Below are 68,739 nucleotides of genomic sequence, written 5' to 3'. Positions count from 1 at the left end.
GATGTCTAATTAAAGTGAAAGCACTGTTATGGCACCATCCCCTTTATACTTCTAGTCATAGCTGTAGTCTAATTGTTAATGCGTGCACTGTTTTACTTTTGTTTCTTTTCATTAACTTACTGCATTCACAAAAGCAGTTGCACCATGCTTTACTATCAATTAACCTCTTTATAGCTTTTGACATTTATTTAACAAGTCCTACAGCACCAAAGTTTGATCTCATTCTTCCACAGAACAGTTAGTACAATATTCAGTGGTTACATTCCATAACCCCCTGTTTCTCCCTGATAAATAAAAAAAGTTCACTCATTCATTCATTCAAGCTTGCAGTGAATTCTCTACACAACAGCTATTCAATATTCGATTAAAAAACGTTCATCCAAAATCAATATTTGCTTTGAGCTCAAAATCTACTATTCGCACATGCCAAAAAAAATGACTGTGTGCAAACAGCTTGTGCATATTGTGGCCTCTACAGCACCTAAAATACACCTTTAGGTGCATCTTTTGGGTGCTTAATATAGCCTTTTTTTAATGGCTAATATCCAATCTCTATCTATAGCTTGTAGACTTCTAGAAAATTTACTCTGTTAAGATGTCCACAAACTAGAACATGACTTGAACAACTTATCAAAGGAGTGTATTTTTGATGGCTTCATCAGTCTGCGTCCCTGTTCTCTTCTTTGGCTTTTTCTTTTAACACATATGTAAGTGCGTTGGCTTTAAGAAACATCACTTCAAAGCAAAAAACATTTGTTGCCGCAAAGGACTTTCAAGATTTAAACATGTTCATTTACGTGACTTTTTGCAGGACCACAAAAAAGAGTGTGCTGCATTCAATGAAGCATACCAGCGCGCCCATGGACTTGGTGAATGCATTCCTCAATATGCTGCTGTTATCAAGTCCATAACAGAAGACCTGTTAAAGTTGAACACCAGCAGCGCTGTATTTGCATACATGTTGAGGCAAAAGGCCATGGGAAGGGCTATCAGGCACGGTAACAAAATTAAGGTGCAACCAACAAGCTTGGCAAGGCGCCGACCTGGCCTACCCAGAGGTTCGGGACGCATTCCTGCCGGCCGACCAAGAATAGCTGAAAAAATCAGGAAAACTAAACGTGGGCATGTGCTCAGCCAAAGTGTGCGGGATGATGTACCTGGGGCCAAATGCCATTAAGAACTTTAACTCTATGGAGGAGTCACAGTTGACCCACTAAATATGTCTCAGCATGCTTAAGGACAGTGAATACGTTGAACACACGTCATCTGTCATCGAAAATGCCCATTTTCGGCCTGCACTAGGACGATTTTCAAGCAGTAATTGTAGCTCACAAAGTCTGATTGCAGTGGTTACTAATGCTAACATGCCCCTTTCCTTTTGCAGTTTGTTATTTTTATGAAATTGCATAGCCAGCTGCTCCTGAACCCTATATCAATTGTCTGTCCTTTCTTGAGGTGGTTTAAATACTTCATGCAGCATCCGCACATTACCAAGAGTCCACCTCTAGTTCTGTTGCCTTCATCGTGCCATTCCTTCAAGCGACTTTTCAAGGATGATATTGCTATTTGTATTGAAATCTAGCACTAATATTATAAGACTGAGACCAACCAAGCTGTCAAGCGCTTTTTATTCCAAAAAGGAAACGCCCCAGTTCATGCGTGAAGAAGTAGAACAGGGAAGATGGTGATGGCTATGTACAAATTAAAACGACGAAGTATGTTAATAGTGCTTACAATATCTAGGTTTGCAAGTAAAAAGATGTTTACTGAACATGGGCCATGAATGCAGAAAGGTCCGCAGCGATGAGCACTGGTTCAGGTCGAGCACTGTCTCGTGCTCTGCATTGGCGATCCTGCTTGCACTTCGGCTGTCCTCCACTCCTTCATTATGTGTGTAACAACCACCAGTCAGCTGCTATAGTCAGCTGTAGGGCTAGCTTTTGTTCATCAGGCAGGGCTTCTTGATTGGTAGCAGTAAGGTACAGCCCAAAGCATTGTATGAATAGCATCCGTTCAGCCTGCAAGTTGCCAGCCTTGCGCATAAGTTGTGCTTCAAACATTGATGCCACATGGTGGCCCTCGATTGCTCACACCTCAGTAAATTGTGATTGGCAGTGTTACACTGGCGCTCTTCGTAAATTTTGTTACTTTGGTCACAGGAACATTTCTAGCTCTGTTTGTGTCGTTCTCAACCTAGGGTGAATAGAGTGTGAATTTTTTTATATTGAATTCTGGGTTTTACATGCCAAAACCATGATTTGATCATGAAGCACGCCATTTTAATTTTTTTGTAGCGTTAGTCCTGTGTTGATTAGATAAGCGACCAGCACCAATACATGCCATGATGCAACATCAAGACATGCCTTGATGCAACAGAAATGCATAATAGAGGTAGACGGTGCACTGTATGAAAAAGGTAACCATGGAAAAGATGTAAGATGAGCTGAACAAAAATGCTATCTTTGTTTTGTACCATATCCTTTTGGCATTGTACAGCTCTTTATTTTCTCTGCCGTCTCTCCTCTGTGACTTCACTTTTCACCTTTTGTTCTTTGTTGTACTGTCTGTTACGTTTTTGCAGCGCAAATGTGCCAAGTTGTTTTGCAACTGCTGTTGACACATTTAAAGAATAAATTGTTTTCATTGGCAGCCTACTATTCTTTCTTGTTTCTCTTTCACAACAATCTGCGTCCTTCGATATTGACACGCAACATTTGCTCTAATCATTTAGTGAAGTTCTTATAACTGAGTACTGACAACGGACGTCACATTCCAGCTTGAACAAGCAAATGAGACTAATGATCATGAACCACCTCTTAGTTAACATACCATGAATTATACTCAAAAGATTTCACATGAAATATGTAAGCCAACTACGCGACCATCCATCATACTTCTATTTTTGCCAAACATACCAATCACCATCTCAAAGAGCTGTTGCCCTTCCTAAAACACGAATCTGCGCAGTTTTTTCCATGTCAGTGTGAATTCATCTAGAGTTACTGATGCGCTTGGCTGAAGTTACAGTGCCTGCTTATGATCCTCACTACTTTTATCGTTAATATTTTAACTTGAAAACATAAAATAAGAGGTGACAATGAATACACATGGCTAAAAGGTGTGAATATTAATGTTCTTAGATCTGGCAATTGTTCCTTCTGCAAACTGTATGTATGGAGCTAAACTGGAGCAATATTACCATTTAGGTAAGACATTCAGTAGGATAGTCAATGTAAGGTGGGGTTAGTTTTCTTTATTTAGATTTGTAAGGAAGTGAGCATCGGCATATGTGCACGTCTTAGTTCTGTGTACATGCAGTCCAGCTAATATTATTGCATTAATGTTTACAGCTTACAAACATCCACAGATTAGACAAGTGGGCGCCAGGCCAGCAAGTTAGTTTTTTGATAGCTACATGAAATAAGTGCAGGACATATGCAAGTTATCTATTTTTTGCACTTTGATGTGTTTACACCAAGACAAGTCAATAGCGTGCAGGAGACCAACATATTCAGGCATGCTTTGTAGCAAGGAATTTTTTAAGGTACTGTCACACACTGGCTGGAGCGCTCCAGATGGCAGAAAAAAAAGCAACAAATGAAAATAAAGCTTTATTTTGGCAAGCTTGTGCCCAACAGGAAAGCCAAGAATAATTCATTAGCAGTGATGACAGAAAATGTATCCTGTAATCATAATATGAAATCCCACAGGCTCCAGCTGTTATTTATCTCAATATCATCACACTTTCATAAGTAATGGCAGCGATGGGGTAAACTGCAGAACAAACACAATCACCTTCAAACTTGCATATAAGATGATATGACGAACCCACTTTCCTTGAAATAACGGGAGTACTCAAGACACGTGCACAATACAACTTCACTAGTGCATCATCATGCGACAGTACAACAGATGCTAGAGCTCATTTGCCCAGTGTCAGATACATGGAGAGTATGTGAACTCATGTTAAAAGTAATCTGGCCAATGGAGCCTCATGGTACGGCATGCAGCCAACTATGTTAGGACATACTTTGATAGCAATATGATGTGGCAATTCATTATTAAGGAGTTGAAGAGCAAGGCTGAGGGCAGTGCCCTGCAGCACATGGGATGAGACACATGCAAAAGGCGAGTTATTTCAGTTACAGGACTTGTTAAAGGGACACTAAAGCAAATATTAAGTCAAGCAAAAGTGATAGATCAGTGCTTGAGAATCTCTAAGGCGTCAAAAACTGCACCTAGAGTCAACCAGGTATTAATTATATGAAAGAGTTAAATTCAAGGTAAATAAAAATATGTTTACACATTATATTTTTTAGCAGTTGAAGAGAGTAAACCCATACTTCAACTAAATTGCTTGTGATTTTTTCAAAAGACCCAAACCGTGACCACAGTGGTTGAATGTAGTACTTCAAAAAGGAAAATAGAAGCCAAGTAAATCATCAATTTTGGCACAGCATGGTACAAAATGATCACAAAAAGTAATAGAGCCATTAATCACATGAGTGAAATAGTGAAATCTAGCGTAGAAAACGTTTCTACATGAAACAGGAAGGGTACATAAAACTAAGACCATTTTATGATAAATATTGAAATTCGTTGAACGCGGTGCGTATACCACGCTACGTGGGTTATACCGGTGTCACACGTGCACTTATGATCGCGATCGGGACCGATCTGGATGGAAATTCTCGACTTAGATTGGCTCTCTCGCGCATTTTGTGCAAAGGAGCCAATCCCCACCGAGAAATTCGATCCGGATCGGGCTTGATCGCGATCAAAAGTGCGCCGTGTGACACCCGTGTTACAAAAACGGCTAAGTTCTGACTTGGTGTTGCAGAGCTTGGCGGCTGGACATAATCATATTTCGCGACGAAAAACGTGGCTCGCGACTTACAACACCAGTCAGAAGCGCGTTAGCAATTAAAAAGCATGTTTCGTGGGCTGATCGGTTTCAAATGCCACAATTTTCACAGTGTATTTGAGACTTCTTCAGTGAAGCTGACACACCAGCATCAAAGGACGGAAGCGTACGCTTCATCTCCTGTGAGAAACGCGGATTACTGCACCAGTATAGCGTTCAGTATATAACGTTTGCCTTCTCCCAGCCCAGACAGCAATCATATTTCGCGACGAAAAACGTGGCTCGCGACTTACAACACCAGTCAGAAGCGCGTTAGCAATTAAAAAGCATGTTTCGTGGGCTCATCTGTTTCAAATGCCACAATTTTCACAGTGTATTTGCGACTTCTTCAGTGAAGCTGAGACACCAGCATCAAAAGACGGAAGCGTACGCTTCATCTCCTGTGAGAAACGCGGATTACTGCACCAGTATAGCGTTCAGTATATAACGTTTGCCTTCTCCCAGCCCAGACAGCAGCAAGACGCAGCCGCCACACAGCGATGCCAAACTATCACACCAAGTTCAGAAACAAAAACAAGGAAATGCTTACCTCTACACTCTGCGAAGACCCGCAGTGTATGCGCACAAAAACCAACGGAGTTCTTGCCGAAGACCCAAACGCGTAGAACGGCGGGGCGTTGCCGATGAAGGCGGGCGTCGCCGAAGGCCGTTGGCGAGCTGGCGAAGCAGACTGCGCGCCCAGGTGAAGAACATCTCCCTAGTCCCCCAAGTGCCTAGAAGAATCTAGGGGATTTAGGGCGCTTGTTGTGGCGCTTCAGCGAAAAAGTACCCAAGAAGCGTGGTACGCGCGAGTGGCGCATGGCGGCGCAGCGGTCGAGCGCTGGGCTTGGGCGTAAATAGAAACACGCCGCCCGGGTCCAGGGGCTCATGGCTTCCTAAGCACAAGGTCACCGGTCAATACTTTGTTTTCCATTTAAAGTATTTACTCACTCACTCACTCTCTTTTTGTACTGTTACGTATAGATATAAATTCGCGCAGGTGTAATTTTTGTTTCTATGTTTTACGCGTACTACACCATGTTTATTGGTTGTTACTGCACTGCTAATTATTATGGCGATGTTTAACCTAAAATATATTTAACGAAACATAATATTCCCACTTCAGTGCTGTCTTCCACACATCATGGCAGATATTTTGAAATATAGATTTGCGTTAGATGTTTCTGCTTTCATAATTACAGTGCATATATGCGTATGTCTATTTCGTTCCACTAGCATCGGTTACATCACAATTGCTTATTTTGTATGATGCAATATGTGACAGGAGGTATACAGTATTTCTGCACTATCGTGCGCGCTGCTTAAATGAAACGTTTCGAGCGAGGCTTGTCAACTTGAATCTGAATATGAAAAGCCACTTTTTAGACAGACTAAGCAGTTGAGCCAAACATTTAGACCATCAATTTTTAATTCTGCATGTCTTTTCCGCGTAGCAACTTCTCCCATAAAGGTCGGTGAGAGAGAAAGATGGTGGAAAGAGAGCATGACTTTCCGCTGCCTGCGATATGCAACATGTCGCAACGTAAAAAGGCTCGTTTTTATTTTTCGACATTCTCCGGACTTCCATACACATCATCATCATCATCATCAGCCTGGTTACGCCCGCTACAGGGCAAAGGCCTCTCCCATACTTCTCCAACTACCCCGGTCATGTACTAATTGTGGCCATGTTGTCCCTGCAAACTTCTTAATCTCATCCGCCCACCTAACTTCCTGCCGCCCCGTGCTACGCTTCCCTTCCCTTGGAATCCAGTCCGTAACCCTTAATGACCATCGGTTATCTTCCCTCCTCATTACATGTCCTGTCCATGCCCATTTCTTTTTCTTGATGTCAACTAAGATGTCGTTAACTCGCGTTTGTTCCATCACCCAATCTGCTCTTTTCTTATTCCTTAACGTTACACCCATGATTCTTCTTTCCATAGCTCGTTGCTTCGTCCTCAATTTAAGTAGAATCCTTTTCGTAAGCCTCCAGGTTTCTGCCCCGTACGTGAGTACTGGTAAGACACAGCTGTTATACACTTTTCCCTTGAGGGATAATGGCAATCTGCTGTTCATGATCTGAGAATGCCTGCCAAACGCACCCCAGCCCATTCTTATTCTTCTGATTATTTCAGTCTCATGATCTGGATCCGTGGTCACTACCTGCCATAAGTAGATGTATTCCCTTACCACTTCCAGTGCCTCGCTACCTATCGTAAACTCCGAGACTGTTAAATGTTACTTTTGTTTTCTGCAGATTAATTTTTAGTCCCACCCTTCTGCTTTGCCTCTCCAGGTCAGTGAGCATGCATTGCAATAGGTCCCCTGAGTTAGTAAGCGAGGCAATATCATCAAGCAGCGAATCGCAAGTGACTAAGGTATTCTCCATGAACTCTTATCCCCAATTCTTCCCAATCCAGGTCTCTGCATACCTTCTGTAAAACACGCTGTTAATAGCATTGAAGAGATTGTATCTCCCTGCCTGACGCCTTTCTTTATTGGGATTTTGTTGCTTTCCTTATGGAGGACTACGGTGGCTGTGGAGCCGCTATAGATATCTTTCAGTATTTTTACATACAGCTCGTCTACACCCTGATTCCGTAATGCCTCCATGACTGCTGAGGTTTCGACTGAATCAAACGCTTTCTCGTAATTAATGAAAGCTATATATAGGGTTGGTTATATTCCGCGCATTTCTCTATCACTTGACTGATAGTGTAAATATTATCTATTGTTGAGTAGCCTTTACGGAATCCTGCCGGGTCCTTTAGTTGACAGAAGGCTAAGGTGTTCCGGATTCTATTTGCGATTACCTTAGTAAATACACAGGTTTATTTATATCTGAACTGTTAATATATGCAGTTTGCGATATTCATGGTCAATCTGCCAACCTGCATACACGATTCCAGCTGTGTCTTCTTTTCATCTACTATAACGGCGTGGTCGTTTAGTGCCCGTCGTGGTAGCCCAGTGGCTATGACGTTGTGCTGCTGAGCTCGAGGTCGCGGGTTCGATCCAAGCCGTGGCGGTTGCATTTCGATGGGGCCCGAATGCAAAAACGCCCGTGTACTTAGATCTAGGTGCACGTTAATGAACCCCCAAGTGGCGTCATGATCAGATCGTTGCTTTGGCACGCAAAAGCCCAGAATTTGAGTTTTTTAAAGTCGTTTAATGCAAGTCAACTGTAAAGAAATATCACCCGAGAAAGTTCCCGACCTTTAATTTCTGTTTTTAACGTGATCCCCAATAGTCTCAGCGCTTGAAGTCACTGAGACGGCACTTTTAAAGGAGCTGAGGTCTCCCGACTGTCAGCACAGGAGGCTGGCCGCGGCGTGGTACTTGTCCTCAAGTGCTGCCAGGATGTTCTCAGCGCACATTACCGCAGTCTTGACCTTGGCGTCCGTGCCATCCGAGGCCATGTTGGGCGTGATGACTGGGAAATTTAAGATGAGAATGAGTCACGCTTAAATACTCTGAAACATATAAGCATGGAAGAGAGAGAGAGAAGTGGGCGGAGGTGGCAGACCTATGGAAACGCCGGGTCAAGTACTGCGCTAGACAACTCACTTTTCGATGTCACACCTCAAGGACAGACGATCCCTGCACCACTTCCATATCTCCCTCACGTACCTCACCGGACACATTTTTTCGACCCCCTTTTAGAGCGAGATTTCTTTGAATAGCCGACAACGGTGTCGTGCCTGTTGGTCGGTATCTTGCGCGATAGGACACAGCAAATCGGCTTATATATACAGCAAGGAATTGACTTACGAAATCGTGTCAGTAAGCCCATCTGTGTTCGGCGTAGTAAAACATTAAATCGCTATACAAAACCTGTACACACAATCCCGGTTCATAGTAATCACTAAATCATAGGTCTGTTATTGGAAGAGTGCATGATATATTCGAGGCTTCTCTGATTTTCTCAAGTTTCTTATAATTGGCCTACAGAATTATCTGGCAAGTGTGCATGCGCCACCGGATGCTCCGACATATATAGCACGGAATTATGAATCACAAAGTAACGCCAGTGAGCGCACCTCTGTTATGCGTAATAAAAAAAAATCGGGGCATAAAAATTATACACGTGATGTCGGCTCATAGGTACCTCTAAACACGTAGACATCTTAGTAGCACAGATCATGATATTGAACGACTTCTTTGATTTTCTTTAACTTCTTATATTTGAGCTATACATTATTCTTAGGCCGCTGGGTATATGCCACTGGGTATATGCCCATTCTTTGCCAATCCTGGCAAAATGGATATGCGCTACTGTGACACAAGGGGTGTGTCATACTTTGTGCATACACCCGTCATTCTTCCCTCGACAAGCATCATACGTTGCCTTCGTCCTCGTGGCGTCCCGCGTCGACGCCTTCACGTATGCATCCGCCTGATTTGGTGCTTGCATTTCGCCACAGATTGTGAATGGTGCAGTGCATGAACATAACCATTGCATGAGGTTACGCGCTCCATAAAATGAAAATAAACGTAATTGTACGCATTGCATTTAGGTGCATAGGATTTACCACTTTCTTAAAGCTTATGCAAACATTTGCGTTGGATCTGCGTAATTATTGCACAACTTGTCCACATACACCATCGACCCCACAAGACGCTCGCTCGGTGCATCTTTCAGGCAAGCCGCGACGATGCGCAAGTTCTATGCGACGCTTTTGACACTCTCAGTAGCACGTCGCACCTCTTCTTGCCAGCATAGGCAAGCCAGTGCGAATCGCCCTCCTCGGATTCATCGGGCCCCGCAACTTCTCATGCAAAGGCCCCGCTGCTTTACTACTGCCGTTTACGGCCGCTTAGACAGGAGCGGGCGAATTGCACCGTCTGGACGCGGACACAAATTGGACGAAATTTGGATGACGTCCCGGTCGGCGTTGACCTCAGCGCCGCCGCGTATGAACACGGCTGCGCCTACCCTCAGTCAGACTCTATTAACCATAACTTCCTCGCTGCTGCATCGTACGTTAAATCATAGTCACCACATGCGGACACCTTGCGAGCGGAAATGGTGACCCGGTTTCCTGCCCCACGACTGTTTAGCGCAGTAAAAGAGCAGTTGGGTGCAGTTTTATATAATCTGCGCTGCGTTGAATACATCAGTTCATTAGCTACAATGGCTTTGTGAACAGGAGCTAGCGTAGAAGCGGGACGGTATAAAAGGCAAATAATTTAAATATTTAAGGTGAGTACAATATCAATTTATTCTCACGGTTAACTACAAAAGTTGCCTACTCTTTCTTTTATTTTCCCCTTAAATGGGTTCCGCAAAATCTTTTCGTCGTGAGGGAGAACACACTGGAGTGACTGCGATGCCTTTAAATGAATGTATTGCGGAATAAATTTTTGAAAACAACTTAATAATAACGGAAATACAACGAGCACATTGTTTGCTTTCCCCATTCCCTCTCACCTGGGGAAATGGGGGGAGGGCGGCGTCGAGAGCAATGTCCTGCCTATTGCTCCTTTCTTACTTTCCACGGTGCACTTTTGTAACCCTTCGAGGTTGTCGTCTGACAAAACTGCCCGTAGTGACAAAGGAGCGGTGACAGAACGGCGGGATGCGTTGACAACCGCCGCTTCCCAGTTGCTAGAAGATTGTAGAGGAGTGTGCAGCACGCGCGATGCTTTCGCTCGGGAGTAAACTCGTGGTCATAAACAATAGGCCAATGACTGGTGTTCATGGGCTTTCGTATGATCTGTGATGTCATCGACCGCGGCAAAATACAGGGAGCCTCGAAAGCCGTGATCTTTTGTGCGAGTTTGTGTGCTGCTGCGTGCATGCAGTGAAATAACATTTGGCTCTCACGTTCGTGGCAGCATTGTCTACAGATCGCAAACGTTTTGTTACTGCTTTCAAAAAATGTTGCAGTACCCATTTAAGCTGCAAGAGTGCGCTGCATGAGCTTTTCGTTTTCCTCTCTGTCGCTACTGCGACAGCAGCCTCGCAAGTTTCAGGTGGCAATCACGTGTTCGCATGCACGTATACGTGCCTCTACTCTCAACCACGCCACCCGCTACGATGGCTGCGTATACGGCGTCGTGCTATTGAGCACGAGGTCGTGTGTCACATGGCAAGTCGCTGCGGCCGCATTCCGACGGTCGCGCAAAGGAAAAAAAAAGCTTTATGTAACTGAAACGAGAGATGCCTTTCATTGCCTGCACGAATCTGTGGGGAGTAAAATCCTATCAATAATTTTTGTCAATAAGCACCGTGCCTGGTGAGCAGGTTTCGGTATTTGGATGTCGAACGCGGATGTGGCGGCCATAAACGACAGCCGATGAGGTATAACTGTATATGACGTATCAGTGGTGTCCTCTTCATTTTTCATTTAGTTACCGCAGGCTTTCCCTCTTCTCTGCGACGGACAGCGGCTAGTTTCGCCATGCAGAATGGGAAAATAACGAAACAAAACTGCCTTGCATCGGCAGCCGCGGAGCATGCAGCACTGTTGAAATTGTCATGTCTCGACCGTCCATCCTAGGTTTGCAGCTTTCCTCGATGTATATCGTTTTTAACACACAAAATAACGGCGAATACAATGCACTTGGAAACTCATGACGACAGTGCTGGGAAATAAATGACGACCGTGCGTCTTTCACAAATTACACTACGACGCTCGGGGATCGACGACTGGGCACATTTGCTTCGAGGAGCAGATTCAGAAATCTTTTTGTTTGTAAGTGACGTTTGCTACCGGCCGGCCTCCTTCGTTATTAGTATGTCCAGGGTCCTTCGTACGTCCAACATCCCGATGGGCTGGTATCTGCTCTTACAAACAGTTCTAGCGGGAGAACTGTGATCCCACCTTGTAAGGCTGACGTAATTTGGCAAGTGCAAAATGTAAGTAAATGATTGAAAAAATTAATTTATAGATCCTTACTAAATATGAGACGATATACACTGCGATTTCTCTTACAAGTATTAATCGCCCCTTTAAGCAGTGTTAGGATTGCGCAAGCTGCCGTATGACAAATATTTTTTTATAGAACCTGCAGTAATAAATAATTTGGTAGATGAAAGAGTCAACTCCATGAATCAATAGAACTTTTCTCTATCGAATATGGCGGACGCAAAGTGCTAGCCACTTCGCATGGTATCAGTGAAAATAAAATTCTGACAGCTCATTCGGACGTCTTGCGGAACTAACTAAGATGTTGCCAATCTTGCCAATCAAATGGTAAACAATCAACTGGGAACATTGTATGCAGAAATTTTCGTGAACTGCATATGGCAACAGGCAGATCAGGCGTTTTAAGACGGTGCGACGTGAACCAGTTGCTCTAAAATTAAGCTTTACGATCTAATGACCTGCGTTTTTGCTTACTCTTTTGAATTACAAGTTTTTGAGCACACCTCTGCTTTGTTCGTGCTCCAGTTTCGCAGTGAGATTGTATATTATGGCCCCCATCGTTCATTATAACACTCGGTACGGTTACTTGACCGATTTGGCAAGAAAGACTTTCGAAGTTGCCTTCATCTGCGCGCCTCGCGTTATGTGGAGTCGAAAACGTAGCGGCCATGACGCCACCCACCGGTCGCTTCCGACAGCTGCGGTGCGGCAAAGCATGGTCTTAGGCATAGGCGCCGACTACGGGGTCTCCGGTGCTCGAGCCCCCTCCGGAGTTTTCCGGGAGGCGGGGGCTGAGCCCCCCCCCCCTACCCGAGGGCGGTGCCGAAGCCCCTCCCCCCCCTCCCCCCCGGCAAACAGACCTAAAGTGCCATTACCGGGGCTTTGTCACCCACATCGTTTGATGTTTCTTTTGACTTTCCGCGACCCTTTCACTTGAAATTTTACTGGGGTTTGCTGCATCATTGTTGGCGCGGACATGCACGGCTTTTAATTCATACTTTCGCTTTATTTCTGCAACTCCTGACAATAGGAGGACACGCGCATTAGAAGCACTAGCGGCGGCTGCCTCACACGCATTTTCTCACTTCAAACTTGCTTTAAATTCCCACTGCACATACACAATATATTTAAATATACACACAGGACTAAGTTTATTATATTTTTGAAAGAAATAGAGGTAGCCAATTAAAAATTAGTTCGAGAAGTTCGGATAGCCTATGCCTATAGAATGAATATGTTGCGGTATGTTCACCACGCTTCAAGTTGCTTTGCGCACTTATTGACCATGAAAAAAAGAAACCTATAGACTTCAGTGACCCCTTCGGCAGAGTCTCATCAATGGCGTGTGAAATGCTCGTGAATGTTGTGTGTCTCACTTTCGCTTCTCTTTCCAGTAAGTAATATTAACGACTCAGGAAAAAAAAGCATTTCTAATAATTTACAACATTTATTAGGGATGGAAACATCGTCACTTACATGCAAAGGTCATAGATATATACAGGGTGTCCAAATTAACAATCATCCACCAAGATTTAAAAAAAAGAGCAATGCGTTACTCGAAGAAAACCTAATGCATAGTGTTTTCAGTACAGTTAAGTAGCTGCCAGAAATTTTTTCGTTACTGAGATTTAAGTAGGTAATTGTAATTAATTATCTAACTCGAGGCGTACTTTCCTGATTATCGAAGTGTCAATGAGGCATTTGATGGCACAGCCAAGGGACATCTAACTGCGGTATTTTCAGCGACGTACTAATTGCGTACTATTTTTTTTCCGACTTATAAATGAACCCCGCGAAATATGGAGAATACCACGTGACTGCGCTCACACCCGTATCATAATGCAGCGACCTTGAACAGGCTCCCTCTGAGTTATCCAGAACGAAATAAAGGAAACAAAGAAAGATATTGTGATCGAGCTAGTGTCTTATCTGGCGCGCCCCGGCCGAAGCAACCACAACAAAAGCGAATTGACAACGTCAGTACAAAGGTTTAAAGGTACGTTTTCTTTCGTCCCATTCGCCATGTCTTTCTCTAATGAGTAGAAGGTAAACATGATCCTTGCCTTGGGATCTGCAAATGGCAACAAGAGAAAGGCCACAAATATATATATATCAATTATGGAAGTGTGGCGGTAGACCAAACGTATCGACTATCATCAGAAATTATGAGAACCAGAGAAAAACAGGCAGCTTCAAGAAACAGCTGCGGAAGACTCCATCTTTGAGTCCTAGCCTGCGCACGGATGTTCTAGCATGTATGGCCTCAAACCCTCATGCTAACGTGCGGGACGCGGCCGCCCAGGCACCAATTTCCAAGTCATCAGTTTGGAGGATTCTAAACGATGGCCTTTCACCCGTACAACCTTAACCAGCACCAGTGCTTAGAAGATAGGGACCTGTAAAATCGTTTAGATTTCTCGAACTGGGTCCTCACAAAAGCCGATGAGTCACCGGACTTTTTGAGCAACATCATGTGCACAGATGAAGCCAATTTTTGCAGAAACGGCCAAGTAAATTAAACATAATGCACACTGTTGGAGTGACTCCAGTCCACGCTGGGTAAAGCGCACATGACACCAGTACCAGAGGTCGTCCAATATGTGGTGCGGAAGTTACGCCGGTGCTATAATCGGTCTCATCTTCGTCGATCACATATTAACTGGATAGGGTTACGTGGACGAAATACTTGAAGGGGTGGTGGATGAGTTTCTCAGCGAAGTACCGCTGTCACATCTTCCACTTATGTGGTATCAGCAGGATGGGGCGCCAGCACACAGCAGCAGCCGAGCACGAAACTGGCTGGATGCGACTTTTCATGCACAATAGATTGGAAGGCACGGGTCTGCAAATTGACCGGCTAGGTCACCTGACCTCTCTCCACTTCATTTCTTTCTTTGAGGTTATGTGAAAGATCGTGCGTACACGATAGAGACGGACGTCAGATTAGTTCAAGGCAAGGATAACGGATGTCAGCCGTAGTATTCCGGCGTCGGTCATCAAGAAAGCCACTGAAGATGTGATAAAGTGGACACAGTACTGCGTAGCTGCAAAAGGAGACTCATTGGAACACGTCCTCTAGGCGGCAGCTGGTGTTCAACGGAGCTTACGAATTCATAGATAATAAAGGCACACTAAAATATGATTGCGTTTTTTGTTCTTTTTTTGTGTGCAGATATCGTGATTGCCAATTCGGCTCATTTAGAAGTGGTATATTTACTTTCTTGAACGCACCGGTTTTGCCTTTTCCCTACACGTTGGTCGCTTCCCGGTCTGTTTATTTTGCTTTTATTTTTTGACACAAATCTGTTTTTACAGCACGTATACATCTTCATGAAAAATAAAACGGTCACTTTAATTTGGCTTTGGTGCGAAGCAAGTTTCTGGCGCAAAATATAGCTTCGCGCGCACTCTTTCGATGCGGTGCGAGCAAAACCGGGATTTTGAAACATTCTATGCCTATTACATTGCTTTTAGCATTTAGTGCGTGGTCAGAGCGGCGCTTCGGCCGCGTTATCAAGGGGCTTTTGTTATCAATGTGATCAGTCGGCCTTGAGAGACGGATAACAAGTGTGCCGTAGAAATGAGAGGAAGAAATAGCTGTGAAGCCGCGAAACCTGCTGTTGGTGCTCCTTCCGTGCCATTATCAAGGTGATGCGATGTCTCTTCAGGCTTGCGAGAGGCAATGCAGTTGCTTTCAATCAGCTTATTTGAAAGCGCTGCTTTATGATGCTGGTGGGAGCGCACTCACGTGGTATTTTTCATACTTTGTGAGGTTTCTTTGCCATTCGGAAAAAAATTGTACGCAATTAGTACACAGCTGAAAACACCGCAGTCAGATGTTATCTTGGTGCCTACAAATGCCTCATTGACACATTGAAAATTAGGACAGTACTTATCGAGTTAGATAATTAATTGCAATTACCTAATTAAATCTCACTAACGAAAGAATTACTGGCGGCTACTCCATTTTAATGGAAACAATAGGTTTCCTTCGAGTAACACAAGTGCTCTTTTTTAATGTCTTGGTGCATGATAGTTGGGGAACACTGTATAATTCACTCAGTAACTGAAATTATGCCAAGTTGGATTCACTCGAAATCACAATGAACAGGAGTCATGCGCAGCAGCTCTTATACTCGGAATCACAGAAAAATAAAAATAAATAAAAAAGAAAGAGAGGCTGCAGTTTCGCCGGACAGGCGAAGCAGTATTAGTGATAACCAAGTATGCGACGATTACGCGAAGGAAGGTTGCACCACCGACAGGACTCAGGCTGTGAGGTACAAGACGAAGGGTTTCGCGCCTGACCCGAAGGCACAACATCCGAGAAAAAAAAAAGAGGAACGTTAAGGCAAACGTTTTTACTGACGTTTCGGGAGTTATATATATATATATATATATATATATATATATATATATATATATATATATATATATATATATATATATATATATATATATATATATATATATACCTGAACAAAAATTTGAAGGTAAACACGCAAGTGATTGCATGTTGTACATAATTATATTCCCATTATGCGTGCTCAATTAATCTTTATACTTAGTTAATCGTTTCACGTGACTGATGACCAAGTTTCAATTGTCCCGAATTGGTGTGTTACGGTTAGCGCATTTCGCAAATTTTCCGTCTAACAGGAGTGGGCCAGAAACCGCAAAATATATGTGATAACGGCAGTTGCTGCCGGCAGGCACTTCGGCAGCTACCGCCATGCTTCGGGCTTTGTGTGTATATGCATTGAAAATTATTTTTGCAGTGGTTTCATGTTTCAGGAAATTATTCGGTATTTGAATTTTGTAAAAAATCTTTTGCTCGTGCTCTTCGGAGATTGCTCTATAACTCTGCGCCACCGACACCTCCTTGATAATAAAACGCCTGCGCGCTTGGAGATGTGACGTCACACGAGGAAGCAGAAGACGAATACATTACAATCTTAAGAGAAAAATAGCCTTACTTGTACTGCGCACCGCCCTTCATATACAGGGTGTCCTACGTAACTTGAGCCAAGCATTAAAAATATCCAGATGCCACTTAGCTGGGCAGAACCAAGATAATGTTGTTTGCCGTCGCTTGGAGATACTCAGCTTGTTTTTAAATTCTGCCTAATTAGATAATTAGTCTTAATTGATTATTCACCTTCTCAAATATAATAATTAAATGAAATGTGTCAATGACAAAATTTTAGAGCAACAAAATTTTTGTGCTGGAATAACAAAAGAGGTGGTGGTGTAGTGGTCCATGTGAAAAGTGATTGGCATTGTGAAAGAGTGTCCTTTGATTTTCAAGATGATGAAGTAGTTACTATACTAATGACTAAGGCAGATCTGGAATTTACAGTATGTGCTGTTTATAGGCCACCGAGCACTAACATAGAAATGTTTTTAGACGATTTGACAAGCTTCCTCCAAAAGTACGCAGACAGAAGTAGCATTATTTTGGCCGGTGATTTTAATACAGACATTTTTGCAACAAATAAGCCTGCAACGTCTGATTACTTAACACTTTTGGCAAGCTATGGACTCGAGAACAAAATTCAGAGTTATACGTACACGCGAGGAAATTATCGGTCATCGTTTAACAAGGTCGTGTATAGACCATATCAGCACAAAACTGTGCAAATATAATTCATTTGGCTGTGTTATTAAGGAAAAAGTATCGGACCACTACTTCATCGCTATAGCTGTTTCAGGAGATGATGCTGCTTTAACTGAAAGAAAGACTGAAGAGAAATATGTTTTGAATTCTAATGAAGTACATGAACGTGTGAGAACATTTAACTGGGATTCTCTAACACGGCACAGCCACCTAAAGGCTTACGAACTGTTTGTAAAGGACTTTAGAGAGATTTACCTTTGCCCCGAAAAGAAAATAAAGCTTAAAAGAAGTAATAGAAAGAGCCCGTGGATTGATAACGAAATAATGGAGCTTTGCTGTGTTAAAAGCAAACTTTTTAGAAAATGTCAAGCTAAACCCGAGGATGCTCATGCAAGAGAAGAATTAGGCAAATGAGAAACAAAGTAAACGCTAAAATAAGACTGGCTAGGAAGCGCTACCACACAGGCAAGTTTTCAGCTTGCAGTCGTAATACCGGTAAAACGTGGAACTTCGTTAACACTCTAATAGGGAGACCTGCAAAGAAGAGTATTGATTGAGCTCTTGCGGACGTCTTTCTCCAGTCACCTGCTGTCCAGATAGCGAATGATTTTAACAACCACTTTACCGATTCAGTAAACAACATCACAAATGTGTGCATACCAGCAAATCTCCGAAACAATGCTACGTTCTCCAACGTTCATTCTGCTTTTCTGCCTACTGTTTATGAAGCCGAATTGTGGCATATAATACGATCCATGAGCTTAACAAAATCTCCAGGTTTTGATAAAATTAGGATAAGAGATATAGCTGCGAATTTCGATGTGCTCAAATCAACACTGCTTTACATCTTAAATGAAACATTAAAAAGCGGTCGGATACATGAAAACATGAAAGTTAGTATTATGAGACCTCTTTATAAGAAAGGATCTAGACAACTTTACGAGAATTACCGATCAATTTCAATTCTTTCGTCGTTGGCAAGCATATTGAAAAAAATAGTGTATGTTAATATGGCCTCATTCTTTGAAAAGTTTAGCCTTATTAACCCAGCGCAGTTTGGCTTTCGCTCAGGACAGAGTACTGTGGACCTGTTAGAAGATTTTAATGACTATATCTGTAACGAAATCGATAAAAACAATGTAGTTTTGACTCTTTTCGTTGAGGTACAAAGAGCATTTGGCACATTAGATCATGAACGGTTAATATCAAAACTAAGCAGAAGTGGTTTCAGAGGCCCGTATTACTCATTTAAAAAAATATTTAACAGGCAGACAGCAATGTGTCCGTGTGGCGGAGTCCTATAGTTCTTTGTTGTGTATTCAATCAGGAGTACCGCAAGGGTCCGTGTTGGGACCGCTTTTGTTTAACATTTACATGAATGATCTTGCTTGCTTACCACTAAGATTAAAAAATTATTTATATGCTGATGACATGGGTTTGGTTGTAGCGAACAAATTTTCTAACGAAGCCGCTAGAGTACTACAGTATGATGTCTCTAAACTACTTGTTTGGTTCACTGACAACAAAATGCTTATTAATAAATCGAAGACTACCATGATATGTTTTCACAGCCCACATAAAGTTGTCACGGATATTTCCCCTGTTTATCTCCACACCAGGGACTGCCTCGCATGCTCATGTCCTCTGGTAACTCTGGTAAACAACACAAAATACCTGGGGCTACACTTCGACGACACGTTGTCACGGAATGTTCACATTGAAGAGCTCTCAAGGCGCTTACGTGCTATGTGCGCTCATTTGTACGCCCTAAAATCTTTCTGTAATGTAAATGTTCGTAAAATGGTTTACAAAGGATTTGGTGAATCGATCATAAGGTACGGAATAACAATGTATGCCTTTGCTTCTTCTAGTAGACTTAAGATAATTAACAGCATCCTAAGAAAATGGCCTATAGCCTCTCGTATGGCACACTTGGTCATGGCGAAGATGTCTTGCTGAGCATGTGCCAGTCAGACATGTTTGTCGAGCAACAAGTTTTGTTTGACGCCATGCGTAAGAGTTGTTTTTCTACTAATTTCAAAAATTTGAACGTGAAATCTCTGAGTTTACGTCAGATTAAAAAATATGTGGTACCTCGTGTATTAAGTCCTGTTTTGATCGTCATTCCCATCAAGTTAAATGCAAAAAGAAATTCGCGTCGCCTCAGAATCCATGGATAACAGATAAGCTCCTAGCTTTCATGCCCGAGAAGGATAATCTTTACAAGAAAACCAAGCGACAACCATTTAACAAGAATTTAGCCATTCGGCACAAGAATTTTTCTAACCAGCTTTCTGCCACATTGAAAAAAGCTAAAAAAAAACATGGTACGAAAGAAAAATTTTCGAATGCGGTAACAACTTAAAAAAGAAATGGAAAATTGTTAACTCCTTCTTAAACAGAGCAAGTAATCGCGAAACTATAACAGAAATTGCTTATCAGCGCAAGGTGTAGAAGACCGCCAAATAAATAGCTGATGCGTTTGCTGATTTCTTCTTTAGCAGTGAACCACAGAGACCTGCGCATGACAATCCCGTGCCCCAGCGCCTGCCATAGTTTTTATTTTTATTTCCAACTAAAACCCAGGAAGTTCTAAACATTATAAACAGGAAAATAACCGGCGCCGGCATCGATAAATTACACCCTTCCCATATAAAATTAATTGCACCCTTAATAACTGATGTCCTTGTAGACTTAATCAACATCATGTTTAAATCAGGCAGTTTCCCACAGGAACTAAAACACGGCAAGATCACCCCAATATTTAAGAAAGGTGACCGCTCTTTAATTTCCAATTATTGACCCATCTGTATACTACTTTAGCAAGGTAATTGAAAAGCTTATGGAAAAACGTTTAACTGATTACCTTACAAAATTTAACATTCTCTCACCATTTCAATACGGTTTTCGCTCGGGTTACTCGACGGAACTTGCTCTTGTTGCTCTAACCGATTAACTAAAACTCGCTATCGATGAAAGCAATTATGCATGCAGCTTCAGTATTTGTAGGTTTAAGCAAAGTGTGAGAAAATAAATCATCACATCGTATTTCGTAAGCTTGAATCATTAGGAATTACCGGCCCAGCACTTTTGTTACTACAAAATTACTTAACAGACAGAATGCAGGTAGTAACTATTTCAGGCGTTCATTCTAAAACCATGTTCACTAATACTGGCGTGCCCCAGGGTTCCATATTCGGTCCGCTCTTATTTTTATTATACGTTAATGATCTGCCTAACTGCCTCTCTTCTTCGAAATGTATACTTTATGCAGATGATACTATCATCATTAACTCAGATAAATGTCCTACAACCTTAGTATCTAACATTAATGGTGATTTACACAGCCTGCTGGAGTGGTGCCATACTAACTAGCTACAGATAAACCCGTCGAAAACAAAATTTGTTGTATTCACTTCCCACCAATGAACAATTAACTATATTCCTCCTATTTTTCTGGGCGTAAGTCCTACCCCTGCAAGTTTTTCATGTAATTACCTTGGCATAAATCTTAAATTTATTGAACAGTTAACCAAAGTAAAACAGAAGATTACATAGGGGATTAGGGTACTTCTAAAAGCACGAAACATATTTAACCATGAAATATTACTGTCATTAAACTTTTCATTTATTCATTCCCACTTTAACTACTGCGTTACTTGCTGGGGAAACACTCACGTAACCCACTTAAACTCATAGCAAATCCTACAGAATCAGGCTATTAGGATAATTACATTTAGCCCATATAACAACAACGCCTCATACCTTTTACGAACTAATCACATTCCTTCAGTCACGCAACTCGTTAAATGTAACCTAGGTACCTTTTTGTTCCGTCAAATCAATTACACACGATGCGACAGCTTGATACCACAATCTTCTCTAATAAATACTAATATTACGAATAAAGGGAAAATGAGACATCCACCCGTTCGTAGCAATTGCTACAAAGGAAACCCATACGGGTTCCTCGAAAGAAAAGCCTCATAGTTGAAGAAAAATTCGTCCTGGTCCGGGACTCGAACCCGGGACCACCGCCTTTCCGGGGCAGCCGCTCTACCATCTGAGCTAACCAGGCGGCTAGCAGATGGCAGAGCGAAGTCGAATTTGTCGACAACACGAAGCAAAGGCAAGAGTTTGACGTAGTAGTTCTGCGGAAACCCACAAGGTGGAGAGAAGTAATGAATAAAGGGAAAATGAGACATCCACCCGTTCGTAGCAATTGCTACAAAGGAAACCCATACGGGTTCCTCGAAAGAAAAGCCTCATAGTTGAAGAAAAATTCGTCCTGGTCCGGGACTCGAACCCGGGACCACCGCCTTTCCGGGGCAGCCGCTCTACCATCTGAGCTAACCAGGCGGCTAGCAGATGGCAGAGCGAAGTCGAATTTGTCGACAACACGAAGCAAAGGCAAGAGTTTGACGTAGTAGTTCTGCGGAAACCCACAAGGTGGAGAGAAGTAATGAATAAAGGGAAAATGAGACATCCACCCGTTCGTAGCAATTGCTACAAAGGAAACCCATACGGGTTCCTCGAAAGAAAAGCCTCATAGTTGAAGAAAAATTCGTCCTGGTCCGGGACTCGAACCCGGGACCACCGCCTTTCCGGGGCAGCCGCTCTACCATCTGAGCTAACCAGGCGGCTAGCAGATGGCAGAGCGAAGTCGAATTTGTCGACAACACGAAGCAAAGGCAAGAGTTTGACGTAGTAGTTCTGCGGAAACCCACAAGGTGGAGAGAAGTAATGAATAAAGGGAAAATGAGACATCCACCCGTTCGTAGCAATTGCTACAAAGGAAACCCATACGGGTTCCTCGAAAGAAAAGCCTCATAGTTGAAGAAAAATTCGTCCTGGTCCGGGACTCGAACCCGGGACCACCGCCTTTCCGGGGCAGCCGCTCTACCATCTGAGCTAACCAGGCGGCTAGCAGATGGCAGAGCGAAGTCGAATTTGTCGACAACACGAAGCAAAGGCAAGAGTTTGACGTAGTAGTTCTGCGGAAACCCACAAGGTGGAGAGAAGTAATGAATAAAGGGAAAATGAGACATCCACCCGTTCGTAGCAATTGCTACAAAGGAAACCCATACGGGTTCCTCGAAAGAAAAGCCTCATAGTTGAAGAAAAATTTCGTCCTGGTCCGGGACTCGAACCCGGGACCACCGCCTTTCCGGGGCAGCCGCTCTACCATCTGAGCTTCTCTCCTTGTTACTTCTCTCCACCTTGTGGGTTTCCGCAGAACTACTACGTCAAACTCTTGCCTTTGCTTCGTGTTGTCGACAAATTCGACTTCGCTCTGCCATCTGCTAGCCGCCTGGTTAGCTCAGATGGTAGAGCGGCTGCCCCGGAAAGGCGGTGGTCCCGGGTTCGAGTCCCGGACCAGGACGAATTTTTCTTCAACTATGAGGCTTTTCTTTCGAGGAACCCGTATGGGTTTCCTTTGTAGCAATTGCTACGAACGGGTGGATGTCTCATTTTCCCTTTATTCATTACTTCTCTCCACCTTGTGGGTTTCCGCAGAACTACTACGTCAAACTCTTGCCTTTGCTTCGTGTTGTCGACAAATTCGACTTCGCTCTGCCATCTGCTAGCCGCCTGGTTAGCTCAGATGGTAGAGCGGCTGCCCCGGAAAGGCGGTGGTCCCGGGTTCGAGTCCCGGACCAGGACGAATTTTTCTTCAACTATGAGGCTTTTCTTTCGAGGAACCCGTATGGGTTTCCTTTGTAGCAATTGCTACGAACGGGTGGATGTCTCATTTTCCCTTTATTCATTACTTCTCTCCACCTTGTGGGTTTCCGCAGAACTACTACGTCAAACTCTTGCCTTTGCTTCGTGTTGTCGACAAATTCGACTTCGCTCTGCCATCTGCTAGCCGCCTGGTTAGCTCAGATGGTAGAGCGGCTGCCCCGGAAAGGCGGTGGTCCCGGGTTCGAGTCCCGGACCAGGACGAATTTTTCTTCAACTATGAGGCTTTTCTTTCGAGGAACCCGTATGGGTTTCCTTTGTAGCAATTGCTACGAACGGGTGGATGTCTCATTTTCCCTTTATTCATTACTTCTCTCCACCTTGTGGGTTTCCGCAGAACTACTACGTCAAACTAATATTACCAGGTTTGCAATAAATAGGAACTTCATTTTACCCAAAATACATACTAATTATGGCAAGCAGAGCGTCTATTTTTCATCTATCGCATTCTGGAACACGCTACCATTGCATATAAAAACACTTAAAATTCACTAATTTAAGAAACAACTAAAAGAGTACATTCTGTCGAATACTGATGCCTAGTTCATACTCACGAGCATTCTTTCAGGGTGCCTTCATTTCATTTTCACTGCCATACCATTAGTTTTCTGTCTCTGCCTTACATATACATTGGAGTTAGCAAATTATACTGTGTCACGTCAGCTTCTCATTTACTTTATTAGTTGTCAACGAAATTATGTTACAGTGCTTTTTTTTTTCTTGACAATTATGCACATGTAGTTCGTCAATCCCGTTGTTCATACTAAAACCTGTAATTCTTCCATGTTAACGATTTGTTGAAACTGCTGTAATTTTCGTTTTATTACGTTTACTTTGTAAAGGCGGTCCCATTGCAGTGTTTGACTTCGGGACCTCCTTCTGTATAATAACATCTTGTAATCTTTCTAATCGTCTCAATAAAAACTGATTCTGATTCTGATACCCAAACTTCGGCAATAGGACTTGTGCTTTCTACGTGCCGGCTAATTTGAATGAGAATGATATCGCAGGAACATTGAAACAAATAAAATCCCATTTAAGGTCATGGACGATACGTAATGCCCATATTTGTTAAACCTTTCCTTCGGGATTTTGAAGCATGTATACAAGGACGGAACAATTCAGAAGGCTTTATACTATGTACCATTTTTTTTTTCATTTTGTTACCTATCCGAACCTGTTTTGTGCGAACCTGATTGTGAAGTTATCTTTAATGTCAATGCCTTTTTTTTCAATATTTTTTATTGTTTTTTTGTTTTATTTCCGTTTGTACACATATCAGTACTATCCGCTGACTGCCCAGCCTCGCACACAAGCAATGTTGCCTGTGCGGGCTGGATTTGTAACTGCGACATGATTGGATGCAATAAAGATTATTATTATTATTATTATTATTATTATTATTATTATTATTATTATTATTATTATTATTATTATTAACATGAAAACTCCCGATACAGCTTTCTGTTGCTCAATGCCAGCTACATAAAAGTGTTTTTCCGAGCGTGAAAGTAGCCCACAAATATACGCAAAATTACTCCGCGACTGCCCGCTCGAGGCACTTTGCGGGCATTTGCGGGCATTTGCGGGCTTCGTTCACGCTCGGAAAAATGCTTTTATGTAGCACGTATCGAGCAACAGAAAGCTGTATCGGGAGTTTTTATGTTGCTCTACAATTTTCTAATTTACACTTTTCATCTAATTATAATATTTGAGCAGTTGAAAAATTAATCAAGAATAATGAACTAATTAGGTGAAATGGAAAAAAAAAGACATAATCTGAGTATCTCCAAACGACGGCGAACAACATTACCTTGGTTCTGTCCAGCTACGCATGGCATTTGCGTATTCCTAATGTTTTGCTCAAGTTACGTGGGATGTATATCCTTCCCATAAAGGCCTCTCTGCCTTCGCACGTGGTCTCGTGTCTCGAAGACGAGCGCAGGCTCTAAGAGGCTCAAATGGGTAACACTGCGCGTACTCACTGCAGTTGGGGAGCTTGAGGAGTGGGTTGTCTTTGGCCATAGGGGTGTCGCCAGCAGCGTCGAGCGCCGCGGAGGCGATCACACCGGACTTGAGAGCATTGCAGAGCGCTTCCTCGTTCACCACTTCTCGCCTGCACGACGGAGTGAGGCGAGAGACTAGTCGCCGGCACCATGGTTCCTTATTTTGCTCGACCCGATGAGCTCATTCGTGCTCATCGCGATACTGCGCGGTGACGCACTTAACTCGAATTTCTCGATGCCGTTTGACAGATGTCGCTCCGCAGCCATGGCGCCTATATATGCACGCCGACGCCTTAGAGCGCGTGTGCGTATGAATGCTCCCTAACGGCGCCTATAAAGTTACTGTTATATGCTCCCAGAGGGCGCATATACAGTAACACTAATCGCACCAGTGAGTCTGCGCAACACCACGTCGCGGCGATGAAAGATATAACTGGGAACGTGGTTTCTGCTATTGATACTTTGACTGCTGGCACACCATAGCGCATGGAGTCGCATGGTTTCTCGTGTATAACTTCAACAATGGTGGCAGCTGCAAAAGTGTTCGTCACGGTGCCCAACGCACGAGCAGAGGTGACAGTAAGACAGCTCAACAACCCGCGCGTCAATGCCTCGAGGCACCCCCAGCCCGTCGGCATGCGTTGGCTGTTTCGCAAGTGGTCGTCGCAAATGGATGGTGTGCGGCGTACATCGCGAATCGCAATGTTTTTGCTCAGTTGTTCAAGGTACACGAGAAGAACATTTACGAGTAATGAAGACTACCGCATGTGTATAGTTGGGTACGATCCTACTTGCGGTGGCATGAGTAAACTAATCGGAACGTCAGAGCCAGCGCTCCTGCATTGTAATTAATGGAACGCTTCCCAACTCGAAAAAAGCAAACTGTTTCTGATGGGAATCGAGAGGTTTTTCTTGATACACACCATAGTGAGTAAACCTTAATTCCAACCGACTCTAGGGAGCCTTCATACAAGTCTTGGCAGTGCGGCATGCAGGCTCCTTAATCGACTGTTATCCTTTACCAGATAAGCGCATGTTCTGCGGTCGGCCCGTGCACATCTACTTGACAAGCTCTGCTCACCTGCTGATGCTGACGAAGACAGCCGTGTGCTTCATCAGGTGGAAGGTCTTCTCGTTGAACATCTGCTGCGAATCCGCGTTGAGCGGGCAGCTCACGATCACGATGTCGCTGTTGCACAGCAAGTGCTTCAGCGTGGTGTACTGGATGTCGTGCGGCAGCGCTGGGCCACCATTCGGCAAAGGGACAACGACAGGCCGTGTAAGTTTTCAATCAGAGTGCGTCGATAGTGCATGCTATTTAAATACAATTGACAGAGGGCAGCGTGATGGATTCTGATCGCAGATAGCGGTATGCGAGCATACTTTACGCCAAGAAATGACGAACTTGATCGCCTAACGGTCGACTTTGTTCTGTCGCTGTAAAACTAAACTCTCATGCAAATAAATTGTCCTTGATGTTATATTTATTTAGTAAATACAAGCAGTCCATCGCTAACTGATACGCTGCTGCAGCAAAATGGCAATCCGTAATATTTTCTACCATCGAAAACACATTCTTTCCTTCTTGACATTGCAAAATTATAAAATGACAGCACGTCGTTTGTTTAAGGTATTCGTTATAATGATCTGCACTAATCTCTAGGGGGTTTGATTAATTTTAACGTCCAAGTTACATGAGGGCGGCACCAGTGGTAGAGTGTCTCGGAATACTTTTGACCGCCTGGGCCTCTTTAACGAGAAGAAAGGGGGTTAACCGAGGGGCCCGATTTTTATTAATAATATCATGAGACGCCAACAAGCATAACAGCATAAACATGCACGGTTAATTGTCTTTACGAAAGGCAGCCTGCATACGGCATTTGCGACGTGTCTTAACAGGAGTCCAACCATGAGCCGCGCCATGGCTGGACCATAGCTTTGCTCACTCGAAAGCACTCCTATAGGCGAGCAATCTTTGGTGTAAGTCCTCAAAACTGTTTTCCCCCCACAATAACTTGCAGGGAGAAGCACGCCTCTATGATTGGCCTCGTTTTGTAAGTGCGCTATGATGGTACGCACGTATTCGCTCGGCGGATCTCAGGGGATGGGTTATCCTGACGTCGTTTGCAGCAAACCTCTTCTCCGTTCTTTCGCGTGAAATACGTAAAGCGGTGTGCTGCCGCCGAGAAGACGCACGGCCCAAGGCTTGGCTAACCTCCTCCGAGCCGCGGAAGCTTTTTGTGGCTCTCGGACTAACGGCACCCCCATATACGGTTACTAGTGTACCACTATCCCATCTTCAGCGGAAGTTCTACGTGGTCGCGACGTTTGAGAAATGTATCATATCGTTATGTGATGTGCTCCCCAATTGGGGCAGGAAAGTGGATTACTCTCTCGTTTGAACTGTCTAGGAGATCGCGCGCGGTGCACACGCTGCGTGCTGAACGCTGGTGATGACTACACCGTCAACTAGTGGATAGTGGTGCGACTGCGTAGGGCTTGTATTGATCCCGAACGCGTGTAATTGTAACGGAGCGGATGCATGTAATAAGGCGGGCTTACATACTAGGTGCTTTTTTTACTATATGATTTTTTTTAAATCGCTTGCGGCAAATAGCGCGATTATAATCCTCGAACCGGACTGCTTGAAAAAGTGGACATTACTTCCACTAGAAATCAAAATGCGTAACCAGCTAATTAACAAAATTTCACAAATTAGCTTTCAACTTACGGCAAATATTGCAATTCACGAGTTTTAGCCGGGCAGATTGCAAGGCACTTGGAATGAATTCTGAGGATGGCATCGTAATCGGTCCGTAAGATTTAATGTTGGTTTTATCTCAATTACTGCTGTAAGTTGACTTCATTCTGCTCCAAGTTGAACACCTCGAAACGACGAAAAGAGCAAACGCACGTATACACACAGGAGCGGTGCTCGACTGTCAACTGAAATATTATTCGTGAAAACCATCTTTTATACATTCCATTCCCAAACATTTGACACAACACAGGTCATTCATCGTTAAAAACAAGCATAAACGATGTTCTTGTGCGGAAGGAACCACATTCTACTCTGGCGCCAACTCTCAAGAATGTTCTCGTCCTGTATGACGTTTCTGACGATTTTAGCAATACTTTTAATTTTAGCATGTGGTCCTAGTTTCTTAATTAGCCTCATGAGTATTCCGTCCATTTCCTTTGCGCTGGAGATCGAAATTTTTTGTTTTGCCTTTTTTTCAGTTGAGAATAATCTGCTCTAATCTCTCTTCTGCATTTGCCTCGTTTCCTGTACTCACCTTTTTTTTACATATCTTTCCGTCACCGTTTTTAAATTACTCGACATCGGTTTCTGCAATAAAATTAAACGCGTCTTGCCCCTCCTAGGTACCTCTGTCTGCGTCCTCGATATGATAAGGGGCGACTTCATTCTTTCGAGAGATTTAACAAAGCTGCAGAATTTTTTTGGTGCTCTCTTGCTTTTCTCACACATTCCCGAGAACCAGCGATTACTTGAGCTGTTAGTTTTTCCTTCAACAAGTATCTGAATTTACCGTTTTTGCGCTGATATGTCTCCCATTGTTGGTCTATTTCCTCTCGTGACAGTCCTGCCATCTTTACTCATCTGCGTTCTCTGGACACATAGCACCGCTCAACGATTGCAACCATGATTCTATTATTCCAGCAATTGCATGGTTTTATTGCGATGGCAATTATATTGACACTGCAGGAAATTTTTGCCGTCGGCGTCGCCGTGATATTCCGTATAAAATCTAAGGGCGATAACAGCGTCGCCGCGCGTCATATGCTGTACGTGCGAGTGAAAGCACGCGAAGGAAGCCGGCGATCGCCGCTCAATCTGGCGCGTGCGGAGGAGAAAGCGGAGAGCAAACACGCCGTCTTCCGTCGCGCGAAAGGCCGCGGGGAGATGGGAGGGAGGGGCGGCGGCGTTGTGCTCCGGCGGCAACTGCGCATTTCGCGACTGGGCGCAAGGGGAACCGACGATCGCGGCTCAATTCTCACGCGGCATATATGGAGGAAAGCGGTGAGGCAGCGTGGGAGGGAGAGGGAGGGGGGGCGGCCTCGACAACAGCGTCAACAAGTGTGTACTTTGCACGGCCGCGCGCGGTCGCGTGCGCCGTATCTTGAAAGCGATCTGCAGGCGGCTCGTACCTTTGTGCGCGCTGTGTTCTAACCGTTCTTGCGTCGAAGCGATAGACGGCACGAAGGTCACTACTCTTGCTGCTGCTGCCGCGCTTGCTCACACCAGCGCTTTGACTGTGAGTGTCCGCGCTCATCAAGTTTTGTGTTCATGTTTGCTTGTGCGCGCAGACACCATGCTTGTTAATTCAGTTAGTAAGCGAATGTTCAAAAGTTTATACGGCCGATAGAACTAGTATCCTTACTCAATACTACTGTCTACTAATTTGCTATCGCAATTGATGCTTCGGCTTTCGGGCTAAACTGCGTCTTTTTTTTTCCACTGGACATTTTCTTTTAATTTTTGCCCATCACGACGCTCTCAAGTTCACCGTAATCCCAATCCTTTGGTCTACTTTCAATGACCTGCTGAATGATTGCTGCTATTTTTTGGTATGTTCATTTCTCACTTAAATTTAATGTACTGCGTTTGTACTCCTGCTTTTTTTTCCTCCGCTGGGTGATCCATGCGCAAGGTAACCTTTTTAGGATCACCCAACCATCCTAAGCTTTAAGTTCCTTCTTAGCCTATATTTATTCCAGTGTATTCATTGTAGAGGTCTTTGGGCATCAGAGCGTAATCTATCAACGGTTGCCTGTTGACAGGTTCCTATCACATTAGGTTGCCTATTTATAATCACCAGATTTTGCCTGTCACTAAAATCAAGCAGTACTTTCTCGTGATGGACTGCGAGTCCATCCAAATCCTCAGTTCGGGCATTCATATCCTTTAGCAATATAATTCCCAATTCCTGTCTTAGCTCTGAACTGTTAGTATCTTCACAATGTACCAACTACTTGTTTACTTGCCCACGCTTATTTCTTGTGCGCAAGTATAAGCTAGTTTCAGATTACACTATCCTCCGCAATTACTGTGTCTCCCGAACAGGAAATGTTGGTTATAAGTAAGAGTTATTTTCTGCCAGTCTGAGAAATGAGAATGACCGATCCTGCCTCCTCTCTTGTCCTCTTTTGTCCTGTTACAGCCCTCCCGGACGTAACTTTCAACGAATGTTGGCTTCTCCAAATCCCTAAGAATTTTTACCCGTCTTGATTTGCCCGCACGCCACGTATTTCTCCGGGATGTGCCACTGGGCCGTACAGATGATAAAAAATGAAAATAATCGGAGGAAATGAATTCTTGTAAAACACGAACCCTGATCAATAAAATACGGCACTATTCCTCTTTCGGCTGTGCTCTGTGGCACCCTGCGGGATAGCGTGAACCTTCGTAATAAATTGAGCGCGCTAATTGTGCAGTGTACACGAGATGACTGTCCTCTCAACAATGGCATAAACTCGCGAGAGTTACTTACGGTCCAGTTTGGGGCGCCTGTTGTGGTACAAGAAGCTTCGCACTTTGAACGCCCTCAGCCGGTTGACAATTTCCATTCCTGGAACATTCGTATGACAAAATTCAACTTGACGTGCAGTTGCGTATATTTTGTTGCTCTGTGGGAATGACATTTCACTTCCCGAACCTGCATCACGGTGATGAGAGACAGCGTGGTGGAAGGTAACAACATAATTTGATAACATGCACCGAATTTTAAATACATGGGTATTCTTACATTCCGTCCCCATTGGAATGCTGCTCCTGTGGCCGGAAATCAAAACGTCGACCAGTAGAAGAGCACTATAAATTCAGGCCTTGTAACTATAGCATCAGCAGACACCGCTGTATGCTAAACATAATCAGTGCAGAACTTTTGTTTGTTCTTGTTTTCTTTTTCAATCGGCACTAGCTTCCTAGCACCCGTTACCGGTGTTCAGAGATTGTGATGAACTTAAGCTGCACGCTAAATTTATTGAACTTTTATAACTTTCCTGGACATTCTGATGTATACCTACCAAATCATCAGGGACACTCGATGTATAAAGCTTACGCGGCGCGGGTCTGCGAAATAGCTGAATGTTTCATGAGCCTCAGCGCACAGCATGGAATTCAGGGGTCGAATTCACAAAGCTTTTTGTTCATAAATGCCATTTATTATTGGCCGGCCGCCGTCGCTAATAATACCTCCAACATTGCCATTGGCTGACATTGGTTCCTACGAACAGTTTTAGCGTTAGAACGTTTTTGTGAGTAAAGTCATGTGTTTACTACTTGCAGTGGTGTACGCAGCAAGCATATATTGCTCTACTGCTTTACTGACTGCGCGCAAAAGATGGGCTGAAATTCGGCTCTATCACGCAAATTGCTTGCCGCAAGCTGCTGACGCCGACTCTTCGTGCAAATTGGACGCCCAAAATAACTTCCTGATTTAAACTTACATGTTTCTCGAAAGATCTCCAAATTATATTCGCTTCAATGTATACTCTTCCTGAAGCGCTGTGCACTTGAACCGCGGGTTCCTCCTTCGCTCAAGGCAGTTTTGCAACTCTAGCAGTTTATTGGCTTTCAGCATTCTACAACCTAAAGAAAAGGGCAGCAGTGGTGACAGCGGCGTTTGCGACAATGAGAGGGGCCGACAACCGTTTCGGCGACAAAGATTCCATCAGTGGCCACAATACCAGCGAAGATACGTGGCTGCTCTGGCACATCTATCGAAGGGTAAGCAGCCTAGCTTACCTTAACCAAGTAACCTTCACGCCATAAAGCCCAGCGTATCGTTTTCGATACGCTGAGTTGGCTACCTCAAAATTCTGATTTAAGTCCGGGTAACTTACGCAAAGCTGCTAGTGGCATTTTTGGTACGCTGGAGACAAACGTCGGTGCTTAAAATGCGCCGTAGAGGCGAGTGTCTGCATAAGGCTTGTGATTGTTATCTCAAAAGCTCCAGGAGCAGCTTACGCACCGATGTCTCCCAGGCCAATGACCCCGGCAACCTTGCCTACGAGCTCAGGTCCGACCATCCAGGTCAGATTGATGGTTGGAGTCCAGTCTCCCCTGTAACGGTCAGAAAGTCATGCCTAGCCAAAAACGGCAACGCGCAAGTTACGGCAGCTATGATTCCCAGTCTGAATTCGGCCTAACACAGGATCAAGTCTGTTCGCTTATAACATATGGTGCATTTCAAATTTAAGTGAAATCCGCGATCTAATTATGAGGTACGCCGTAGTGGGAGACTCCGGATGAACGTTGACCACCTGGGGCTCGTGAAGATGCACCCAATGCACGGCACACGAGGACTTTTGCATTCCGCCTCCACTGAAATGGGGTCCCCGCGGCGGGGATCGAGCCCGCGAACCCGTGCTCAGCAGCAGTGGCGTAGGGAGAAACTTATTTCGGGAAGGGGGAGGAGGGTTCCGCCGACACCTACACCACTCCTTCCCCTCTTTCACATTTCTCCCTCCCTCCCTCCCTCCCTCCCTCTCTCTCTCTCTCTCTCTCTCTCTCTCTCTCTCTCTCTCTCTATATATATATATATATATATATATATATATATATATATATATATATATATATATATATATATATATATATATATTACGTAGCAGAAGTCACACATACATACGTATTTTCAATATATACAAGAGGAACAACGGTGCACAAACAAGATGGCTGTCGAGACAGATGCCCCCTCTACCCGTCAACTTCTGACTGGCGCCTCTCTTGGTTGCACCGTCATTATATATATATATATATATATATATATATATATATATATATGTGTGTGTGTGTGTGTGTGTGTGTGTGTGTGTGTGGAGGTTACACAATACGCAAAGACAAACTTCGTGTCAAATTATGCTATCATCCTTTGGTATTTTTAAAAATGATGATAAACGAACCAAAATTTCGTTTACGAATTGATGCATTTATATAATATATGTGTCGATGACCTAGCTGGTACATTAGCAGCGTTAAAAACGGGGCCTTACAAAAACAAGACAGTGCACTAGCGTGTGTCTTCTCGTTTGCAGGCGAGACTTGTTGCAGCCCAGGTAACAGCGGAGATCACCTTTGTTTTTCAGCTAGACCTTTTATTGAGTGGTGCGGCCACGGCTACGTACAAGAGAGGGCGGGCACTATTTTGCAAATTTCTTATCACTCAATCGCGCTTTCGGAGTTGTGGGCATGCTATGTTATTCTAGACTTAAAAATGAAGCAACGAAGCTTTGCGCTAGAGCTTCAGTATCATAGGATGCAAGTTTCACTCACTTTTGGTGATCTGCTGTCCGACTTGTTTAAAGAGATGTTTGGAAGCAACTTGCGATCATGATATTGTAGTCATCACGCGACGCATATTGTTATTTGATCACACTCGCGAACTGATGAGGTCGACAGTCCGAAGCAGGGCTGCTTCCTGTTCAGAAGCCTTTGGGAAAATTATACGGCATCCGTTGTTCGCAGTAAAGTAAGGGCTAGTAGCTCCAAGAGATTTGAAAGCGTCGTGTCTCCAGACACCCGTCTATTCTGAAAATTGCCGACACGTTTAGTTAGGATATATAGGCTCTCCGTAGTAAGTAGCACATGTTGCCATGTTGTAGGTGAGCCTCAGCTAGGCGACTGACCACGGCTGTCCAGTGTTGAGCGATCGGGCAGTGTACGAGATGCTCCCCATAATTATCCGGCAACTTCGTTCTTCATGCCTTTTATGCGCGCCCTCTCCTCCTCGTATCAATCACTCCCCTCCCCTTCTTAACATTCTTTTCCGTTAGTCACTGTCACACTCTTCAACATTCACCTCTTTGCTGAACGGCTCAGCGGCCGTTAACATTCCAATATTTATGTTTATGCGTGGGCTTCGAGGCCATTCTTCTACCTACCCTCCCACCTGTTTGTTGTGGCGGTTTCTTAGCTTCCCTGGCCGAGCACCTCCGTCCTTGATATATTTTGCCATGCGCAAATCAGCCTTCTTTTAAAGCGAAGCTTTTTTTTTTCTCGAAAGTTTGCCCCCGTCACGGGTGGTTCAGAGCGTGTATATACATGGAAGGATCGTGGCAGAGAGGAAAGAAGACGCGAGAAACTCATTTGGACCTCTACAACGCGTCGAATGTGCACAATGCCCTCTGGAGCTCCCTGGGCGTCGATCGTCACATTAACCTCTTGACAGCCGTAATTATCCGTGACCTCCCGAAAAACCACTGCAGAAATTGCAGCGCTTACCCTTTTACTATACCCAAGTCCAGAGGGAAGCTAGATAGAATGGTAGAGAGGTGGGAAGGAGGCAGAGAATGGGTAGAACCGACGCACTCGTGAAACGAGTGAATAACAGCATTGCCACTCTTCGTTCGCAGTTCCCATACAAGGGGTGGAGGGAATAGGGAAAAGGTGACGATACTACTATAGACACGTTAGTGGTTGCGCAGAGACTGGATAAACTTAAGTTCTGGGTACGATGACATGACAACTCCCTCCTCCCCCTTCAGACCACCACTAGCTCTCGCCTTGCTTTGACATTCAAGCTTTCCCTTTCATCCAAGTCGTTCTTTCGGAGCTGTGAAAATTTTTGTTCCGTGGGAAAGAGGGTGAGGGTCGTCAGAAAATATGGCTACGCCAATGCTCAGCAGCACAACGCTATAACCACTGAGCACCCGCGGTGGGCTGCATGTAAGAGTAAAAATGGCGTTATAAGCGGCTATCGTTACGTTGAAACAAAGAAAGCATGCATGTTTACAAGTGTGGTGCACGTTGGAACACTTAAACTGCAGTATAACCAATAAACTGCAATATTACTTCAACTTAGCTAAAGAACTTGATATGACGCGGTAGCCAGACATCCCATAAGCATGTCATACGGAGTGATCATTTTTAAGTTTTACGGAATTTCTAAACACTGTTGATGATAACATAACTCTAGCCCTTGAGCTAGATTATTCAAAGAGGAGGACATTACTTGCAAGGAAAATCGAAGCACATATTCAACGAATTAAAATACACCACTGATTAACTTCTTAATTAATTACGTTGCGGCACATATTGTAATTTGCGAATTTACTTGGAAGGAATTTTCAGAACGACACAAGTTTGAGATATGCGCCAACAAACTCGCCTTAAAAATGCACTGTTGTCTCACGTACTTCTTTAGGAAAACTCTTTTTTATGCATTCAAGCACAAAAGTAACTGGAACGCCCATGTATTTCGTCCCACACAGTTTGGGATATACTATCTCGAAACTGTTGTCCTTCTGGAAGATAACTTCAAGCGGATACGTCTTGCAAACTGACCGGCTACAATTCGTAAATTGCAATATGTGCCGCAAAGTAATTAATTAGGAAATCAATTAGTGAATTTCTGGTAATTAGACACCTATGTGTTTCGACTTCTCGCGCTAGAAATCTCCGTCTCTTCGAATAATCCAGCTCAAAGACAGAAACTGTGCTACCTGCCACCGGCAATTCTGAAAAGTTCGCTAAACCTTAAATATGATCACCCTGTATATCATCTGTAGTCGGCCTGTAATCGATGGCGGAATGATATAACTGGGTGTATATTTTTTTTAAAGAGTGGACCATACTTTACACCACGGACACAGATCATAATAAAACTATGTCAATCCCAACTGTAATAAGCCAAACTCTCGGACCTGTCAAACAACATATTGTTGGCTTTCCACGTTGCTGGTGCTAGAAAAAGAACCCTCTGGAGTTATTCAGAAAGCGATAAGGATTGATCAAACCGAAAGGCAGGAAAAATCAACAGTAATTGATGCGAACGCCGGCAAAAGAGCAGTTCAAGGCACGTTCTGCGTGTTGATGGCGAGGACGTTGTCTCTGAGGCACAATCTTTGACAAGCGGTGCTCCTGACATTACCCTAAAGTCTTAGATAACTTCTTCTTGCAGCGTGAGAACAGCGCGTCATATATTTATGAGAAATCGGAAACAGACGTTATCGTCCTCTGCGGCTGTCTGATATCCACTGCAGATTCGATGAAGATGTACCTTACAGGTATCAGGGCCTCGATGTTGTTTTTGTGATGAAATTCTAGTTCCAATTTGTTGAATGCCTTGTGGTTCCAATTACACTCGCATTCCAATTACACTGACGTATCGCAAACTTGGGAACAGGCTTAGGGTGGAAAATTAACCGAACCAAGCAACTATACTATATTAACTTCAAAATTTAGCGTCAGGCTATGCTTTCTTTCATGTGCCTATCGCACAATCAGGCGAACACAAATAATTCAGTTTTGCTCAGTTATGTATCTATTCACATTCAGTACAGTTAAAGAATTCACATTAATGCCTGCGATTCAGTCACTTTCCCGAATTTTCAGGCATTTTCCCAATGACTTTCTTCAGCTTTCTTCCGATACGAAGAGCGACACAGAGGAGCCTTCAGACTCACGCCCTTATTGCGTCGAATCCCTCGGCGATCCTTCTTGACGCCATAATCGTGAGCGCCAGTGCGACTTCGGCCACGGCGTCGCTCTGCACGTGTGGCGTGTTCCCGACGTGGATGCCGCTGTGATGAAGACAAAACAGCGCACGACTGGTTGGAGGCAAACACTTTTGGGCACAAAGTCATCTGCACCGTCTTCGGGCAACGGCTCGCACGCTTACCAGTGCCCTTCTGGTATAAATACTGAGCGCGGAACGCTCCGTGAGATTGTGCCTATAGCTCCATGCATATCTGCTGGGTGCTCCTTGTGCAAACCAAGGGGCGAGTTCACGAAAATTTTCGCTCCTAAGTGTTATTTGCCATTGGCAAGCCGACGACACGTTCAACATCGCGATTGGCTAGCTTCTGTTACCGACATTTGTGCGTGCGTGCGTGTGTGTGTGCGTGTGCGTGTGCGTGTGTGTGTGTGTGTGTGCGCGTGCGTGCGTGCGTGCGTGCGTGCGTGCGTGCGTGCGTGTGTGTGTGTGTGTGTGTGTGTGTGTGTGTGTGTGTGTGTGTGTGTGTGTGTGTGTGTGTGTGTGTGTGTGTGTGTGTGTGTGTGTGTGTGTGTGTGTGTGTGTGTGTGTGTACGGGCCCGAAAAAGATGCGCAAGTAGATTTACATTTTTCGGTTATAAGAAAGCGGAGCCTGCAACACCGATTCTAGTTCAATACTTTTCCGTTGGTGTCAAGCTATATGTATAGAATCAATGGCTGTTTACTGTGGAGAGAGTGTGCACGCCAGCAATAGTGGACTTACCGTCTGCGGCACTCTTCTAGGTCGATGTTGCCGTGGTGCACTGACATGGTGGCCACCACTCGCAGACGGGAGCCTGTGCCGCAGAATGGTCGATTCAATATCAGCAGCCAACTTATTGTATTTTGATTTTGGAGAGTTATTGAAGCTTGCCTCACGGCCTACGGGATATTGTTATTCTGAACCGGATCATTTGTTGCAGGGAAATAAAGAAAGAACATGATCTACGTACATCCTGCGAGTTTGCCTTGCTGCCTGCATACAGAATTCGGCAGCTGCAGCTGTAAGTTGCCATTCGTGTTGCTCGAGCGGGCTTAACCTTAGTTGGGTATAGATGGGCTGTCGGCGCCGGACCCTTACCGACCATGTCGAGTGTCTTCACGTTGATCTTTTCGAAGTGCTGGATAAAGAGCGCCTCCATCCCGTGCACGTGCTTGCCCCATAGCTCGAGCCAGTTGGTCGGTGTGCAAGGCACGCTGGTCACGTCGCACCTGCGTCACCACACCACTTGCACAGTGCGCCATTCGTTTTGAATTCCGTTTCATTCACCTTCATAAATTGCGAGGTGCATAAAAGGAAGTGTGGTGTCCCTTCCCCTCCCCCTTCTCTTTTCTCCATTGATAGGCTCCAACGACAATTGGTACGCCTCTGCTGTCTTGCAGCCGTTTGTTTCATGTTTTATACGCCTTTGTCGCCAACGACGATGGCTATTTAGTAATGACATGATTCAAGAACTTCTTTTCTGTTGTTGCTCTGGAAAGAACAACTGTGGTTCCACGCCAGTGACAACTGAGTTTGCCTAAATGACTCTTAAACTACTCACGAATTTGCTGCGAAATTCATCATTGTGCTGAACGCACTTGCACTAAAATGCAGGATTATTTCCCCCTTATTTCGCAGAACGTCGGGTGCGTTGAAACCCCGAAACAATTCTTTCTTTGGGGCAGGTATACTGGTGCAGGTATCTGACACGGCTGTAATGGAGGATATCTTTACATTGCTGAGTTACGGTCGGCTTGCTGTCTTTGCATACCGTACCTGGCTAGGCAGCCTCGCCTTTTCAATAAATATACACGCTTCAGAAAGGAAGGTGGCGTTTCCAGTTTTCTTAACAAGGAAGAAAACGCTAAACGATTATTTTCTTTTCATTCCCTCCTTGCCCTAGCACTTTTGTTTCACATCGCGGCATCGGTTATGAGGCCCTATAACGTAAAACTATTCCATTCTGTTATTCAAATCTTCTTACTTCAAACTCACGTAACCGCCAACGGAAGCATGTGGTGGTTACCCGCAGCGTTGTTTGCCAAATCAAACGCTCTCCTCGTTTATAGGAGGTGTGTCTTGTTTGCTTTCAAAGTGGATGTCATTGCCTACCTTGAAAGGTTTTTCTTATCTAATTGGCTGACAAGAGACGAGGAACGTGTTGAAATGGAGAAGGTTTCGATGAATTCGCTTGCGCAGTGAAAGTAAGGCAACCGGATGGGGACCGGGGTGCCGGCGTCCGCAGTTATTCCGCCTCTCCTGCTTAGCTCGCGGTGGCTGGTCGAAAATCGCGGCGGCGTGCAACGGAAGAATCAAAATTCCACTGAGACGGATTCTCGGCAAAGAAGAGTTGGTAAAGCGATGGCATACGTGCCGAAAGGGCTCGAAAAGGTTATACTGACATGCAAAAGTTTTTATGATAAGCAGAGAAAGTCATTCTCCTAGGCAGCTCCGAGTAGCAAGTGCCACAACGATCGGCTGGTAGCCATCTTTTATTTCTTTCGGAACGAGGCAGTCTCCGGCTATCACACACACACAAAAAAAAAAATCAGTTTTGTTCGGCATATTAATGCAACTTTAGTGCTGGCACATCACTCTGACGAGTCAGTTTTCGGGGTATTGTGACGTTGCGTGACAGACAGGTGTAGTAGGCGCAGCCCGAAAAATTTTGACAATAGAGAAGCGCTAAAGGCGAGAAAGGCGTAGAATCGTAAAAGATTATTTTTCTTTTGTTCGGCGTAATCATGTCTAATCACGCATAATCATGCACGTCATATCAAATGGGGATTTTTCGCGGTTTTCGTGACATCGCGTGACAGACGCGCGTAGTAGGTGTGGCCCAATTTTTTCAGAAATCGTGGAGGGCTAGTGGATGAAATGAATGAAATGGAATGGAAGCAGATTGGAATAAAAAAAATATGGGTTTTTACGTGCTAAAACCACGGTCTGATTAGGAGGCACGCCATTATGAGGCACGCCATTCCGGGGGACTCCGGAAATTTGGACCACCTGAGGTTCTTTAACGTGCACCTAAATCTAAGTACAAGGGTACTTTCGCATTTCGCCCCCATCGAAATGCGACCGCCGTGGCCGGTATTTGATACCGCGACCTCGTGCTTAGCAGCCTAACACCATAGCCACTAAGCAACCACGGTGGTTACAGATTGGAATAGCTTTACGTTATAGCGTCCATGATGTTGGCGCGCTCTATATTCCACACAGAAGGGTGGCAAACTGGACCAGTACATAGTATATATCCTTTCGTACTGAACATTTTTCGCTGCTGACTGTAGTGACTGTACCTGATTGATCGGGCCAGCGGGATAGCAGCAGCAATGGGGCTCTAGACTGAGCGCTCCACCCTCTGGGACTTCATTATAAAATAATAGGGTTTTATATTACTACTACTACTACTACTACTACTACTACTACTACTACTACTACTACTACTACTACTACTACTACTACTACTACTACTACTACAACGTTGAGCTGCGATGTAAATATTCGCCATCCGCGATTTCAAAACTCGCGCAAGTTCCGGCGATAGAGATTCGCTGAACGTTAACCCCAACGAAGATGATGTGTGTAAGTGGGAGTTGTGAGATCAGCGGGCTGCCAAACTACCAAAAATATTTCGGCCATGAAGAAGGGGGATTCATTGCTCTTACCAATTGATATTTTTACTTTGATGTTACCCACGCTAATTCTGCTCATGAATACGGACGTTTGCATGAACTTCATAAAACCAGATCGAGTCGGCTTGCAGGGCTTAAATTTGCCCATGCATGTGGCTCATGTGAGTGCTAGCCAGCCGGGCCAGGAATGTCAGCCCAGTTTGGGTCAACCTGCCTCCATGGGGTAGGTTGTTTGTCAATAGGCATGTAAACGCGGTTAAGCTTGAACAAGAGTTCGCAGTCGTCAAAGAATTATACGCCATGTTGATGTCAGTACCAGGAGCGCGTTCAAAAGTAAACGCTGGAGGGTAAGGCGACCCCAGCTGAAGATCTCAGATTTCAGCTCAGGTGGGGGCTCTCCGCTCAAGAATGCGGTCTCATCCCGTCTTCTTGCTGAGCCTCTTCACCGCAGGTTCGCGTAAAAGAATCCAACGACATCTGTCTGGCGTTGTTACAAGCGGTCGCTGCTTTGCTTGAAGCAGACGCATCTCTTAGCACCATAATTTCACCGATCATGATCGACGGACGGAATTAATAGAATGATATCCGAGAAAGCTTCGTATTGTCATCATAAAAATTCGTCCTGTCAGCATCATAAGACACAAGACACCGTTTATTAATATTGCTACTATACGGCAGGAGATTGACAGTCAGCTACTCCGAAAAGTCCAATCTTGCAATTTGGAAGCTGCTAGCGGCGCGGATAAGCGACTGCGCTGCTGTACCCCCGCTAACGTCCAGGCCTGCTGCCTTCGTGACGCCTATGCATACACGAATTAAGCTGCACGTTGGAGACGTTGAGAAAGGCAAGACCAGAGCCAGACGCCGTGACAGAACGCCAAGGCGTCCAACCAGCAATCAAATGCCCCTAGTGTCATCCCCACCTCAAGAGGTGCATTTGGGCGCCACATGGGAAATTGTCGCCATGGGAGTGGCCCAAACCTCCTTTCTGTTGAACTCACAAGGGTTTTGATAGGAATTTAGGGCGTCAGGCTCCTTTCCCAAGCCTATCACCACTGAAGAAAGCGGAACGCCAGGCTGGGGGGGGGGGGGGGGTACCTTTGTGACCATTTGAACCAGTAGGTGCCCGGCGGCGGTGGGAATCGTACCCACAGCCTCCCGTCCCGCAGACGAGGCGGGCGCTCCACAACTAGGTCACAATTGTGTTTTTGGCGTGCAACGCTTCTGCGGGCCGACTTTCTAGCAGGTCAGCAGTAGTGTGGTCCATAGTAGTAGACACATGAGTATGACTTACTTCGTCTCCAGGAGCTCTATGGCCTTGGCTGGTATGTCGGTCCTGCTCACGAAAACCTTGTACTTGGTGGGCATAGCCATGTGGCTGATCCTTTAGTGGCGTCGCACGCCTTCCAAGTCGCCGATGAAAGTGAGCTTGAGCGATCTGTGTTCGGCGCTGGCTACGCCCACTAGTCCAGAGGCATGGTTGCTTCGATCTGTCATCGCTCTGCTCAAGTGTGGTGGTCGAGAATGGGCGCCATAGCTGTCGGCGCGAGCTTAAACTGATGATGTTTGCTGCCTCGAAGCTTCCATGTGGTGAACACGCTCTCTCCATGTTATAGGCACATATTTTCTGGATTAATTCTCAAAATCACTGTAGTGGATGACCACGCGCGCAGACGCTGAAAAATAACAGAGTTATATTATTTAGTTAAATTTAGTTCGCACCTTTAGCGTCACCGGTAAATGCTTACTGCGGGGATCCGACAGTAGATGTATCGCCTCTTCTAAATCTTTGTTTGAGGGTACATCCGAGGTTCTTTCGCGAGAAAGCTCAACATGGGCAACGGACGCCGAACTACATATGACTATAGACGTGGCGTGTTTGTTTTCATGCCTGTGCCATGCGCTCGTATTTTTCTCGTTAGACAGCAAAACACTGCACCTTCGCACTCTTACTCCTGTTGCCACTGCTTGGAAACAGCGCAAGGTCATTATGGTGCTACCGAAATAAACATATTGCGCACAGAAGCGCCACTGCGAAGAAGGTGGCCAATAACGTTGCAGTACTTCATAATTTTCCTCGTCTTTATTGGTGCCAGTATGCACACTGAGATGTCATTTAATTTGTTAGCCACTGTTAACACTTCTTTATTAAATTGTTCAGAAAAAGACGCTCAGAATCTCAAGGAAGCAAAAAAAGAAAAGGAATGCGCAGCGTGGTTGCACATGAATAGTCCGTAAAGGGTATATGTAGCTGTTACTGAATGAAACAGCAACGACGACGACGACGACTGGCCGGTTATCGCGGGCGTCACATGTGCTGTTCGTGTTTGTCGTTCTATTTGTAGAGGTACAGCTAGTACAATTAATGGTGCATATGCGTGCACATTAGGACCAGTTTCTCATGCGTCATGCCAGTGCAAACTTTTGGAAAGCATGGCGAACGCAAGATTAATATGGTAAGTGAGTGAGTAAAAACTTGGTCGAATATAAAGAAAATAAGGCACGATGGTTGGGGCCCCAATTCCAGGGCCCCACTGGCACGAGCGGCTCGCTTGGCTTGGTCCAGAAGAGCCAATTGGCTCTCCCGACCCTCGTCCGCAAGCCATGCATCCCACTGCCTATTCCTCATTAGTGGATGTTGATGTATTATGGGGCTGTCTATGTGCGGAGGCCTCCTGGGGCACTCCTATGTTATGTGTTTTATTGTTGGTGTGTCTGTGCACCACGGGCACTCGTCAGTGAACCTCGTGGGGTGTATTCTGTGTAGGTGGTGCAGGTTTGGGTATGTATTCGTCTGGATACGACGCCAGTCCCTCTCCTGTTGGCTGTTTAAATCGGAGTGAGAATGTCCAAAACGTCTCCGCTCCTGCCTTTGCTGTAGGAGGACGTCACGAGAATTCGGTGGAAGGTCGTCGCTAGGCCATGCCATTTCTAGGACGTTTAATTATCGTGCAATACGATCAGCCCTCGCGTTTCCTGCCAGTCCCTCGTGCGCCGGACACTATATGATAGTGTGGTGCCCTTCTAGTTGATTGCCTAAAATTTTGAGTATTGATTTGGGTGCCGTTTCATTTAGAAACAGGCGGCAAGCCGCTTGTGAGACGGATAATACGACAGCCGAATTGGTTCGGCGCTCGGCGTCCTGAATGGCCAAGGCGATGGCTGCAACCTCTGCCACGCATGCCGATGTGGCTATGAAGGATGCCGTTGTTATGTTGTTTTTACATGTAGAGACTATGGTATATGGTTTGGCATATGCAATATGGTAGTTAGAGCAAAACAGTGTCGAGCACTCGGTACGAGTTCCGGAATGTCCTTTCTGCTCAAGACGTTATGTTGTGCCTAAAGGGGGACGTTTGCTTGCCCTCGCGTAGTCACTGGGGGAGACGCCAGAAAGGCTTTCGACAGCCTTTCACAATCTCCCATCGTCCTGGTCGTACAAGCAATGAGCATCAAAGACAGCAGGTACAATTTCATTGCTGTCTTCCTTGAGGGCCAACCGTTTCAAGACTCAGTTCCGACCATCAGAACCGAGGTGGAGCTCCTCGGGGAGCCGTAATCGCTCCTACTTTATTCAATCCCCATCTTAGAAGTTCTTGGAAAACTAGAAAAATCTATCACAGACACTGAGCATGCGATTGAGGCAGAGGTTGTGAAGCTATGAACTAAGCAAGGTTCCCTGGAGGAGCAAGAGAGGCCTACGTACACCCTTATTAGTTCACACAGACGATATTCACACAGACGATATAGACTGGCAGTAGCGCTAGAAAAAAACGAAGCCGAGTTCGTGGTTATCTACGGTGGAAGCAGGTCCACTTCAAATAACCAAGACAAAACAAGCGTCCTTCTCTCGATCGGAGAGGCACGCATCCTCACAAAGTAAGTCACCCACATACTGCCAATGTTTTTGAGTGAATAGTGTGCAGCCTCAACGTGGTCCAACTGAAGTGCAAGTTACCAAGCATGCCACTCAATTTCTCCAGAGGATCGCCAACACAGTGCAAGGTGTGTCAAAGAAAAAGACACGTGGCACTTTGTGCAGACTTTGGTACATGATTGTATCCTGACGGCGACCCCTTCCACCCAATCATTAAAGCACAGCTGCGCACTCTAGCTAGAGCGCCACGAGGCCAGAGAGGTAATAACCGGACTGACATAGGTCAAGCCACTCTCGGCCCGCAACAGCTTCAATGTGTTGGGTGACATCGCTGAACTCATCGCAACGCACGATATTATCGTGCCTGTTTTGCGCCTCAAGTCCACAAACACAACGAGGATCGCCCTGGCGAAAATTATGTACGACACCTGGACTACCAGTACTTCACTCTACCCCCTTGTATCGCATCCCAATAGCAAGCCGTAAGCCGCTACTGAAAAACATGATGACAAGGTCAAACGGCGAGGAAACAGACGTAAGTCAATCGCAACGATAAAAAGTAGTAGGAACTACGCGAGGGCAATGATTTCTCTGGCAAGGTCCATACAGTTTATGTGGGTGCATCTGCTGAAGGGCAAGAGCAATAGTCAATGTTCACGATGGCTTCGACAAATATCGAAGATGCCGTGTGGAGACGTCGTCCACGGATTTTCGGTACAACTGTTTGCCATTCTGGACTTGGCCAAATTTGCGCTGAATTTGCAGATGGCATATCAGCAATAGATTACAAACATTACTGCAGAGTGTTCATGGATTCGAAAGATGCTTTTCGTGCCTCCTAAGCCACTCACCCATAGTGTTTAAACAACTCCACCTCCACGTGCGCCTTCTTCGTGATGGACGACACGATTGTCACCTACAGCAGATACAGGGTCACGCGGGCATACCAGTAAATAAACTGGCCCGTCGACTAACACGTGCCATGCTACTGCCAGGGCAGTTAAATTCATCCGAACAATTACTGAACCACCTACCTGAAGATATGGAAATGCATAGTGACCGGTACTATTCGATGGAAGTAACAACCCTATATAGCCAGATATCCGCACTACAGCTCTCTCTTCTCTACACTTTCAACATACTGGATATTCCTCCCGTTCCCTCTCAGGCTGCAAACCGCGGGCAGCAGGTTCTGCTCCGGCAGGTACAAATTGGAAGGTACTTTACTCCCTTCCTTGTACAACGTTATTGCAGTAACGAAGACCCTTGTGGCTTCGATCATTCGCATACAGGTACCTGCAGCACACGGGCGGTCCTCGAACACCTATTTTGGGCCTGCCCGCTACGCCATGGCCCTTTACAAAGGGCCATTGCTTAGCACTTGACAGAATGACGACCAACCCTACTCCAGACATATAGGCAATACCGAATCTGTACCGAAGTCTGCGGCCTCCAACTATCACGGACGACCCTGTGGCTCTGGCCACTGACACGAAGCTTCGGGAGTGCCGCTCAGCGCATCGATTCCCACAATGACGTTAATTCTCCACAAATCTTATTCTTGCTTTCCTTCTTATTCCTTCTTCCAAAACCCATTTACCGCAGCCTCCGAAAATTAATAATGTGAATACAGGTTTAAAACAACTACAATGTTTGCATGGCCATTCAGGATTATGTTCCCTTTCTGAAATTATTATTTGGTACTCTTCAAAATTCGTGACGGCAATCGATTTCATATTTCAAATGCCTGAAAATCGTCTTTTTGTTTAAGTCATTCGTTTTACATCACTATTACCAGACTCGTCATATTTAGTACGTCTTTGTTATTTTTGTACTACTAGCGCTTTTTTTTCCTTGCTTCTTCGCCTTTTATGTTTTTTGCCACTAAGTTCGCCGGCCAAGCTGTGGTATTATTATTATTCCGTGCTATTATTGTCCTCCATACCATTGTTTTAAAAACCGTAGCAAATTTTCTCTCCTATCGTAACCCCCTCCCTAAACGTTTTTAATGTCAGTTTCCTTAAAATAAAAAAATAGTTCTGGGTTTTCACGTGCGAAAACCGCAATATGATTATGGGGGTGGGGGACTCCGGTTTAATTTTGACCCGCTGGGGTTCTTTAACGTGCATCAAATGTACGGTAAACGGGTGTTTTTGCATTAGGCCCCCATCGACATGCTGCCTCCGTGTCCGGGATTTGCTCCCGTCCCCTCGGGCTTAGCAGTGTAACACCAAAGCCACTACGCCACCACGGCGGGTCAGTCTCTTTATGATTAACATGTTTAGTGTCGTTTGTACAATTTTCCACTTTTCCCTCGTTTGACAATTTTAAAGCTTTCACCTCAGCTCGTCCTTATCCGCTCGCTTCTTGACCCATCCTTTGTATATAGTCAATAAGCTCCATGTAAAGAGCAGCATCGGAGACAGAAAATATAATTAAATGATGGCTCGAGGCCCATTTGGGGAAGTGCGTAAGGGTAATATGTTTTGCCCACTAGGAAGTTTCACATGTGAAAACGTCAAGTGGACCAACAGGTCCTCAACAGGTCCACAACATGGACCTCGGTAGCGGTCATTGCATCATCGAAGCGGTGATCAAGGCTGCCCGTAACAAAACGAGGACCTTTACGTTCACTGACTGGGACTTGTTCCGAGTCAACCGCTCCGAGCGCGTCCTCAACCAGGATATTGACCTAGACTCTTGGTACGACGAGATAAAAGAGGATAGGGCTAGAGCCACCAAGGAGGTGACAACAGATCTGGAGATGGACAGGACGGACAGTACGCTCGCGCATCTGTTGGAAGCCCAGCAGGCACTGCTCGCGAGATGGAAGACTCAGCGCCATAACAGAAGACCCCCCCCCCCCCCAACGCAAGAAAATTTCCGAAATCAACAAGACGATAGAGGCTCATTGCAAGGTGCTATGCAAGCAGCAATGGGACGAGCTGTGCAACTCGGTGGAGGGCCAGCTCAAGAACGGTAAAAGCTGGAGTCTCCTCAGGCACCTACTGCACGATGGCAACACCAAGTCCAATCAGAAGAGAGCTTTGGCGAAAGCTGTCCATTTGGCCACCGACTCAACTCCAGACGAGGTGGTCACGGAGCAGCTCATAGACAAGTACCTGGCGGCCACGGACGATCCGGTGCCCCGCCCCAATTTCCCGAGTACGAAGGGCGCGACGTGCCATCTATGAACGAGGATTTTACTGTGGCCGAAGTCAAGCGGGTTCTCGCATCCCTCAAAGGCAAATCTGCCCCTGAGCCCGACGGGGTAACCAACAAAATGCTCAAGCATATCGACGACGACTCAATCGAGTTCCTTACACACAAGATGAATGAAATTTGGTGCAGCGGCCTCATCCCCAAGAGCTGGAAAGCGGCCTACACAGTAGTCATAGCCAAGCCAGGTAAGGCGCCGAACATTGACAATATAAGGCCAATCTTTCTGACGTCCTGTGTTGGGAAGATGGCCGAGCACGCCATGCTTAACCGCCTCACTGACCATCTCGAGTCTAACATTGAATACTATACAGACAACATGATTGGCTTTGGGTCGGAGCTCTCGGCTCAGGACGCCATGAGACTGATCAAGCTCCAGATCATTGGCTCCACCTCCGCCGACACTAAGGCAATTCTCGGCTTGGATCTGGAAAAGGCTTTTGACAACATATCGCACGCCTTTATTCTCAAGAGCCTGACAGAGTTTAACGTCGGCAAGCGGGCGTACAATTGCGTGCGCTCCTTCCTTTCCTCAAGGTCCACTAGAATCAAGATTGACGAGTTTTTGACCCACGAAATTCAGCTTGGGCCAAAGGGGGCGGCGATCTCCCCGACGCTGTTCAACATCTCCCTGATCAATCTGTCGAGGGCCTTGAACAAGATCCCGAACATTAACCGCACGATCTACGCGGACGACATTACCATCTGGTGCCCTAGCGGATGTGAGGGTCAGGTCGAGGGAGCTTTGGAAGAGGCCATCGATGTGACGGAGCGGTATCTTATCCCCACCGAGCTAAGGTGCTCGCCCGCTAAATCCGAGCTCTTGCTCTACAAGAAGAGGCCCAGAGGCGGTTCTCACCGGTCCTGGAAGCCAGCAACGGAGAGCCAGATTACGTTATTCACCGGTAAGGGCTCCCCAGTACCGCGGGTAGACACTATCAGGGTCCTAGGAATGTTTATCGAGTCGAATGGGGCCAATGGAGCCGCCTTCAAACGCATTTGCTCCAAGACCGAAAGGGCTCTCAGCCTGATCCGAAGAATCGCCAACAGGTACCACGGAATCAGAGAGGACAATCTGATCCGGATTATCCACGCCTTCGTACTATGCCACCTCACTTATTCAGGGGCTATGCACAACTGGCTCGTGTCGGAGAGCAACAAGATCAATGCCCTAATCAGAAGAGTCTTCAAGCTTGCCCTCAGCCTTCCCGTCCGAACGCACACGAAAGACCTCCTCAATTTGGGAATTCACAACACGTTCGAAGAAATTATTGAAGCCTAAGAGTTTTCTCAGCTTGTCAGACTCTCCGGTACCCCAGCGGGCCGAGCCAAACTTGGCAAGCTGGGACGTAACCCCACGGTCGTCGGTCCCGACGCTGTGAAGCTGCCCAACGACGTAAGATCCAAGATTTCCATACACAGGTTTGCCACGCAATATGCATCCCACCTATAACGAGGGACGCAGACGAGCCAGGGGTAAAGCTCTGCTCGCCAGTGCACGCTTGAACAAGGATAGAACATGCTTCGTAGACGCTGCTTCATACGCTCAAGAAGTCTTCTCCGCAGTGGTCATCGATTGTGATTCCAAAGTCTTCAGCTGCGCTACCGTCCGCACTTCTAGTTCCAGCGTTGCAGAGCAGGTTGATATTGCTCTTGCATTGACGGACAGTGTACATGACACGATTTATTCAGATTCTAAGGCCGCTGTCAGGGGCTTTCAGATGGGAATGGTGGCTCCCCAGGTCCTACGTATCATCCGAAATGCTAAAGACATCAGACATCATTTATTGGCCTGGTTCCCTGCGCACCTTGGAACCATTGAGAGTGCCTCGCTCAACCCCAACGAGGAGGCGCACTCGGCTGCACGAGGTTTGATTGACCGTGGGCCGGGTAACGCGTCCTCTCCTGGGCGACCCGAGCCTCTCTGCTCGTACAACGAGATCTGCAAACATAATTATCTATCAAGAAGACTCCTGCCTTTGCCGCATTCCTCGCTGTGCAGGGCCCAGGCAATCACTCTCAGCCTTCTGCGAACAAGCACTTACCCGAGTCCCGCGGCGCTGCACACATTGTACACTGAGCGGTTCCCAAGCCCGGACTGCCTTCTGTGTGGTGGTAATGCGGGCTTCAAGCATGTCCTGTGGGGCTGCGCCTCTGCCGGTCCCCCTTTCACCCAAGAGGAAATGATGAAGCTCATTAGGGCCCAGGACCAGACCACTCAAATCCTGGCAGTCCAGAGGGCTCGCGAGAGGGCCGTCAGGTTTCACCTAATGGTCCCCGAGTGGGCCTAGCCAGGTGACGTTGAATTTAATCGCGTCTATTGTGGACCAAATAACGTTGTTTCACTCACTCACTCACTCACTCACTCACTCACTCACTCATTCACTCATGCGAATAGCAAACAGGCAAGCACGTGCAGTGTCGGGTGTGACCAAGAACGTTTGCAACGTTGAAAGCAGGATGATAGCGAGGAAAGCGGAAGGAAAGGAAGAAAGGGCTGTGTCAGGGCTATGTATTTCAGGATGAAAAGCTCGACGACGAGGGGCACTACGTTAGTATAAATACTAATATCCGCAATGCATGCCGTCACGGTCTGAGTTTCGGTATTTAAATTTTAGTGTAGAAGAAAAACATTACGACAAACGCAACCGGCGTGAGTATTTTTGAAAATGAGAAAAGGATACGTTCACGTACCTTTTCGTTCTCGAGAACTCCTTTTCTTTTCCTTTCTTCTTTTAGAGGTAACCGGCCACCGTCGATAATAATACATTCGCTAGCACGATTGGCAGCACATGTTCTTACGAACCGCTGTAGTATACCAATTGCTTCGTAAATTTTGGCCAAGCAGATTTCTTTGGGGCGAGTTTTCAAAAGATATCTAAAGATGATCATTGTACAAGCAGGCGAGAAACAAAGAAGCTGAGTGTCAATGGCGATCGCCTTTTACCTACGCCCCGTCATCACAGCCCCTTTCTTGTAGGCATGCACCCTGCTTTGCAGAGTCGTGGTGTCACGTAATTGCGTATATGTCACGCGATCAAAACAATATCTTTTTCGACGTAATGGCTTTTCATGACGCTGCCTCACCGACATTAGTGCCTCTCTCGCGGGGGTGTGGTCGTTTGCGACGCAGATAGGGAGGACGAGGAAATATTTAGCTATGCAGGTGGAGGGCTATTTACTATTCAGCAGACCGACTATAACATACACAACAACGAGAATATAGTATGCATGAAAACTGCATAGCACGTTATCAAGAGTAATTTCTAACAGCCAAAGGCACTGTATAACCTCACCATGCAAAATGCCGTGCTTCAGTGCATTAGTACTTCAGTGCGCTTGAAGCACATTCGCGCTTAAGGTACTTCAGTGCGTGGCCTCAATGTTTGCCGCGGACCCTTGGCCTTTCTTACGGCGCGTGGCTCGAACCGGTTGGGTTTCTGAGTTGTTATGCTTTTTTACGCATTATCCTCTACGTAAAAGCTTGCCCATTAATCGCACGCACTTACCCCTCCCCCCCCCCCCCCCTCACGCTGCGCCCTCGTGCCTTCACCGTGCACCGCATCGGAGGATATGGACAACGCGTGCGGCTTTTGTCGCTCTGCTTGCCCGTCGCAACGTTTCGTCTCATCGAACAGCCGCCCTCACGAAAACGTCGTTCGAGTTTACAGCAACCCCAGGAATTGTGTGCTGGTGACGACAGGCGCCAAGCGAAAGCCTTGCGGAACGACCGCAGCAATGCACGCGTCCGCGGGAACTCCTTAAGAAAGGCCGTTCGTTTCCTCTCTTGCCTTCGGTCGGTACAAAGCCGTCCACGGGCCGCGCATCTCCAGGGCGGTTACACGAGTCACGCTTTGCTAGAGCCTGAAGGCATGCATTCACGCGTGAAGGCGGCGGCGGTGGTAGGTGGCGACAACGGTGTACGGCTCCGCTCTCTGCTCCGCGGAACACACAAAATAGGATCACGTGCTTCTTTACCCCGTTAGCAGGAATTGGTGCCATCTCGGCTGCCCTGAAAACTAAAAGCAAATGCTCGGTCTAAAGAACACCAGGAAATGTGGCAAGGGAAGTGCGAATGGTCCACATTTTTGTTAGCCGAAATGAAAAAGAGCCCGCCTCTGCGATTGGCTCCTGGGACGAGGCGGATTTCGTATATTGACCAGCCGACGGGGGAAAAGCCGGACGCGCTCTTTTGGAGTGGTCCGGGAACAGTTTGCCGTCTCCAATGGTGAGTGCCCCCAACTGCTAATGCGCTCAGTGCGGCGCTGGTCGTTTGGAAGCGTAGAAAATCCCTTTTAAATTCAAGCTTAGCGTGCCTCGAGGAAGGTCCGCTTCTGGGTCCGTATTCACAAAAGCGTTTTTGCACTAAAAGTGTTCGAGCCAGTCAATAGGGATGTGGGACATATCATTAGCGAATGCGATCAGCCAATGATAAGCAACACTTACGAACGAAAAGCTTTGTGAATTCGGCCCCTGAAGCATTGTTTAAGGACCATTGTCGTCTTACCCAGTCAGTAGCATTCCTGCTAGGTTACCATTTCGAGCGTGCGCCCTCCACTGCCGTCTGGTCTGTCTGTGTGTTGTATACGTACGCTCGACCCTTCAGCGGGTTATGGTTTTCTGCTCTTCGGTTATCGCCTGCGGCAGCGACTGCCCACCGCACATACATGTGGCATGCCGTCGCTGTCCGCAGCATCGACTAGTGGATAAGACCAGTGACATAGCCTGGAATGAACGGTTCTCCCATTCACCTTTCTACGCGCCGCTCTCAGTGACGAAATGCGATTGAAATGTAGGAAGTTACCTATATGACACATGCATGTCCTGAGAACACTAACGCTTGATCCATTGGGTGAGCCATTGCGAGCTTGGTCAGGATGTTTGCCTGCTGACTAAAGTATTTGCAATAATAAACGGCTGAAAGAGAGAGTGTGAGAGTCCCATACCTATTTGAACGTCGATCTTGGGGTGAAGGATGAGTTGCGATCGGTCGTTGCGCGATGCCCACTCGGAATCTTGGTCGGGGATGAATCAAAGGGACTGAAGCCTCGGGCTTTATCTCGGAAATGCTTGAGGCAGAGGATGTCGATTTACATCAAAACTCTTTCTGAAAACTGGATATGCATGAAGTCAATGTAGCTATTGAGTGCTTAAAATTGCAAACGTTAAAGGAGGTATTTTCTTTTTGCACGTTTCATCTTTATATACTCCGACAGTGTATAGTGCAGGAAGAGGCGCAGGATGTCCGAGGAAATGACAGAGGAAAGGACATCAAAGCTTCCCCATTTCTTGTCCACAAAGTAAGGCATCGAGAAGCTAGTCTGTGGGTTGGCTGGTCCTTAAAACACAATGGATAACAAAAAAGTTCATACGCTGCATTGGTTCGTAAGAATATGCTACAGCCAATCATGATGGTGAGCATGCGCATTAGCGAAGGCACATGGCCCACGGCAACATTTTTTTTTAATGGAAAGTTTTTTTTAATTTGGCTCCAGTTTCGTACTGCGCGCTGTTCCTTGCTAACGTAGCCTGAAGTGAAATGTGCTCACTGTGGAGAAAAGCTTCAAACTTTCAGTTGTTCGAAACGATCGTCTTCAAGCTCCACAGCCTCGTTCGCAAAGACGGTAACCATCGTCAATAAAAGAAGCGACAATGAACTAAGTTCAAGGTCGCGATGACTATAGTCGACGTTGATTGTATTCGGAGCATCGAGCGCACTTGATTTCGCCTCGCTGTCGATCTCCGTGGCATGTCATCTGTACTGCTAAGCTGTCGGAGTGAGCCAGAGAGCTGTTCAGATTAGAGAAGGGCACGACGTCGGTTGCAGTGCCCGCGTTTGCCAAAGGGTGACATATTGTTTCTTATTAAAAACTGTGGCATAGATGCGATATATGTTTCAGGCCATCAAAGTGTACGTGGAATACGCCAAGACTGTATAGCATGTTCGTCAGGCCTTTTTTTTGTCGTGGTTGTTGAGCTCCCAATGAAAAAGAATGTCCGGCGATTAGGGTATGCCCTAATGCGAAATTGGATTTCAGCTGTATACGTGTTTTCATTTCGATTTCGCGATATACTGAGACAAAGAATTTGAGGCCGAATTCACCTCACCGACTGGCAGGGGGCCAGTGCAGTTAGCGCCTTCGCACAGGGAGGGGCAGTATGGGAAATCTGGCTTGGTGAGCAGCATCGGAGCCAGCTATGGAAGAAGATGACGACGAAGGCGCGAGCGGTGGCACCAGAGCGTGGGGCAATATGGGAACGCTGGTATGATGAGCGGCATTGGAGCGAGCTGTGGAAGAAGACGACGACGATGGCGCGAGCAGTGGCACGAGCGCGTGGGGCAGTATGGGAACGCTGGTATGATGAGCGGCATTGGAGCGAGCTGTGGAAGAAGACGACGACGATGGCGCGAGCAGTGGCACGAGCGCGTGGGGCAGTATGGGAACGCTGGTATGATGAGCGGCATTGAAGCGAGCTGTGGAAGAAGACGACGACGATGGCGCGAGCAGTGGCACGAGCGCGTGGGGCAGTATGGGAACGCTGGTATGATGAGCGGCATTGGAGCGAGCTGTGGAAGAAGACGACGACGATGGCGCGAGCAGTGGCACGAGCGCGTGGGGCAGTATGGGAACGCTGGTATGATGAGCGGCATTGGAGCGAGCTGTGGAAGAAGACGACGACGATGGCGCGAGCAGTGGCACGAGCGCGTGGGGCAGTATGGGAACGCTGGTATGATGAGCGGCATTGGAGCGAGCTGTGGAAGAAGACGACGACGATGGCGCGAGCAGTGGCACGAGCGCGTGGGGCAGTATGGGAACGCTGGTATGATGAGCGGCATTGAAGCGAGCTGTGGAAGAAGACGACGACGATGGCGCGAGCAGTGGCACGAGCGCGTGGGGCAGTATGGGAACGCTGGTATGATGAGCGGCATTGGAGCGAGCTGTGGAAGAAGACGACGACGATGGCGCGAGCAGTGGCACGAGCGCGTGGGGCAGTATGGGAACGCTGGTATGATGAGCGGCATTGGAGCGAGCTGTGGAAGAAGACGACGACGATGGCGCGAGCAGTGGCACGAGCGCGTGGGGCAGTATGGGAACGCTGGTATGATGAGCGGCATTGGAGCGAGCTGTGGAAGAAGACGACGACGATGGCGCGAGCAGTGGCACGAGCGCGTGGGGCAGTATGGGAACGCTGGTATGATGAGCGGCATTGGAGCGAGCTGTGGAAGAAGACGACGACGATGGCGCGAGCAGTGGCACGAGCGCGTGGGGCAGTATGGGAACGCTGGTATGATGAGCGGCATTGAAGCGAGCTGTGGAAGAAGACGACGACGATGGCGCGAGCAGTGGCACGAGCGCGTGGGGCAGTATGGGAACGCTGGTATGATGAGCGGCATTGGAGCGAGCTGTGGAAGAAGACGACGACGATGGCGCGAGCAGTGGCACGAGCGCGTGGGGCAGTATGGGAACGCTGGTATGATGAGCGGCATTGGAGCGAGCTGTGGAAGAAGACGACGACGATGGCGCGAGCAGTGGCACGAGCGCGTGGGGCAGTATGGGAACGCTGGTATGATGAGCGGCATTGGAGCGAGCTGTGGAAGAAGACGACGACGATGGCGCGAGCAGTGGCACGAGCGCGTGGGGCAGTATGGGAACGCTGGTATGATGAGCGGCATTGAAGCGAGCTGTGGAAGAAGACGACGACGATGGCGCGAGCAGTGGCACGAGCGCGTGGGGCAGTATGGGAACGCTGGTATGATGAGCGGCATTGGAGCGAGCTGTGGAAGAAGACGACGACGATGGCGCGAGCAGTGGCACGAGCGCGTGGGGCAGTATGGGAACGCTGGTATGATGAGCGGCATTGGAGCGAGCTGTGGAAGAAGACGACGACGATGGCGCGAGCAGTGGCACGAGCGCGTGGGGCAGTATGGGAACGCTGGTATGATGAGCGGCATTGGAGCGAGCTGTGGAAGAAGACGACGACGATGGCGCGAGCAGTGGCACGAGCGCGTGGGGCAGTATGGGAACGCTGGTATGATGAGCGGCATTGGAGCGAGCTGTGGAAGAAGACGACGACGATGGCGCGAGCAGTGGCACGAGCGCGTGGGGCAGTATGGGAACGCTGGTATGATGAGCGGCATTGGAGCGAGCTGTGGAAGAAGACGACGACGATGGCGCGAGCAGTGGCACGAGCGCGTGGGGCAGTATGGGAACGCTGGTATGATGAGCGGCATTGGAGCGAGCTGTGGAAGAAGACGACGACGATGGCGCGAGCAGTGGCACGAGCGCGTGGGGCAGTATGGGAACGCTGGTATGATGAGCGGCATTGGAGCGAGCTGTGGAAGAAGACGACGACGATGGCGCGAGCAGTGGCACGAGCGCGTGGGGCAGTATGGGAACGCTGGTATGATGAGCGGCATTGAAGCGAGCTGTGGAAGAAGACGACGACGATGGCGCGAGCAGTGGCACGAGCGCGTGGGGCAGTATGGGAACGCTGGTATGATGAGCGGCATTGAAGCGAGCTGTGGAAGAAGACGACGACGATGGCGCGAGCAGTGGCACGAGCGCGTGGGGCAGTATGGGAACGCTGGTATGATGAGCGGCATTGGAGCGAGCTGTGGAAGAAGACGACGACGATGGCGCGAGCAGTGGCACGAGCGCGTGGGGCAGTATGGGAACGCTGGTATGATGAGCGGCATTGAAGCGAGCTGTGGAAGAAGACGACGACGATGGCGCGAGCAGTGGCACGAGCGCGTGGGGCAGTATGGGAACGCTGGTATGATGAGCGGCATTGGAGCGAGCTGTGGAAGAAGACGACGACGATGGCGCGAGCAGTGGCACGAGCGCGTGGGGCAGTATGGGAACGCTGGTATGATGAGCGGCATTGAAGCGAGCTGTGGAAGAAGACGACGACGATGGCGCGAGCAGTGGCACGAGCGCGTGGGGCAGTATGGGAACGCTGGTATGATGAGCGGCATTGGAGCGAGCTGTGGAAGAAGACGACGACGATGGCGCGAGCAGTGGCACGAGCGCGTGGGGCAGTATGGGAACGCTGGTATGATGAGCGGCATTGAAGCGAGCTGTGGAAGAAGACGACGACGATGGCGCGAGCAGTGGCACGAGCGCGTGGGGCAGTATGGGAACGCTGGTATGATGAGCGGCATTGGAGCGAGCTGTGGAAGAAGACGACGACGATGGCGCGAGCAGTGGCACGAGCGCGTGGGGCAGTATGGGAACGCTGGTATGATGAGCGGCATTGGAGCGAGCTGTGGAAGAAGACGACGACGATGGCGCGAGCAGTGGCACGAGCGCGTGGGGCAGTATGGGAACGCTGGTATGATGAGCGGCATTGGAGCGAGCTGTGGAAGAAGACGACGACGATGGCGCGAGCAGTGGCACGAGCGCGTGGGGCAGTATGGGAACGCTGGTATGATGAGCGGCATTGAAGCGAGCTGTGGAAGAAGACGACGACGATGGCGCGAGCAGTGGCACGAGCGCGTGGGGCAGTATGGGAACGCTGGTATGATGAGCGGCATTGGAGCGAGCTGTGGAAGAAGACGACGACGATGGCGCGAGCAGTGGCACGAGCGCGTGGGGCAGTATGGGAACGCTGGTATGATGAGCGGCATTGGAGCGAGCTGTGGAAGAAGACGACGACGATGGCGCGAGCAGTGGCACGAGCGCGTGGGGCAGTATGGGAACGCTGGTATGATGAGCGGCATTGGAGCGAGCTGTGGAAGAAGACGACGACGATGGCGCGAGCAGTGGCACGAGCGCGTGGGGCAGTATGGGAACGCTGGTATGATGAGCGGCATTGAAGCGAGCTGTGGAAGAAGACGACGACGATGGCGCGAGCAGTGGCACGAGCGCGTGGGGCAGTATGGGAACGCTGGTATGATGAGCGGCATTGGAGCGAGCTGTGGAAGAAGACGACGACGATGGCGCGAGCAGTGGCACGAGCGCGTGGGGCAGTATGGGAACGCTGGTATGATGAGCGGCATTGGAGCGAGCTGTGGAAGAAGACGACGACGATGGCGCGAGCAGTGGCACGAGCGCGTGGGGCAGTATGGGAACGCTGGTATGATGAGCGGCATTGGAGCGAGCTGTGGAAGAAGACGACGACCAACGCGCTATCAGTGGCACGAGTGCGTTCGCGCGATTATGCCGAGGTACGGCGACGCTCAACCCAGGAACGCGCGCCTAATTGAGAGCTGCGCTCGAAAACACATCTTCTTTTTCTCAAGATGAAGGAATCACTATTTAGTCTGTAGTTCTGCAAAATGCCAGCTACTCCTTTCTTTTCTTCTCCTTGCTCAGGACCATGCGTATAGTCTATGGAGAAAGCAGGCACTGCCACGGCGCGCACTTCCAGAACTATACATTGGTGAGTTGTGTCTAGGCCTTGCTTCCGTGCTCCTGTCTTTAGTCTGCAGTTCAGCACTTAAACTCGATTCCAACTCTCGATCGAGTTTTCACTCTCCAACTCATAAGAACTCCAGGGAAGAAACGGGCGTTTCACCAGCGTCAGCAACGGTTCCGGCTGTGCGCGTTGTGGTCTGTCTGCTTTCGAGAAAGGCAGTGCGTATCTCTTTCTGTATTGCAACAGGTGCTATATTTTCTTGCTCTCCTTGGCTGCATTTCCAGAAGCTCACGTAAGCTGCTTTACGAAATTCTTTACCCGGCGATAGTTCAACACTCAAGACGGATCTTTCAAGAGATTCAAGACGATGATGACAGTACTTCAGGCACTTCACCTACCGTGCCCGAACCGACTACCACCAACCGCCATCTTGTGCTCATACAACCGCGTGATCCGGGTGTATTTTCCAGCGACGACAACACTGATGTTGAAGACTGGCTGCAAATGTACGAACGGGTAAGCGGACTCAACAACTGCGACCATGTACTCATGTTAGCCAACATAATATTTTACCTTGCGGGAACGGCACAAGTTTGGTTTACGAACTACAAACAAGAAATCATGACTTGGGATACGTGTAAACAAAAGCTCACCGATTTGTTTGGCAAGCCAATCGGTCGCCGTCGCGACGCTCAGAAAACACTTGCATGCCGAGTTCAAACCTGCACCGAGTCGTACTTGACATATCTTCAGGATGTTATAGTGCTCTGCCGCAAAATCGATGAAAATATGCTGGAAGCTGGAAAGGTCGCCCACATACTCAAGGGTATACGGACGACGCGTTTACCCTTCTCATTTTCAAAGACACAGTTCAGGGCGTCATGAATTAATGCTGGCGCTTTGAAGAATCGAAAAGCCGTCGTATTGCGCATAAGTTTTCACACCTCCCCAACACGCCTAAGACATCTAAGTCTTAGTGCGTATCTATATAGTGCGTATCGTCCTACGGGAGATTGGAGCTGCCTCACCTGTTTCGCCCCAAGTGCGTGCCTCCGCCGATTGTCAAACGACACTTTCCCTCATCCAAACCATTGTACGACAAGAACTAGACAACGTGGGACTGCAGTCATTTTGCCCAGTCAAGACACTGGCCTACCGGCCACCTGTATCACCTGATCCATACCGACGCACGTACGCTCGTCCTCGTTACACCAACTCGGCAGCATGGCGCACATCAGATGATAGGCCTATCTGCTTCTGCTGTGGACGAGTCGGACATATTTCCCTCTATTGCCGCACTCCGTGAAACTCACGACGTACTCAACTTTTCGACGTCCGGATGACAGTTCTCGCATGCCGACGCACGTTCCAGACGATCCTGCTCCGCCCTCATTGCCTCTCCGTCGCCATCACGACGCCTGTCCCGGTCGCTCCAGCCCTGTCGTTTTCTTCTCCCGCCTATCCCCGCTGCTCCTGGGAAAACTAACGGGCGCAGCTCCGAGAGGTGAGCCTGCCATGATGACTCGACCCGAAATTCCTCTGTACACGCTACTTGGACATCCCAACCTCATCAACATAGACTTGGACGGTACACCTGCAATAGCTCTCATTGACACCGGCGCCACATATCAGTTATGAGCTCCATCCTCAGTGCTCGTCTAAACAATGTTCTCACCCCCGCTCCGATCACTGTAGTCCGCGTAGCTGGCGGTGCAACTCTGATTGTTACTGGGATGTGTACCATCCGTGTTCCTGTTGCTGGGTGCCATATACTTCTGTTTTGTTTTATGTTTTGTAACCGTGCCCACATGAAATCACCTCGGTACTCGATTTTCTGTCTGCACATTCGGCCCTTATTGACTGTTCTGCCAGTATTGTTCAACTCGCCCTACCATATGACGTTGAGGCTTCTGATCCGAAGCATCGCATACACACTGGCGATGCAAGCCCGATACACCGACGACCCTATCGTGTATCCTCCACTGAGCGCCAAGTCATACAAAAGGAGGTCGACAAGATGCTTGCCCGAGATATCACTGAACCTTCAAGTCCTTGGGCTTCCCCTGTCGTGCTTGTTAGAAAGAATTAATGATAACCGCTGGCGCTTCTGTGTAGACTACCGGAATCTTAACAAGATAACGAAGAAAGACATATACCCCTGCCACGGATAGATGACGCCCTTGACTGCCTCCACGGTGCAAAATATTTTTCTTTGGTAGACCTGCGTTCGGGGTACTGCCAGATTGCTGTTGACGACATGGACCGTTAAAAGACCGCCTTTATTACACCTGACGGCCTCTATCAGTCCGAAGTAATGCCATTTGGGTTATGCAATGCCCCAGTTACATTCGAACGTATGATGGACGCTCTCCTTCACGGTTTTAAGTGCTCAATCTGCTTGTGCTACCTCGATGACGTAATCGTCTTTTCGCCGACTTTTGAAACACGTACATCTCGAGCGCCTCTCGACAATTCTTTCTGTTTTCCGCAAAGCAGCTGGTCTCCAACTGAACTCGTCAAAATGCAACTTCGGTCGCCGGCAACTTATTGTTCTCGGACACCTTGTAGATTCTTCTGGTGTTCGCCCTGATCCCGATAAAGTTCGTGCAGTCAAGGATTTCCCTGTGCCGACCTGTGCCAACGACGTTAGAAGCTTTGTGGGCCTCTGTTTCTACTTTCACAGATTCGTACGCAATTTTGCTGCACGCCCTCTCACGGAACTTTTAAAAGAAAGACGTGCCTTTTGCTTGGGGTCATGAATAAGCTAGCGCATTCGACGAGCTGACCAAGCGACTCACATCGCCACCAATTCTCGGCCATTTTGACATATCTGCTCACACAGAAGTGCGCACAGACGCCAGCGGTCACGGTATCGGCGCTGCACGGTTGCGACCGTGTCATTTCGTACGCGAGCCGTCTTCTGTCCCCAGCGGAACTCAACTACTCGATCACCGAACGCGAATCTCTCGCCCTTTTTTGGGCAGTGGGCAAATTTCGCTCCTACCTGTACGGACGGGAGTTTACAGTTGTGACCGATCACCACGCTTTATTCTGGCTTTCGTCCCTAAAAGATCCTGCTGGTCGGCTTGGTCGATAGGCTGCACGACTCCAGGAGTACTCTTACAGAGTTGTGTACACGACAGACCTACTACATGAAGAAGCTGATTGCTTGTCGCGTCATCCGGTCGATCCAATAGAACTTCCCGACAGTGACGAGTCTGCTTGTGTACTGTCACTTGCCGCATTGAGCAACCTCGGGGACGAGCAACGGCGTGATCCTTACGTGAGAGATATCATATGTAAGCTGGAAACTTCCGTCTCGACAACTAACCTTTCTTTACGCAAATTCGTGCTCCAAGACGGTATCTTATACCGTTACCACGGGCACCCTGACGGACCTCAACTGCTTCTCGTCCTTCTTAGGCACATGCGTCAGACCGTCCTCGCCCAGTTGCACGATATTCCCACCGCTGGTCATCTAAGAATTTCAGACCTATGACCGTGTTCGACATTGCTTTTTCTGGCCCCGAATTTGCCGTTCAGTTACCCGCTACGTTGCTTCCTGCAAATCCTGTCAGCACCGCAAGAAACCAGCCGCTCTTCCACTCCATTGAAATACCAGCAGAACTATTCTTCAGGGTCGGTCATGACATCCTTGGCCCTTTTCCTCTCTCGGCCAGTGGAAAGAAATGGATAACAGTTGCTACGGACTACACCACCCATTATGCAATTACACGCGCTCTCCCTAGCAGCTGTGCAACCGACGTGGCTGACTTCCTCCTCGAAGATGTAATACTTCACCGCGGCGCTTCTTTACAACTGCTTACCGACCGAGGACGGTACTTTCTGTCACAAGTTGTTGAGGACATCTTGCACTCCTGCGCTACACAACACAAGTTTACAACGGCGTATTACCCCCAGACCAACGGGCTAACAGAGCGTCTTAATAGAACTATCACAGACATGCTTGCCATGTACGTGTCCGCTGACCATAAGGACTGGGTCGCCGCCTTCCCTTTTATAACATTTGCCTACAACAGGTCCAGCGAAATTCTGCAGGTTTCTCTCCATTTTTTTCTTTTATACGGTCGAGACCCCGCACTTCCTTTCGACACGATCCTTCCCACTACTCTTCACCCGACGTAAGAATACGCTCGTGTTGTCATCTAGCTGCATATGCGCGTGAAATTAGCCGCTGGCGTCTCAACGCTTCGCAGGGAAAGCAACGACGTGTCTATGACGCCCGCCACCGCGATGCCCATTTCAGCCCTGGTGACATGGTCCTCCTCTGGACACCATCACGACGTGTTGGTCTTTGTGAGAAGTTTTCACCATATTCTGGCCCGTATAGTGTCTTGCGCAACGTAACCGACGTGACATAGGAAAGAGAACCTCTCGATGTCACCATGGCGCGGTCTGCCTCTGACATCGTCCACGACACAAGACTAAAAGCCATACCACTTGGACCCACGAAGTACCGGGACGGCGCCTACGCCCCCGGGGGTCATGCTGCCAGGCGCTGTCAGCGATGAAAATGAAGAGACAGAAGACGACGACGCTCGGTGATGTTCGCGTGGTTCGGTAGCCATCTGAGTGACGCCCGAAGCGTCTTTCTGTATATAACCTGTAAATATATAATACGTCTTTTCCTTCTGGTAACAATATGTCCAACATTACGATTGACTAGCATCTGCTCTTATGGACAGTTCCGACATAATAGTGTTTTATGAAGACGAACCCAGATATTTTTGCCGACGGTTAGCGGACATGATAGTAGAAGATGTAGTAGAATGTTTCTGAATTTGTTTCGGAACGTGTTGACCACATATTTTTATCTACCGAATCTTGTTAATTTATGAATATGCGTTCAGCTGTGTTAACATAGCATGGCCACTTGAATATAAAGGATTGAGTGTGAGGGAACTGTCGATTACTGCAAAGGAATGCATTGAAAATCGGACACCATATTTCTAAAGAGCTGGTGCACACTGCCCGTTATACCATATCGATTCCGCATGAGAGCTAGAGTGGTGTTTCTATGGGATGTTACGAAATAGCTACGGAGCCTCGGGCTCCAGACGGCCACCAATAGCAGTTTTCGCGTACTGTTGTCCATCACCTTGCGTCAAGACACTGCGTCCTTCAGTTACTCTCCCGCAACTCGATATAGCATTTGTGCCGACACGAAAATGCGACAACAGCTCTGCAGGGGCTCCGGTATGCCAATTTTGTAAATCCTTCCAGGCAATCCGCGCCTTACTTTGTTTACTAAGCAGCACAGTAATGAACACGAGACTTTGATTAGGCCCGCCGATATTAGTGCGCCACGATCCTTTCATGACATAACCACACGTGACGCACTTCTATGCGGCATAATGTCATAATGGAATGAAAAATTGGAGGACGCTTAATCTTCGCCTTCAAGAGTGGAACGCGATAGCGTTATCGCACCCCGTTCGCACCACCCACTCATTCGCTCGGCATGCTCTTGAGTTAGCCCCAATGCGCTCAAACGAGGCGAAGGGGAGAAGCCGTAAAACCCCTCAATTTTTCAAAAGTAGCGCCATCTTTAGATCTTTCCGCCACCCCGCTCACCCTGGCGCTTCCTCCTCCACGATTCCTGTCGCCCCAGCCTCCTCCGCTCCCCCATTGGCCAATCTGTGTCACGTGGAAGCAGGCGCCGCGCTTTTGTGTATTTTTTTCTTTCCAGCGCGCGCCGACCTCCATTGTTGGGCCTGCGCGACGAAAGTACGGCAGGCGGACTGATAGAGTGCGTTAGCGTAATAGAATGTGTAGGGCCGAGAACTTAATTGCGATGCTATGCTGCTGCGCCTTCGGTTGCCGCAACAGGCACAGCGAGGGCAAAAAGTTTTTTGCTTTGCCGTCTGGCGGGCGCAACGCAAAAAGAAGTGTGGATTCGCAGGATCGGGCGGGCTGACTTCGAGGAAGTGGCAAAGAACGCACGGCTTAGTGAAGTAAGGGCCACGGCTACTCACAACCTCTTATTTTGAGCCTAGTTCATGCCTTCCGCTTCGAAAAAGGGTGTGTTCATGCTCTGCGAGGTTTTTAGCGCGTTGTTTGACTTTTTTCTTTTTCGAATGTGCTCTCTTTGTTTCATGTAGTTTCGTCTTGCGGTGAAATGCACGCATCTGCATTTGGCCTGTGACATAAAAGCGACTTTATTCAGGGTGCGTTTTGAGCTCCACCAGAAGTTAGCACATTCTCGACGCTTTTGCAAGGCTCACTATGACTTACGATGCAGTCTTTTAGCTTCGAATGTACGCCCGCATGTATTGATTTGGTTTGTGGTGATTAACGTCGCTTCGGAACGTTTTTAACGTTCCGAAGCGACTAAAGCTAGGATGGAGGTCGTAGTGGATGGCTCCGGATAACATTATCTAGCTCGCCTGGGGATGTTTAACGTGCACTTTGGTCGTAGAGTCGCACGTGGGCCGGTAAATTCCTCGTTGGCGTTTCATAATACTCGCGCGGGCGCGCTAGCGCTGCTGTAGAAGTTGGCGCCTCAGCGCGATTGTATTTCTTCAATAAATTTTATTTACTAGTCGTAACAACTTGTCAGTATTTCGTATTACTGACGGCGCCTCCAGGGCACCAAAGCGGCAACGGGAACACCAAAGCTAGAACCAGGGCTGGATGGGGCTCGCCGAAGCCTGTGCATGCCAAGGGGGTAAGGGTCGCTGACAGCCAATTTTGTATGCGAACACTCCCTGCGACGCCTGCATTATTGTGATGTCACGTGCTCTTCAGAGGCCTCCGTTAGCCACTACATGTGCCCTCCTGGAGCAGTACTTGTAAAAAAAAAACAATATATCGTCACGATTACCAAAGCACCCCGCAATGAAAAAAACGACCCTGTTGCCAGGCATTGCTGACCGCACACAGCCGGGATCTCTCACGCGCCGGCCGAACAAAAGTATCCTGCAGGTACGTAAATGAACCTACGAAACCACGTACACATACTTTCACGCTGTCAACACCTGAAACATTGGTAATTACGCGCGTGTTTGAGTACACCGCGTGCTTGCGTCGTGTTTCAGCAACACGAACTCTCAACGTCGCGCGCTTTACGCCTTAAATACGCCTTGAATAATGGTCCTTTTCTCTATTTCTTCCGCAATTCCAACACGAAATTTTAAAGGCCAGTTACCGACTGACGAAGAAAGATCTCGATTGAAAAAACTGCTCCGCAGGGCTCGAACGAACTTTTCTGCGGATTTCCTCCCGTAGCGTGTTAGCCGTCGTCTGCTACGGCAGGCCCACCACCGGCGGCGCCACCATCGAGGCCGCGCCGAGCGGAGGAGGAGGGAAGTAAATGGCGCTACTTTGGGAGATTGAGGGGCTTTAAGAAGCCGGCGAGTGGCACGCCACCTGTCGGGGCAGCGCCGTACATTGCGAGGAGGGGGTCTTCTGTGTTTGCCGCAGGATGGCACTGCGTGTGCGCCAAGCGCAGAAGAAATATTGAAGGATAGTATATCATGTTGAAATGTAGCGGAAACGTACTTCGCTACTCGTTTAACTGCGACTTCTGTAATTTACATGCTCATAATTACCAATATACACTGCAGTATAACTTTCTACGGCACGTTTCTAAGGCAACACCGCATTCACTAGAGGCGCTTTTGTCCCGCTTTGACCCATCGAACTCATTCATGGCTGAGTGGTAGCGTCTCCGTCTCACACTCCGGAGACCCTGGTTCGATTCCCACCCAGCCCATCTTGCAAGTTGTTTTTATTTATGAATTGCCTTCCGGGATTTTTTCGCTCACTACGAACGCCGCCGACGACACCGGTATTTCTGCGACACGTGCTCCTTAACGCTATCGCGTTAATATAAGCATGCAGGCGCCCTCTCTTCTCTTCTTGCTCGTATTCTTGGGCCTAGTGGCTAGCGATGAGAATGTGCCTCAAGCTAACCTGTCTGCCCTGCTATTAAATAAACGCTCTCCTTTCTTAACCAAGAAATGCTCATGCAAGGTGTCACAGGTAGGCTAGTAGTAAAAAAAAAAACGTTTCAGACAGTCTAACAATCCAGCTGAGTCCGGGAATTTGTACTCCTCATCAATGCGTATCATGTTGAATGTTGAATTTTCAACCAACGCAGCCCGAAGCTGTCATAATTCAAATTTCATTTGCAGGCCAGCGTAGTACTCCTGTTGGCCGTGGTCTTCACGCCCAGCTTCGTTCTGTCCTCGGATTCGGAGAGCGAGGACGTTCTACCCAGCGTGCGCTACCGTGACTACGACAGCCCTAATAGAAGTCCTAACGCTCAGCGCAACGCTCCAGAGTTTGTCAAAGATCTCTACAGCCTGCAGTCAATCCCTGTTCCGGGTGTTGACTACGAGTTCCTCCCAGTACCTATGAAGCTTTCAGGCAATTATCGGAATGCAGACTCTGAAAATCGGGAAGACAAAGATTCTACTATAGACACTGCAGAAAAAATCTACAAGGAACCACGATTCACTGGAAAGAACGATGCCAGTTCGGAAGTAGACAGCACCGGCGAACAAAACGAAGAGACTAAAGACGCAGTCAAGCAGGATCTCCCAAGAAAGACCGTCTTCGACAGCAGCGATGAACGCCACGATAGTTCGCTGCCCATCTTCAACGCTGATGAAGGCCGACGAGGCTACGAAAGTTACCCCTCCAGGTTGCCTCCGCCATCGGAACGAAGGCCACGGCTCGAACCTCAGTATCCTGGTGCGTCCGCCTATCCCGGCCGCCGAGACATTGAGATGCCTCGGACCGGCTTTCTCGGCGTCTCACAGGCGCGCCTCGAGTCGCAACCGACTGGCTCCGCGCAAGGGGGTGGAAGAAGCGACGAACGCTCTTCGAAGCCCGCCCTGGAGTTCCATTTCGACATCCCCAATGACAAATTCCATGCGGACCTGGCTCACGGCAGATTCAGCACGTTCAAAGAAGTGCCTAGCTCGCTCGACACGCTCGTCAGTAGCGACGTCAGCTTCCTCAACAAGATGATCGCCGACCCCCCTGTGCCTGACAATCTGACCCGAGGCGGCACTGAGCGGTCCTACGACACAGATGGTGACGGCGCGAACGCTGTAGTCCCCGTCTATCCCTCCACCGCGCAGCACCCGAGCCGCCCAACTCCTGGCTCCTCCTACCAGACGTACCCACCAAAGGGACATCGAGCGCCTATGCGTTACGAGTCCAGTACAGGATCGTACGAGGATCGTGGAAGCTACAGCCAGCCTGATTCCGGTCCACGGGGATACAGTTCCGAACAGGAATACCCTTATAAGGCTTCCGCGTCGACGATGCAGGTGGAAACCAAGCCAGCGAATGGAACGCCGAGGGCCAAGAGGGCGTCCAAGACGTCGGGATACCGGGAGACGCGCATTTCACCCGATTTCATTCAAAAAAGTGAAAACTCTACGGAAGCCAAGGCGGTTGGCCATTCATCGACTACGCTGGCGTCCTGCAGTGAAAAGGAAGACACGCTGCCCTTCTGCTTAGTTGATCCATTTTACCCGATGTGAGTCCGATGCTTCACGTTAAGTCATGTTTCAGTACTGGGTCGCATACTCGAAACAGGCTTGCATATTCTGAGAGATATGTGATCTTTATAAAACCTTTCTTAGATATGGTTTTCATCTTTCGAGAGCGTGCTTGTATGTTGTCACGTGTCTAGAGTATATATGTTTCAATTCACGCATATATTAGATATACTTTTTGTTTGTGTTGTTATCCTATTCCGGACTTTCTTTTTGGCATTACCAATTGTTAGGCAGCTATACTTGGGCACTAGTCTGTGGTAGAGTTGTGATTGCCTTGAATTTCACAATCGTTGGATAATTCAGTCATCTGCAGATTGTACAAGAATGGACGTGTAAGTACTGAGCATATGTGGTATGGAAAAGAAGGTCACGCTAAATTTATTATGTGCCTTATATTTTTATTGTGAACACATACAGAAATGGCCTGAACCTTCTTTTTTATCTTAGAGCTTCATTATGAAACTGGATGTGCAAGGCAACGGGATGACGACTAGACGAATCCGACGAATTTAAAGGCACGGTAACATGAGAACCCACGTATCACCATCCATTGTCTTCTAGGTAAAATATTTCATTGGTATGTCTTCAAGTGCACCTTAAAAGCACCACCAGAATGGCCAACAAAAACCTTCCAATGCTTCCAAACTCAGGCAAAATTAAAAACTCTACACTTCCACTTTCGTATAATGGAAACATCTAGGATAGCGAAGTGGCGTGGAGGAAAATAAGAAGCGGATCAATAATTGTCATCTCTATTCCGTGCCTTTCCTTTCTTTAATGCTGCGAGCCCGGTAACTACAACATGCGCATTATCAGCGTGACATAGCATTCTTGACAGGAATGTAGCGAGCGTAGAGTTTTCGAGAAAGAAACGCAAGAAGAACAGACAACGATTATTGTTTGAGGACCAGATGCGTCCCAAACGATGTAAACCTCTTTTTTTATGGAGTGCAAGACGACATCTTACTTATAATGCGAGCGAAAACGCGGGGAAGGTGGGAGATGAAAATTCAAGACGATGAGCAAAACGAGAACAATGTAAAAGCGGGAGCCAACATTTCGACAAGTGGACTTGTCTTTTTCAAAGCCTTGAAAAAGACAAGTCTACTTATCGAGACGTTGGCTCCCGCTATTGCCTTGTTCTCGTTTTGCTCATCGTCTTCTACTGCGAGTGTAAGCCTACGGGCCCACTGTAGGTCTCGCTCAATATTTGGAAAAGTTGCGGCTGACACAAACGTTGAGTATGCTTGTTTAGAAAAAATAGCTACCGTTTAGAATTTTAAAGGATGGCACGCGATGTTTATATGCCTTAGATTGTCTAAGGAGGACCCACTGAGTGTACCTGTGGAGCTATTTTACGTTTTTTTGCCTTCTCAACAAGTGAAACATTCCTAAAAATCACACCACCGTTTCCTGTATTCCACTACACTTAAAATGTTTCGCGTTATTTTATAATGTAGTAAGCTCCAATAAAAAAGTATGAGTT

At 47.2% G+C, this 68,739-nt stretch overlaps 3 protein-coding genes across 3 annotated transcripts in view; 2 read left to right on the top strand and 1 right to left on the bottom strand.

The window, feature by feature from the left end:
- LOC142585723 (uncharacterized) overlaps positions 1-2,649 on the top strand; it is a 10,981-nt gene extending 8,332 nt beyond the window's left edge. The window contains exon 4 of the mRNA XM_075696703.1: positions 812-2,649. Coding sequence (XP_075552818.1) covers positions 812-1,177 — 366 coding nt within the window. The 3' untranslated portion in view covers positions 1,178-2,649. The remainder of the gene's footprint in view (positions 1-811) is intronic.
- Positions 2,650-8,214: 5,565 nt separating this feature from the next.
- Positions 8,215-41,786, bottom strand: LOC142587090 (glyoxylate reductase/hydroxypyruvate reductase-like). The gene is made up of 9 exons (XM_075698003.1): positions 41,557-41,786; positions 37,723-37,853; positions 37,366-37,438; positions 36,574-36,690; positions 32,139-32,230; positions 30,657-30,734; positions 26,225-26,384; positions 25,123-25,253; positions 8,215-8,339 (listed from the first exon to the last, which is right to left on the bottom strand). The coding sequence occupies exons 1-9, from the start codon at positions 41,634-41,636 to the stop codon at positions 8,215-8,217; spliced, it is 987 nt and encodes a 328-aa protein (XP_075554118.1). The 5' UTR covers positions 41,637-41,786.
- Positions 41,787-51,292: 9,506 nt separating this feature from the next.
- LOC142572167 (uncharacterized) overlaps positions 51,293-68,739 on the top strand; it is a 22,975-nt gene continuing 5,528 nt past the window's right edge. Inside the window, exons 1-2 of the mRNA XM_075681096.1 lie at positions 51,293-51,586; positions 65,874-67,231. Coding sequence (XP_075537211.1) covers positions 51,584-51,586; positions 65,874-67,231 — 1,361 coding nt within the window. The 5' untranslated portion in view covers positions 51,293-51,583. The remainder of the gene's footprint in view (positions 51,587-65,873; positions 67,232-68,739) is intronic.

The sequence above is a fragment of the Dermacentor variabilis genome, chromosome 1 (genome assembly GCF_050947875.1).
Source record: "Dermacentor variabilis isolate Ectoservices chromosome 1, ASM5094787v1, whole genome shotgun sequence".
NCBI classification, from domain to species: domain Eukaryota; kingdom Metazoa; phylum Arthropoda; class Arachnida; order Ixodida; family Ixodidae; genus Dermacentor; species Dermacentor variabilis.
The sequence above is the reverse complement of the archived record's forward strand: the minus strand, read 5'-3'. Positions and strand labels throughout refer to the sequence as shown.

Bases quoted from the DNA above. Each gene is read 5' to 3' on its own strand.
- LOC142587090 (XM_075698003.1), bottom strand. From the start codon at position 41,636: ATGGCTATGCCCACCAAGTACAAGGTTTTCGTGAGCAGGACCGACATA. The intron at 37,439-37,722 runs GTAAGGGTCCGG...TCTGCGGCACAG, and splicing joins GAAGACACTCGACATGGTCG to GCTCCCGTCTGCGAGTGGTG. The intron at 32,231-36,573 runs GTGAGTCTGAAG...TGACCGTTACAG, and splicing joins GGATTCGACGCAATAAGGGC to GGGAGACTGGACTCCAACCA.